The 72,089-nt window shown below is 40.1% G+C and overlaps 2 protein-coding genes and 1 pseudogene across 3 annotated transcripts; all 3 read left to right on the top strand.

The window, feature by feature from the left end:
- The first annotated feature begins 26,237 nt into the window (after positions 1 to 26,237).
- On the top strand, positions 26,238 to 50,435 carry APELA (apelin receptor early endogenous ligand). 2 transcript variants are annotated; one of them, XR_009403093.1, is made up of 4 exons: positions 26,238 to 26,494; positions 27,875 to 27,964; positions 34,444 to 34,519; positions 50,060 to 50,435. XR_009403093.1 is itself a non-coding variant. In XM_059393954.1 (3 exons), the coding sequence occupies exons 1-2, from the start codon at positions 26,419 to 26,421 to the stop codon at positions 27,961 to 27,963; spliced, it is 165 nt and encodes a 54-aa protein (XP_059249937.1). In that variant the 5' UTR covers positions 26,241 to 26,418; the 3' UTR covers position 27,964; positions 50,060 to 50,435. The 2 variants fall into 2 exon arrangements, 1 of the variants encoding a protein (XP_059249937.1); XM_059393954.1 differs by lacking the exon at positions 34,444 to 34,519 and having other exon boundaries at positions 26,241 to 26,494.
- Positions 50,436 to 55,890: 5,455 nt separating this feature from the next.
- On the top strand, positions 55,891 to 56,284 carry LOC132013731 (ubiquitin-like FUBI-ribosomal protein eS30 fusion protein; annotated as a pseudogene).
- A 10,493-nt stretch (positions 56,285 to 66,777) lies between these two features.
- On the top strand, positions 66,778 to 68,199 carry LOC132013726 (tripartite motif-containing protein 60-like). The gene has a single exon (XM_059393931.1). It carries the CDS (start codon positions 66,778 to 66,780, stop codon positions 68,197 to 68,199), a length of 1,422 nt encoding a protein of 473 aa, XP_059249914.1.
- The last annotated feature ends 3,890 nt before the right edge of the window (positions 68,200 to 72,089 follow it).

The raw sequence follows: 72,089 nt of genomic DNA, 5'->3' as shown, positions 1-72,089 counted from the left end.
AAATTGAAGAACAAATGGGACTGGAGGACATAAAGCCAGTAAGGGTTGACTCGGTCATTTCAGGAAGAAAAGGCAAAAGGTTTATTTAAGAAGACAACAAAATCCAGAGAAGTGTTTTGTTGTTTTCAAAGGGAGAAAGAGTCTTGAGCAAGTTCATACCCTGGCAAGGAAGCCAGTGGAGAAAAATGGAAGAGAGGCACAAAGAGCACATCGAGCAATCAGTGGGGGGCCCTGCTACAGCACAACTAGCTAGTGTGTGTCCGTTGGTATTCCTTCCTCAGCCAAGCAACGAATGGCTAACTGAAGGAAAAATGTGACATGAAGTAATCACTCATACCGCAATAAATAATAGTCTTTAGACTCCACACTCATAATTTTAGATACTTCCTTAAAAAAAAAAAAAAATTCATGGGGTGCCTGGGTGGCTCAGTGGGTTAAACCTCTGCCTTCGGCTCAGGTCATGATCTCAGGGTCCTGGGATCAAGCCCTGAATCAGGGCTCCATTTCAGGGTCCTGGTTCCCCCTCTCTCTGCCTGCCTCTCTGCCTACTTGTGATCTCTCTCTCTCTGCGTCAAATAAATAAATAAAATCTTAAAAAAAAAAAAAAAACTCATCACAAAGAGATATTTGCATTCCCATGTCCACTGCAGCCCTATTCATAATAGCTGAGATGTAGAAACAACCTGAATGTCCACTGATAGTTGAATGAATAAAGAAAATGTGGTACATACATACAATGAAATAGTTTGAGCCTTAAAAAACAAGGAAATTCTGCTTATGTGACAACATGGATGAACCTTGAAGACATCATGCTAAGTGAAATAAGTCAGTCACAGCAGGAGAAATATTACATGATTCCAATTATATGAGCTATCCAGAACAATCAGTCTGCTCACGGAAGAAAGAGAACTGTGGTTCCCAGAGGGGAAAATAGGTATAAAATTTCAGTCATGCAAGGTAAATAATTTGTAGAGATCCGCCACCCAGCAGTGTGCCTTAAAACAACAGTATCCTGTTGTACACTGAAAACTCTTAATGCTGCATTAAAATCATTTTTATTGCATAGCTAAGAATCCTTTTGTGGAGAAAATGTTAAATTACATATATAAACAAGGAAAATAGGGGCGCCTGGGTGGCTCAGTCAGGTAAGCATCCAAATCCTGGCTTTGGCTTAGGTCACCATCTTGGGGCTGTGAGATTGAGCACCCCCTGGGCTCCACCCTCTGCAGGAGGTCTGCTTGAGAGTCTTTCCCTCTGCCCCTCACCTTAAAATGCACACTGCTCTCTCTCACTCTCTCTCTCTCTCTCTCAATTAAGTTAAATAAACCTTTAAAAAAATAAAATGAAGATCAAAAGTTGTTAAAATTTGGGTACATATTTTTCTAAATATATACATATATATTCCTTGTATGTGCTGTTTTTCTTCAACAACTTGTGATTATACTCTACAGTATGTTTTGTAATATTGTGCCCATTTGCAATGTTTTATAAACATTTTTCTTTTAATAAATATAGACTTTTAAAAATATATAGACATGTTAATGGCTATCTAACATATTACCATATTGCTAAACCACACTTATTTAACCGGTCTTCTATTTATTGGGAATTTAGTTTTGATTTTTAAATATATAACCAGAGCTGGGTTAATACCTTCATATAAGCATCATTACATATTTGTCTTATTTCCTCAAAAAAAATCCCTCGAATTAGAATCACTGGGTCAAAGGCCATACACGTTTTTAAGGCATGTAATCACACACATTGCCAAATTGTCAGAAAGGTGTTTAAAGCAGCTTTTTTCAACACACCAGCTGTGAATGTCTCCCCTTAGTGAATGTCATACAGCACATTATGAAGAGTAAGTTCTAGAAAGGTAGGGTCTTAGTGTGAATCCTAATTCCAATACTTAATAATGTTTCCCTGCTATAATCTTAGGCAAGGAATTCAGCTCCTCTGGGTTCAGTTTCCACATCTATGAAATGAAAATAATGAGTTTCCAGGGATGCCTGCATGGCACAGCAGGTTAAATGTCTGCCTTCGGCTCAGGTCATGATCCCTAGGATCAAGTTCCACATTGGGCTCCTATTTCAGCAGGGAGCCTGCAGGCTCCCTCTACCTCTGTTGCAACCCCTCCCCCTCCACCGGCTTGTGCTCTCTCTCTCTGACAAATAAATAAATAAAATCTCAAAAACAACCAAAAAAGCTTCCCTATCGTGGAACCACTGCCAGAGTTTAAGTGAAAAGAGTGCCTGGCTGGCTCAGTCAGTAGAACATGAGACTGTTGATCTCATGGTCTTGAGTACAAGCTCCACATTGGGAGTAGAGTTTAAAAGAGGAAAAGAGGGAGGGAGGAAGGAAGGAAGGAAAAAGAGATATACTTGACTAGTGTCTGACTTAGCGTAAACTCTTCATAGTTATGGTAATTATTTTATCTGCTTTAAATTATAGTTTTATTGATAGTGAGATCAATATACCATTATATGAATATTCAGTTTTCTACTTTTTTATTGTCCATTTCTGTTTTTCCTTTTGTGACTTGACTGTTCATTTCCTTTGTCTATTTTTATTGGAGTGTTCACCTCTGTTCTCGATTCATAAATTATTTATATTTAAGGATAACAACTTACAGGACATATATTTAGCAAATAATTTTTAAATCTGTCAGTTGAATTTTAGCATTTTGTGATTATCATGTGGAAGCTTTTTCAACATTCTATTATGAAAATTTGCACCCGAAAAAGTTGGAAGAACAGTACATGAAACACATTTACCAAACAATTAAATTCAACAATACTTTATTTATTTATTTTTAAAGATTTTATTTATTTATTTGACAAGGAGATAGAGAGCACAAGTAGGCAGAGCAGCAGGCAGAGGGAGAGGGAGAAGCAGGCCTTCCACTGAGCAGGGAGGCTGGATGTGGGACTCAGTCCCAGGACCCTGAGATCATGACCTGAGCTGAAGGCAGCCGCTTAACCAACTGAGCCACCCAGGCACTCCAGATTCAACAATACTTTAATGAATGTCCTCTATCTATCTCTCTATATTTTGCTGAGACATTTCAAAATATTTTTGCAGACATCATACCACTCCCATCCGCATGATTTAGCATACCTCTCGTAAAAATTGAGACATTCTCATTTTTATCCACAAACGCCAATGCTTCAAATATCAGATACACCTAATTTAGAGAAGTTTTTAGTTGTCTCATTAAAATTCTAAAGATAAACAAGCCTATTAGTCTTCAAAATCAAACATCTTTCGGAGACTAAGCTCTCCATTCCTGTAAAACTTCTAGTAAGCCTGTAACATCTACGGAAAACACAAGTGAAAATCACCAGCTCTTTTTGCCCACAGCAACCTTCGCACCACAGCTGCTTCGAAGAACCTCAGAAGCCGAGAATTCTCCCGAAGCCATTCTCATCACCCTTCATCACCCCACTCCCTCTCTTTTCTAAATATTCCTCATAAAGTAATTTAAATGAGCTTAAGAGCTAAACAGAAGACACCTGGGAACAACTGCTTGAAAGGCAGTTGTGGAAGTTGTTAGCCTCATATAAACACGAGCAAACAGACCAAATAGCAGCTTGAAATATTTAGTTTAACCTTCCGTGCATCTACCGGACATGCAGCTCATTTGTCTGGTAATTACCTCCCATCTCCTAGGCATAAATTTATCTGCTTCAAACATTCCCCAGCAGAGCAGTTTTCCTCTATTCATCTTGGTGCAGAAAAAAAAGAAGGGGTGATATTCCCGGAATTCTTGTGCAACAACATATGCAACAGAGAGAGATTTCTGTTTTCTCCTAGTCATTTCTCTTTACTCAATATTCCACCAGAAGGGAATATTGTTATCGAAATCTAAACCAAATGATGCAAAATAGAGGTAGTGAAATATGTGTTCGTCTTAACTCTCCCAGTAATGTGACTATTGAAAGTTGGGAGGGATTCAAATATTTTACTTTTAAATATGACTTAGCAGAGGCTGGAAGTCATTAAAGACTGCACAGCTCAGCACCTGTTCAGTGACATTTAATGAAAAGCAGAAACATCTCCCTTTAGCCATGAATTCTAACAATTTTAAATTATTACCAGTAATGGGCCTGAAACCCATTATGAAAAGTGTGAGGTTTTTGTGCCCTGGAATTTATATCATCAGCAACTCCGTGGAAGGAGGAACTTGGGTTGCATCTGCGAGAGAGTGGGTAGAGTCCACAATACCTTGCAACCAACCAGGCATTCGTGAGAGCCCCTTCCAGCCCACCCAGCAAGCTAACTACAAAGGGTATTTCCTCCTCTGCTCAGCACCACTCCTTCCTTGCATTTAAGACTCAAATTCTATTCTCACACACAGTTGTTACTTCCACATTTTATCAATGCATTTTTAAAAAGGACACAATAATAAAAGTACTAGCTAATACCTATGATTATTTAAACTTTAGAGGTCCCTTTGTATAAATTGTCTTTTTTTTTTTTAAAGATTTTATTTATTTATTTGACAGAGAGAGAGATCACAAGTAGGCAGAGAGGCAGGCAGAGAGAGAGAGGAGGAAGCAGGCTCCCGGCTGAGCAGAGAGCCCGATATGGGACTCGATCCCAGGACCCTGAGATCATGACCCGAGCCGAAGGCAGCGGCCCAACCCACTGAGCCACCCAGGCACCCTGTATAAATTGTCTTAATACAGAACATGTAAGGGCTCCCAGGTGGCTCAGATACTCGAGTGTCCACCTGCAGCTAGAGTCATGATCCCAGAGCGCCGGGACAGAGCCCTTCAGACTCCTTCCTCAGTGGGGAGTCAGCTTCTCTCTCTGCCCCTCCCCCACTGCTCATGTGTGCTATGCATTCTCTCAAATAAACTTTTAAAATACATACATATGACATGTAATAGAGATGCAACCGAGTTCTGTTAAATGAATTTTCTCATTTTTCAATATTTCACAATGATCCTTCAAGAGAATGTGGATAAATAATATAACCATTCAACAGGTAATAAAAGTGGGGCTCAAAGAGATTTCATGACTTCCTCAAGTCATACAGGTAAATACTGGGTCTGCTTCAGGAGGTGAGTGACAGAAATTTTCTGACTGTCAAGCCAGTACTTGTGCCTCCATGACTCTATATGCAGTACTCAATTTCTTATGTACTCGATTCCTCTCCAAAGCGGCAAGGCTCTGGTTGTTTCTACCCTGGGCACCATTCACCACTAGGGAGAGCAATCTGGGAGGGGTTGCAGGAAATGTAAGCCCTGACGTGCTACTTGCTGTGGTCAGTCAAATCTCTGTGAAATGGAAAACACAGACATCAACATCCATCACTATGAGAAGGAGCAAAAGAACCTGGGTGTTTCACAGAGCAGGGGATTAAGCAAATGGAAACCACACTGCTGAGTTTCAAAGAGACATCACTAAGCTCCAATACAAAGTGCATTTCTGGTAAAGGATTAAAGCCAGAGCTCTGTAAAGATAATTATTAGACATTTGCAGTCAAAGAACCAAGATGGTTAAGGATCCCAGGAATCATGAAAAGCTTAATGTTATTCAACTCAGTATGTGATGCCATGTCTCCCTAGCTTCTGCCACTGGCTAAAAAAAGATTCTGTTCCTTCTTCTTATTGTCAAATCTTTGGGGTGCCTGGCCCGCTCAATCAGTAGAGCTTGTGACCCTTGATCTTAGGGTCATGAGTTCGAGCCCCAAGTTGGGTGTAGAGATTACGAAAAAATTAAAAGTTAGGGGCTCCTGGGTGGTTCAGTCGGTACTGTGTCTGCCTTCAGCTTAGGTCATGTTCTCAGTCAGTACTGGATCTACCTTCAATTTAGGATTAAGTCCCGAGTCGGGATCTCTTCTTGGCGGGGAGCCTGCTTCTCCTCTCCCTCAACCTACTACTCCCCCTGCTCATGCTATTTTGCTGTCAAATAAATAAATAAAATCTAAAAATAAAAAAATAAAGTTAAAAACAAAATCTTCTATTCCTCCTACCATGACAGGTGAATCAGGCAGCAGGACAAGGGATCAAGGGATCGTTATCAAGAATGGAAGAAGTGGACATTTGACAAGATTGTGCTCACACTGAATGTCATTTGCCAGCTGTTGTTGTCTCGACCTGAATGTAATTTAAAGGGTAGTAGAACTGCCATTAACAGTGAAAGTCAGGACTCCTGGCTGGTTTAGTAGATAAAGCACACAACTCTTGGCGTCATGAGTTCAAGCTCCCTGTTGGGTGTAGAAATTGCTTAAAAAGAAAAAAAAGAAATCACAAAAGCTGGCATTGTGTTTGCTAAGCCCTCTACTGAGTGCTTGACTGCATTCTCATTTATTCTTCACCCCCCCCCACCCTTTTAAAAGATTTTACTCACCCATTTGACAAAGAGAGAGAGAGAGAGAGACACAGTGAGAGAGGGAACACAAGCAGGGGGAGTGACAGAGGGAGAAGCAGGCTTCCCACTGAGCAGGAATCCTGATGCGGGGCTCAACCCAGGACTCTGGGACCATGACTTGAGCTGAAGGCAGACGCTTAAGGACTGAGCCACCCAGGTGCCCCCATCTGTTTCCTTCTAGACTTTGTCTCTATTACCAGAGAAGAAATCTTAAACACACAGTTAACATGAGCTAAAACTTGCACCCAGTTTTTCCGATGGAAGATTATGGGGCTCTTAACTATTATGTTATAATGTCTTACTCGAAATAAAATGGGATATCTAAAAATTAAAGTAAATGGGGGCTCCCGGGTGGCCCAGATTGTTGGGCATCTGCCTTTGGCTCAGGTCATGATCTTCAGGTCCTGGGATGGAGCCCCATGTTGGGCTCCTGGCTGGCTCAGTGGGGAGCCTCCTTCTGCCTCTCTGTTTCTCTCAAATGAATAAATAAAAACCTAAAAAATAAAAAAAAAATAAATGAAAAGAGAGGGATATAGGAAAATACATGAGATGTTACTCACATTCTTTTAAAAGGCACATTTCCTTTTCTTTCTTTTTTTAAAAACACTATTATTTATTTATTTGTCAGAGAGAGAGAGAACAACCCAAGGAGAGGTAGAGGGAGAAGCAGGCTCCCCGCTAAGCAAGGAGCCCAATGTAGGGCTTGATGCCAGGGCTCTGGGATCATAATTGGGCCAAAGGCAGGTGCTTAACCAACTGAGCCACCCAGGCGTCCCATCATTTTCATATGAAATATGAAGATGAGGGACGCCTGGGTGGCTCAGTTGGTTAAGCAGCTGCCTTCAGCTCAGGTCATGATCCCAGCGTCCTGGGATCGAGTCCCACATTGGGCTCCTTGCTCGGCAGGGAGCCTGCTTCTCCCTCTGCCTCTGCCTGCCACTCTGTCTGCCTGTGCTTGCTCCCCCCCCCCCCACTCTCTCTCTCTGATAAATAAAATCTTTAAAAAAAAAAAAAGAAATATGCAGATGATGTTTCTTATCACATCACAAAATGTCATCATAAATGACGTCAATAAAACATTTACTACAGCACATGCGTGCCTGGCCCAGCACTGGGGGACTGTGGTATCCATCTGGGACAGCTACTACAGAGGGTCTGGAAGACGTAAAGACTCTTTAGTGTCCTCTCCTGACTTGATTTCAAATGGAAAGCAAATATCTGCTTTCTCATTGCAAATAGCAAGTCTTAATGCTTCTTGACATAGTAACCAGAGTCAAAATATGTCACACAGAGAAAGAATAAAAGACCCACAGACATCAACTCTTGGCGGGGGGCAGAATCATAATATATATTACTCTCCATATTCCAAAGCTGAAAAGTACTGCTTTTTAAGGAATATTTATGGGGCATCAAAGTCTTCTTAACAAGGATAAGTTGATTTGATGGCAAAGATAGTGAGAAGATCTTCTCTGCAAAAGCGAAGGCGGTTTCATTTTAATTCTTTAGTTTGAGTAAGTAGGTACTTGTAGATTGATGGTTAAAGCTAATTGGATCAAATGAAAAAAATGAAAAAAAGTTTGGAAATAAAATCGCAGACAGCTAAATGTGTGGAAATTATTCTAAAACATGAACTGCTGACATCTTCAAGAATTGAGCTTCTTAAAAGAAAAAGGAAAGGGGGTGGGGAAGGTGAGCTTCCAGAAAGTACCTGAAGCCAAAATAGTACAGGTGATCTTAAAAAGCATTTCAGGTAGTTAGGAGAGATACAAAGCTATTTGCTGAGCTGTGTTTTGTTTGTTTGTTTGTTTGTAAGATTTTATTTATCCATTTGACAGAGAGAGAGAGAGATCACAAGCAGGCAGAGAGGCAGGCAGAGAGAGAGGAGAAAGCAGGCTCCCTGCTGAGCAGAGAGCCCGATGCGGGGCTCGATCCCAGGTCCCTGAGATCATGACCTGAGCGGAAGGCAGAGGCTTAACCCTCTGAGCCACCCAGGTGACCCTGTTGAGCTGTTTTTTTAAAGTTAATGTTTGTTGACAATTTTGTGACAATAGGCAAGTTTATTTAAAAAATGCTTTACTCTATTACACTTACTAGAAGAGCCTTTTAAATGAGAAAATATAGGGTGCCTGGGTGGTTCAGTGGGTTGGGCCGCTGCCTTCAGCTCGGGTCGTGATCTCAGCGTCCTTGGATGGAGTCCCACATCGGGCTCCCTGCTCGACCGGAAGCCTGCTTCCTTCTCTCTCTGCCTGCCTCTCTGCCTACTTGTGATCTCTCTCTGTCAAATAAATAAATAAATAAAATCTTTTTAAAAATAAATAAATAAATAAACGAGAAACTATAGACCTACATGTTTAAGTACAACCCACGAAAATACTGAAAAGATAATAAGGACATCAGTATAAACATTTTGGAAGCTACTTCCTTGCTTTACCTGTAACTATTACCGCCCCCTCCCCGCCCCGCCCCCGGGGAGGTGGAGCAATCTGGAAGATTAACAATAACAACAAAAAAAACCCTGCATAAAGGTTTTGAGACTACGTCCTCCCTGTCCCTTAAATAATGGAAGTAAGATCAACTCTTTTTTCTCTTGCATCTATACAAATCTTTATTAGTCCTAAAAATGATAAGCACCCTATCATTTTAAAATTCTCTAAGTTGGGGTGACTGGGTGGCTCAGTCATTGAAGTGTCTGCCTTGGGTGTGGCTTGTGATCTCAGGGATCTGGGATCGAGCCCCGAGAAAGGCTCTCCCTTCAGCAGTGCGTCTGCTTCTCCCTCTCCCTCAACCTCTGTGATCTCTCTCACTCTCTCAAATAAATAAATAAAATCTTTTTTTTTTTTTTTATTCTCTAGTTTTATAAGGTGGCTGGCTGGCTCAGTTGGTAGAGCTTGTGACTCTCTTGATCTTGAGTTCAAGTCCCACATTGGGTGTAGAGATACTTAAAAATAAAATCTTTAGGGGCACGTGGGTGATTTGGTCAGTTAAGCATCAAACTGTTGATTTTGGCTCAGGCATGATCCCAGGATCGTGAGATGGAGCCCTGCATTGGGCTCCGTGGGGCCCGCTTAGGATCTCTTTCTCCCTCTCTCTCTGCCCTCCCCCTTCCTTATTTCTCAATCCCTCTCTATAAAACTTAAAATAAAATATTTAAAAATATATATTTGCTTTGATTTTCTAAGTTTATATGAAAATTACTTTTCACATGTAAATTCCATAGAAAGAAATGGCTGGGAAAAGTAATGGTCAGGGAAGAAGACCAGCAATTCAGGTAAGTCTGAATTTGTCCCTCCCTTGTCTGCCCACCCCCCACCACCACACACACTAAGTACTCTTCTTGTGTCCATCTCAATATATAGTCAATATATTCTAATAAGATCTCTTTTAATGAGAATGAAACTAATATCAGCTACACAAAAATAACCGCATTTATCTTATCTTATCCTAGGACAAAGGAAAACAGAAACAGCTTTGCAACTGAGCAATGCTGTGGAGTTTAAATAAAGTCAGTCTAGGGGTGCCTGGGTGGCTCAGTGGGTTGAGCCACTGCCTTCACCTCGGGTCATGATCTCAGGGTCCTGGGATCGAGTCCCGCGTTGGGCTCTCTGCTCGGCGGGGAGCCTGCTTCCTCCTATCTCTCTCTCTCTGCCTGCCTCTATGCCTGCTTGTGATCTCTGTCAAATAAATAAATAAAATCTTTAAAATAAATAAATAAATAAAGTCAGTCTAGTAGGTTCTTGGTTCATGATTTAAGATTTAATTCAGAACTTCTTTTTTTTTTTTTTTTTAAGATTGTATTTATTTAAGTTGAATGCTGGTCTTCTAGGAGTCTGAACACCAATTTTAATTAACTGGAAACCATTAACAGTCCTCTCTTTATTCCTTTACTATATTTTCTTTTTTTTTTTTCAAGATTTCATTTATTTATTTGAAAGAGAGCACACGTGCACACAGGAGCAGGGGAAAGCATACTCCCCACCCAGCAGGGACCCTGAGATCATGACCTGAGCCAAAGGCAGAGGCTTCACTGACTGAGCCACCCAAGCACCCTTCTCTACTGTATTTTCTACTCAAAACCTGGTTTCTTTACAAAGGGAACTCCATTAACATCTAAAACCCAGGCATAAAATGCTATTCACTACAGGACAAAATTTAGCCAGAGAAGCACTCCCATGTATTACTCTAGAGTACAGAATGAGAACATCATCAAATGTGTAGAGTGACATTTTCATTAGAATACATTAGAATACAGAGGATTAGAAGAATAGGGGAAAAAAAAAAACTTTTTTAAAAAAAGGAAGGAATAAAAAAAAAAGGAATACTCCAAACTGCCGCTAAGTGGTAATACTATGAGTAATTTTTTTCTTGCTCCTCGCACTTTTTCTATGCTCTAAGCCTTATTAAATTTGACAAAGGTGCAGAAAGATCAATGACTCGAAATTGCAAAATCATAACAAAGGAGGTTTACATGTTATTGATCAGAAGTCACAGTTCCAAGCTAGTAAGTTCCTGTCATATGTCCTATATGCCGTCCTTCTGTCAGCCAGGCAGCTTCAATGGAGAATGAGAGCAGCAGTTTTGCCAACATGATAAAATAATAACGAAATTCAAATACTTCCTTGTATTTAAACCTTCAGATTCAGAGGAAATAAAAATAACCTTTCAGAGAAAAGGGCCTTTTCGATACCCCTTCTGTAGTTTATTATCAGAAAACCCAGACAAGGTTTTGAAACCAAAGTAACTGATTCCTTCAGACCTAAGTGTTTTAGTTTCTCAGGGTTTACAAAAGTCCCTGGAATGGGTATTATTGATCTAATTTGTAAAGTATAGAGATTGAAGCTTTATACATTCGCATAAATTAAATGTACCAGTCATTGATCCAGAGCTGACCTTTGTCACTTGGTGGTGGTTTTGTGATTCTCTGGACACAAAGGGAGTGGACAGTAAATTAGAATGACTCCCTTCGTCTGGCATTTAGTGATCCGCAGGACAGGTCTTCAGCAACAATGAGTCAGCCCTGGGCTGTGTTCTCTCTTCTGTGTGGACAGGGACAGAGTACTCTCGTGGGATTTAACCCCTACCTTAGTCTGGAGGCCGTGCAAATTAGATGCTTTCACAAAGTTAGAAAAATAACTTCCCAGCTACATTACGATACAAACATGTTCCCCTGAACGTAATGCAGTTGAGTCATAAAAATGGTCTGTAGCATGGGTGGTCAGAATACAAAAGCATATACAAAGAAGACGGAATCTATTCTGGAAAATATCATATTCCGATCTGGTAAAGACCTTCCAAAGTCAGCTACTTTTCGAAGAAATGTTAAATTACCTTCTGTTCGTTCTTTATCTTTCAACCCTTCTTTGCCTTACGATTACTAAAAATAAATCAGTTCCCTCGTATATGGTGCAGATGCAGTGCATAAATAAAGTGCATGCATCATTTTTTTACATTTTGCTACTTGGAGCTAGGTTTTGGGACTTACAAAGGTTAATATTTATGAACACAGGTGAAGGCATTATCATGCAGTATTAAAGCAAAAGTCCAGGGGTTTCCTGCGGTGACAACAAAGTCTTCAAATCCCTCTTCTCCACAACAAAAGTGCACTTTGGAGTTCCTGTGGTAAAAGCTTGGGTGTTCAAGTCTGACTGACAGGGTAAACACAGAACAGCAGATGGCAGGACTCCTGTAGAGAATGTCTTTGCATTCCTTAGCCATCAAGTACGGACTGAGCGCCTACTGTGTACCACACATTCCTCTAGGGTCTAGGATAGAATGAGATCCCTACTTTCAAAGAATTTATATTCATGGGGAGAGACCACTGAAAAAATAGATAAATAAATATGAGATTGCATTAAATGTGCCAGAGATAAGAAAACAGGACAATATGAGAGAATATAAGTAGAGTGGCAGAGAACATGAGAGAAAGCCATTCTACAGAAGGAAAAAGTTTTCCTTGATCCTCTTAGTGTCACTTCTGAACATTGAAGTGAACAGAGTAACTGGAGAAAAGCATATAAATTATTTTAAAAGATTTTATTTATTCATTTGAGAGAGAGAGAGAGTGAGCACACGTGTGAGCACCCAAGCAAGGGGAGGGGCAGAGCGGGAAGCAGGCTTCCCCACCAAGCAGAGAGCCAAGGACCCTGGGACCGTGACCAGATACTTAACTACTGAGCCACCCAGGCGCCCATATAAATTTATTTAATATAAATTTTACATGACATGGAAGCCTTTTGAAGAAAATGAGGAACCAAAGAAACAGGTATTTTTATGCTTTGTTTGATGAAGAGTGGACAATCAGATAGATACATGACAGGGTAGAGTATGAGCTAAGTTTAAACCGGGGTAAATTTTAGGAAGGCATATTTGTTCAGATTTTTCTTGGGGCCCCTTTGACTTAGGAGCTAAGGATGCGCCTTTCCTCTAGGTATAGGGAGGGCACCTCTCACATATGTTCTTTATTACCTGCTTTATGAGGTATGGGAAGATAGAACAGGAGAGTGTCATTCCTGCTTCTGCTATTTTCTCAAACTCCTTCAGCTTAAAATATTGGATATGCCAGGTGACATATTTTGGGGTGTCGTGTCCTAAACCCCATCATTATCTTTGTGAAGTTTTGAAGAAATTTCTGAGAAGGGAAGACAGTAGGTGTAAAGATCCTAATGGAGGAAAACGTGGTTTTATAAGCAATGAAACATACAAAGGGAAGGGTGGAGGTAGAGGCTAAAGATAGATGATAGGCTGTACTTCAAAGGACCCGGAAGGAACTGGCGCCGTATTTTATTTTTTTCTGTGTGGGAAATCTATCCAAAATGCCTCTCACCATTTATGACTTTGCTCAAGAAAAGCATTTTTTTTTTTTAAGATTTTATTTGTCTTTTAAGTAATCTCCATACCCAACATGGGGCTCAAACTCACAGTCCTGAGATGAAGAGTCGAACACTCTACTGACTGAGCCTGCCAGGCACCGCATGAGCATTTGTCTTTACATCCCTAATGTTTATCCTTTGTATGTGTCCAGCATAGCTGAGCTGTGTTGTGTTGAGAGTAATTTCCACAACAGTAAACCAGCTACTTTGTTGGAAACTGCAGGTTAAAACAGTGGTTACGAGTGTGGGCTCTGGGTTCTAAAGTCGACCCAACCTCTTAGTCCTCAGGAGATAGGCATGTTATTAGCCATTCTGTGGCTCACTTTCAGGGCTAGTAAAATGGAGAATGAGGAGCGCATGGCCAGCTCAGACTATAGAGATAGCACGTGACACTTGATCCAGGTCATGAGAGGGTTCAAGCCCTATGTTGCGGGTAGAGCTTACTTTAAAAAAAAAAAAAAAAAAAGGAGAGAGAGAGAAAAAGAATAGTTTCTTTCTTTCCCACTTTATTTTATTTATTTATTTACTGAAAGAATAGTTTCTGGGGGCACCTGGGTGGCTCAGTGGGTTAAAGCCTCTGCCTTTGGCTCAGGTCATGGTCCCAGGGTCCTGGGATCGAGCCCCACATCAGGCTCTCTGCTCAGCAGGGAGCCTGCTTCCTCTTCTCTCTGCCTGCCTAGCTCTCTGCCTACTTGTGATCTGTCATATAAATAAATAAAATCTTAAAAAAAAAAAAAAAGAATAGTTGCTGCTTCCTAGTGTTGTTATGGATAATGTAGAGAACAACATATGAACTCATGGTGCTTGTCACATACCATGAATTTTGTAAAGGGTTGTCATTTTTATTATTGAAGCATTTGTTACTAGTGAACTGAGCTTTTCTGCCAAATGATAAAATATCAAGGATGTTGACTTAACTTCCCCCAAAGCTGTACGTGGCGCCTATGATAAGTCACTGTCTTAAAACTATATAACTCAGAAAGCTTATTTGGGGGTGCCTGGCTGGCTCAGTTGGTAGAGCATGGAACTCTCTCTCTCTCTCTCTTTTTTTAAGATTTTACTTATTTGTCAGAGAGAGAGAGAAAGAACACAAGTAGGGGGAGAGGCAGGCAGAGGTAGAAGCAGAGGCAGGCTCCCTGCTGAGCAAGGAGCCTGGGATCATGACCTGAGCCAAAGGCAGATGCTTAACCCCCTGAGCCACTGAGGCATTCCAAAGCATGGAACTCTTGATTTTGGGGTTGTAAGTTTGAGCCTCACTTTGGGTGTAGAGATTACTTAAAAATAAAAATATTTAGGGGTGCCTGGGTGGCTCAGTGGGTTAAGCCACCGCCTTCAGCTCAGGTCATGATCCCAGGATCCTAGGATGTCCTGCATCGGGCTCTCTGCTTGGCAGGGAGCTGCTTCCTCCTCTCTCTCTTTCTCTCTGCCTACTTGTGATCTCTCTCTGTCAAATAAATAAATAAAATCTTTAAAAAAAATAAAATAAAACAAATAAAAATATTTAGAAAGCATATTTGCTATTAAGTCATTAGTTGAAGTTAGACCATGAAGTCATGTTAGCATTCTTATTTATGAATCAGTGTATCATATCTAATATGTACTTGAATAACACCATTTAGTAATGCCATTTATGTTGAACATATTAGGTCTCTATGCGTATTCAAAAGGGGCTGGCTAGAATCTGATCAACACTCACTCCCAGGTGGAAGAAGGAAAAACCACTGGTGTAGGAATAAAAAACGTATTACCTCTCACCAATCAACCATAGTGGGACTATAAGAGCAGGACGGATTTTGCCAACATAGATCTTCATGACAATTTGAGAGATAGTTTATGCAAACTACACCTAGCATTATCCATACTTCATTTTTAATCTGTGGGTAGCATTAAAGAATCATTAAAAGTAAATGGTCTCCAAAAAGATGAAAGAGAAAGCCAACTCTTCAGTAATTCCGACTTGAAATTTCCCCCCCTGCTCCATTTTGTTGATTGAAATGAAATGATTAAAAAAAAAGAGAGAGAGAGAGAGAGATTCAAAAGGTATCAGAGAGGGGAACCTGGGTGGTTAAGTCAGTTAAGTGGCTGCCTTTGGTTCAAGTCATGATCCCAGGGTGCTGGGATGGAGCCCCACATAGGGCTCCCTGCTTAGTGAGAGCCTGCTTCTCCTCCCGCGACCTGCCGCTCTGCCTACTTGTGCTCTCTATGCCTCTGTCAAATAAATAAATAAAATCTTTAAAAAAAAAAAAAAAGGGAATCAGGCATCAGAGCAGGTATTCAGTAAAAAAAACAAAGTGAAGAAGTTGATCACCTTTGTCAATTTCATTTTTAAAATGAGGTTTTAAAGAAAATAACACTCCATTGTCCTCTGCTACAATCCGGAGGAAACATCGATATGTTAACTCTCCTCTTGGCCTATCTTGCTGAGGCGTGATTAGATGACTAGCAAAGTATTTTCAAAACTTTTTCAAGTTGTTTCCATGATATTGTAATCCCAGCTCCACAACTTCCTCAGACTCATTTAACTTGCTATGGCTTTGTGTTACATTTTACTACGAGCAATCATGTTGGGGACGCCTGGGTGGCTCAGTGGGTTAAGCAGCTGCCTTCGGCTCGGGTCATGATCCCAGGGTCCTGGGATCGAGTCCCACATCGGGCTCCTTGCTCCGCAGGGAGCCTGCTTCTCCCTCCGCTTCGGTCTGACAGTGCTCACTCTCTCTCTCTCTCTGACATATAAATAAATAAAATCTTTAAAAAAAAAAAAAAAGAGCAATCATGTTGTATGGTAACTACATTTGCAAAACAGATTTTCCTCGAGCTAAACGATTATAGACTCCATCGAAATTCCTGCTCAGTCAAGCTCTTCCCTTAGCCTCCCCTTTGTCCTGTTGCCTCCACTCCTTTTCTCATCCCATCTTCCCATTCTTCCCTTTCACGTCACACTTTATTCCTTTTCAAATGACCAGATTGCCATAAACATTTTTCCTTCACACACACACACACTCACACACACACACACTCACACACACACACACACACACACACTCACACACACACTCACTCACACACACACACACACACACACACCATCTGCTGCTGATTGGCTTCTTCCAAAAAGGACAAAGGGTCAAGTTAGGGGAGTCGTTCCTCGGTTTGTTTCTAGAGATTTGGCAGACTGGCTGAGATCAGTAGAAGTGACTGTCATTACAACTCTGCAGACAATTAGGTAATTGGATCCGTATGTTGCTGGCTTACAAGATTTAAAAAAAGCAGTTAGCTACAGCGGAGTTCTGATCTCAGTAAAAAAGGAGGCAGAAGTAAAAGGACACACCTGTAATTCTTCTTCTAGCTTACCTCTTACCAAGGGAGTATACCAGTCTTTTATAGAGAATTTGTATTCATGCTATAACAGCTTGGTGCTTGAGTTATAGAGGAATGGGATGTTTTAAAGTATTCACGAGAAAGTGGAAACCTAACCTAAATAATTAAATTTATTTAAGTACATGCCTACATACCTATGTATGCTATAACTCTAACCATTGTATTTCTAAAAATAACATCTGATCAGGAGTTTAGCAGGGTCAGAAATCCAGTATGATTTGTTCACTGGAAGACAAGTGCAGTAATAAGACTTAAAATTCAAATAAGCTTTATTAAAAATACAAAATTATTTTCCACTGTAAATATTTAAGGAAACTTCGCCAATTTTAACATACGATAAGGATTGTTTTACTCCTGCATCTGTGGAGAGGTAGCTAGAACTCAGAAATCTCCTGTGGTCTCCCTGCCTGGATTCAAACACTAGGTCTGTTTGTAGCTTGTATTATGTAACTACATAACCTTAGAAAACCATTTCATTTCTCTATACCTACATTGCCCAATTTGTAAAACAAGCAGAAGGGGTTTGTTATGAAGATTAAATCAGTTAATTCAAGTAAAGTTCTTACAATGCTTGGCATATAGAAGGTGATAGAGAAAGGATCTTTCCCTTTAAAATTGCTTCTAAAAAGAACCATAACTGGGGCATGTTTGCTCTATCATTAACTTGCTTTTGGCTTTCAGCAAGCCATCGAATGCCAGTTTTCTCATTGAGAGAAAGAAAGCAGATTGGACTTTCTTTTCTTCTCTTTTCTTTCTTTTCTTTTCTTTCTTTTTTTGGACTGCATTTCTAACATTCCTCCTAGATGTATTTCTAGGACTTTTATCAGACTTCAAAACCCATAAACTAGTTTAAATATTGGTATGTGTGTGTAATATGGACTCAACAAATCTAAAACAGTCACAGTAATTGAGTAATTGATCACAAATATTTCCAGTTCAGGTGCCAAGTTTGGGGAATGCAGAAGTCACAACATAATAAACAATCAAATACCCATTCCAGCCAGGTCAAGAGGCATGACAGGGAACTGTGTCCAATATTCTTATCAAATAGCCCCTGTGGGCACTCCTTGTAGAAAGGGAGTTGGAAATTGTTCTGGACTAGTTATCGGGAAGACAGTCAGGAAAAGTGTGGCAGTGCTAGACAACTAGGCTGAGCATTGTGGGATAACATTAATTGGACTGGATTCTCTGAGAAAGAGAAATGATATTTTGCAGCATACTACTAGGGAGTGAAATAAGGGTCAGGGTTGAAAGGATAAAACACTTGGAAATTGATCAACAAAATTCTCTGTACTTTGTCAACCACACATCAGTTAGTATGATACGACCCTACTGTTCTATTTGAGATTGGATGCTCTATGCTTACACTTTTTCTTTCTCATAAACTGCAACAAAATCTCTGCATATATGAAGTGTTCATGTCATGCTTATTAAATAAATTAGTGTACCCCCTTAAATTTTCAGCCAAAGGAAATTAAAGTAGAGCCAAAGCTGGGGTTTCAGAGAACTTAAGAATCTGTAAATTTAAAGCCTAAATACCTCACCTTTTATTTTTTTTTATTTTTTATTTTTTAAAGATTTTATTTATTTATTTGACAGAGAGAAATCACAAGTAGATGGAGAGGCAGGCAAAGAGAGAGAAAGGGAAGCAGGCTCTCCGCTGAGCAGGGAGCCCGATGTGGGACTCGATCCCAGGACTCTGAGATCATGACCTGAGCCGAAGGCAGCGGCTCAACCCACTGAGCCACCCAGGCGCCCAATACCTCACCTTTTAAATGAAGGATCTGACAAAATAACTTGGCCCAAACCATATGACTTGGTGACAGGAACCAGGACTAAAACTTCAAGCTGCCTGACTCCCAAGGTCATGCTATTTCCATGACACCATACTACCTTCATTTTTGGTGATGAACAAAATTATCACAAGCCAAGTTTTAATCTGTTGGTTTAATGTTGCCCTCTAGACCACTCAACCTTTATGGTTCAAAGAACTTTCAAAATTCATAATCTCAAAGTCTTAAATACACCCTTAAAGAATTCTAACATAAGGTTTACTAGCAGTTTTATATCATACATAATAAAATATCATACATAAAAATATCATACACAATAAACAGTAATTATTGTTGAGGAGTTACTATGAAATTCCTGAGACATTTTTGATAAAAATAAGCATATAAGCAAGGTTAAAAGTCGGGGTAGAGAAGATAAACCCAAAATGTCTTACTTATTTTATTTTTTGTTTCCTTAATTCTTTTTTTAATATTGTATTTACTTATTAGAGAGGGGGAGAACAGGATCAGAGGGAGAGGGAGAAGCAGACTTCCCGCTGAACTGGATGTAGGGCTCAATCCCAGAACCCCAACGTCATGACCTGAGCCAAACTCTGATGCTTAACCTGACCCAGGCAGGTGCCTCTTCTTTTTCTTCTTTTTTTTTTTTTTTTTTTTTTTAGGAGAGAAATACTACTAAGTGGGATCTCTTCTATGTCAATCGAATAATTTTTACCTAATTTGGCTTTCGATAGAAAAATATAGAAATGGGGCGCCTGGGTGGCTCAGTGGGTTAAGCCGCTGCCTTCAGCTCAGGTCATGATCTCGGGGCCCTGGGATCGAGTCCCGCATCGGGCTCTCTGCTCAGCAGGGAGCCTGCTTCCTCATTCTCTCTGCCTGCCTCTCTGCCTACTTGTGATCTCTCTCTGTCAAATAAATAAATAAAATCTTAAAAAAAAAAAAAAAAAAAAAAAAAAAGATATAGAAAGATCACCAATAACCTTACATTGCTACCTCTATTACTTTTATACATGATACAATTGAAAGTCTTCTACATCCATCACCATATTAACTTTTTTCAGGCTTTCAAGCATATGAGGATTAGGAAGATATCTGTACTCTCAAAAGTGTGTGGTTTTTTGTTTCTGGTTTGTTTTGTTTTGTGTATGTGTGTGTGCGTGTGGTGGGGGGTTTTTGGGGTTTTTTTTTTTTTTTTGGACTTATGGTTTCTTGTGAAAATATATATTTTGGCTCAGATATTAGCTCAATGCAGCATTTATGATCAGTAATGTTTTTTCAGCCAGCACATATGCCCAAGGAGATCCTGGGAAAATGTTTGAATGGGCATTGTACTGAATACACGTTTTACCACACTCAATATTCTAATTTTATACATTTGATATGTTCAACATGTCTTATTCACCATTTCCCCTAAGTAGGGAGAATGCCAATTTTGGTCACACAAATTTTCAAAATGAAAAATACTTTTATTTACTATGATTTTGCTTTTCTATAATTTTGCTTGTTAACTCCTCTTCACTGTTAATTTGGGGCTCAAGAATGGCAGTAAACAATTAAGGGAGGCCCGGAAGAACAAATGTGGAAAATGAGAACAGAAAGGGTAGTGGGATTAATCTAGACCCAGAGGTGGTCAAAATGGAAACTAGGGTCAAAAGAAAAACGTATACCAAAACCAGATGTCAGTCAACGTATTGGTCCAAAATCCAGCAAGAATCAGAAAGCAGAGAAGTAGGAAAAAAGGAAAACCAGGATGAATTAAGGCTAAAGGCAGATAGCTGAAATCTAGACACGGTGTTAGGAAAAGCAGTCAATACCATCTGAGCAACCAGGAATTCAAGAGGAAATAATATTGGAAAGACCGACTCTCATTGAAGCCATAGTCTGTCTCTACCAGGATCTATTTCAGATGTTTCCATCTGTGGGTAGGAGCTAATTCCATCACAAAGAGAGGCAGGTGGTTAACCAAAAATCAAGAGCGGATCCTGATACATTAGGATCTGCTTTACTACACTAGCATACTTAGGAATTTTACTAATTCATTTATTTCACACTAAGTTATATGGGGCGCCTGGGTGGCTAAGTCCACAGAGCATGAAATGTTCCCCTGGTGGTGAGTTCGAGCCCCACCCAAGTTGGGTGTGGAGCCTACCTCAAAAAAAAAAAAAAAGAAAAAGAAAACCAACCCAATAAGTTATATAACGAAGACACAGAAATGAAGAAAACAGATAAAATTTCCTACCTTCATGGAGTGAACACTCTACAGGTTATAGAGCTATAATTACAGAGCACAGCTTTTCAGACTTAAAAGACACCTTGTTCTATCTTTACCTAGATCAATCTCCATAAACTACCATACTATATTGCTATAATTAATTCCTGAACTTGTTTCTTTTCTTTTTCCTTTTCACCTTTTCCAGGTGGATATTTTTCACATTTTCATTTTCTTTATTCTTTTTTTTCCATTTTCTTTATTCTTTATTCTCATCCCTTTATTATTATTTTTTTTAATAACTCATGACTTCTATACTTAATATTCCTAGGTTCTGGAGAAGACATCAAATGGTAAAAAACACGTCTCTCCACTCAAGGAGTTTTTATTTCTGCAGACATTCATATGTCTTCAAGAAACTGTCAGACCAGGATGAATGTAATATGGCCCACAAGGGAGGCATTAAGTGCTACGGTGGTGAAAAGGCTGTGATAACTAAAGGAAATTCTCCAGATCCCCAGAAGAGAATTGAAATCATTTTCAATTGGCAGGAATTAGAAAATGCTTATAGAGGAGACCTAATGAATTTGTTTTTAAAAGTTAAATGCAATTAGATAAAGTTTAATAAGCATTAAATTCAAGAGTGGGGTCTATGTCTGATTCTTCATTTTATCCCTAGTATCTAGAACTGGAGCCCAGAACATAGTCTTAATTACTCAACAAATATTTGTTTGGTCTGACCTTGAATAATTGAATCAAACGAGTAGGACCTCAGTTAAATACCTTGGGACAAACAGAGCAGGTCTTTCCAAAGAGAAGAAACCTATAGCATGAGCAAAATAAGAAAATGCTAGCACAGAGTAATTCATCCTAACTTGGATGGATGAAGGTTTTCCCAGAAAAGGCCCTATTTGAAAGTTTAATGATTTTTATGTAAGACACACAAGTTTCAGTCACATGGTGATGAAAATTGGAGTCCAGTATCAGGAAGATGTACCCTGAAAAGGTGGTGAGGGAGCAGAACAGTCAGAGCGCCATCTTTATTTCAGACTTCTGGCTGAATAGGGGCTGAATGAAATTGGGCAGAGAGAATTTTTAGGTTAGAGAGCGCACATTCATAGGGAGAGAGAGAGAAGCCAATAATAAGATGCAGATGGAAAAGAAGGCAAGACAGATGGGGCAGGACCTCTTAGGACACGTGAAGGCACGGGATCAAAACCAAAGGAGTAAGAGGTCTAGAACTATATAGACACAAGGCTCACCTTGGCTTTGCTATTAGCTATTTAATTTAATTTGGGGCAGATCAGTTAATTCTGAGTTTGTTTTCTCATCTATAAAATGGAGGCGAAAAGTAAATCATCAGAGGATGGTGTCTAAAAACAATAACTTCTGCTAAATACTTGGCAAAAATAGTATTCCACTATAAAAATAAGCATCTTGGGACGCCTGGTTGGCTCAGTGGGTTAAGCCACTGCCATCAGCTCTGGTCATGATTCTAGGGTCCTGGAATGGAGTCCCGCATGGGGCTCCTTGCTCAGCAGGAAACCTGCTTCTCTCTCTCCCTCTGCCTGTTGCCTGCTGCTCTGCCTGCTTGTGTTCTCCCGTTCTCCCTCTCTATCTCTGACAAACAAATAAATAAAATCTTTGAATTTTAATTAAAATCAAATTTAAATTTAATTCAAATTTAAATTCAAATTTAATTAAATTCAAATTCAAATTCAAATTTAATTCAATTAATTAAAATAAGTATCTTTTTGGTGGAATCATACAGACAATACACCTACTCATAGAATACTGAATATAGATAAGTGTATTAGCTTTCTAGGGCTTCTATAGTTCTTCTTCTTTTTATTTTTTTTTTTAAGGTTTATTTATTTATTTTAGAGGGACAGAGAGAAAGAAATAGAGGGCGAAGCCAGGGAAGGGACAGAGGGAGAGAGAGAAACTCAAGCAGTCTCCCCGCTGAGCACAGAGCCTGACGCCGGGTTCCATTTCAGGAGCCTGAGATCCTGACCTGAGCCGAAATCAGGAGTTGGCTTTTTAACCAACTCAGCCACCCAGGCACCCCAGTTCCCTAGGGCAACTCTAACAAAGTACCACAAACTGGGTGGCTCAAAACAACAGAAATCTATTATCTCACCATTCAGGAGGCCGGAAGTCCAAAACCAAAGTTCCAGCAGGTTTGGTTCTTTCTTGGTGGATCAGAGGGAGAGTATGTTCTATGCCTCTCTCCTAACTTTTGGCAGTTGCTGGCAATCCTTGGTGTTCCTAGGCCTGTAGCAGCATAAATCCAATCTCTGCCTCTGGGGCAACATGGCCTTCTCCCTGTGTGTCCCTGTGTGTTCTTCTGTCTCTCCTCCTTTCTCTTGTAAGGACTCCCACCAGTCATGTTGGATTTAGAGCCCCCCTACTCCACTACGATCTCAATCTTAATGACTTACGTGTGCAAAGACCCTCTTTCCAAACAAGGTCATGTTCTGACGCTCCAGGTTGACATGAATGTTGGGGGGACAATATTCAATCCGGTACAAGAAGTGTGTTCCTAACTTATCCGGACTTTTGTAATGTCTTCAAGAGGCCTTTATTGTAAGAACTAGGATTTGGGCCTAAGAGGGAAGAAAGCAAAATGGCTGGGAGCTCTGTTCATGAACTTTTAACTCCATGGATTCCTCTTCCCAATTGTATAGCGTTGGAGGCCACACCCTCTTCAGCTGATCATTTTCTCATCTAATAAACAGGGAGTAGTACTTCACAGTGTTTGGGGGAAGATTAAGTGGAGTAATACAAGCAACACATTTAGTCTGGTACCTGGCCTAGAAGGACAGGGCTTCGTTCACTCAAAGGAGCCTGACCAGTGCTGTAGGCGGGGTGAAGTGGGGTTTTATGTTCACATAAACAAAGATGATTCATCCTTTTCATCTAGCTCCAGGCTACAAGCACTGTTTGCAGAGCCATTTGCATTGTTTTCACTAATCATTTTGCTAGTGAGATTTCTCCATGTCTGGTTGTTCAATACTAACATGAATGATTTACCACCATTGGTAACCCGCATTCCTTAGAAATGCTGGATCATGTGTCTTTGTCCTTCAATGTCTAGCACTTCAGTTTGCCCGTCGACTCAGTTTGCCTGTCGACTTCATAACACTTTATTGCTGAATCCCTTCCCCAAAACAACTGCTTAAATTTGGCAAGAATACTATTTAAATATATAAATAAATAATGCCTTAAATTTTGTAAATGTAATACATTATCTTATAACTCTTACAGGTGGAAAACGTGGTATTTTATACCATTTTTTATAAGAAAATTGATGTTCAAAGTAGTTACATGACAGAGTTTTTGTTTTGTTTTGTTTTTGAAATAATCTCTACACCCAACCTGGACCTTGACCGTACAACCCTGAGATCAAGAGTCACATGCTCTACCGACTTGAGCCAGCCAGACAACCCAAAGTCTATATGACAAATGCAACACTTCATTGTATACTGATCAGTAGAGATGTTCTATATCTTCCACAGTGCTTGGCTTTTACTGTTCGTATTCTAGGTGTTCATTGTTTATCATCTGGTAATGAAAAATAAACAATCTTAATATAAGCAGTCTGTGGCCGTCACTATTTTATCCTAAAGAAAACTCAGTATTCTGTCCCTGAATATACTTAAAAGTTGGCCTGAAGTTATATTGTCAAAATCTGGTTAGCACTCAGTTTTGTTAGCTTGCTGTTTTCCAATATACTATAATGGGAAGTTTGAAGGGGAAGTGACAATTTGAACCAACCCTTTGTTACTCATGATGCACTTTTACTTTTTTTATTTTTTACTACTTTTTAAAAATATTTTATTTATTTATTTGACAGAGAGAGCGAGATCACAAGTAGGCAGAGAGGCAGGCAGAGAGAGAGAGAGTGAGGAGGGGAAGCAGGTTCCCCGCCGGGCAGAGAGACCAATGTGGGGCTTGATCCGAGGACCCTGGGATCATGACCTGAGCTGAAGGCAGAGGCTTAACCCACTGAGCTACCCAGGCACCCCTATTTTTTACTACTTTTTTAAAGTTTATTTATTTTCAAGTAATCTCCACACCCAGTATGGGGCTCGAACTCACAACCCAAAGATCAAGAGCCGCAGCTCATCTGACTGAGCCAGCCAGACTCCCCGATGCATTTTTTTTTAAAGATTTTATTTACTTGAGGGAGAGAGCACAAGCAGGGGGAGTAGCAGAGGGAGAGGGAGACGCAGGCTTCCTGCTGAGCAGGGAGCCCAAGGCAGGGCTGGATCCCAGGACCCTGGGATCATGACCTGAGCTGAACGCAGATGCTTAATGACTGAACCACCCTGGCGCCCCCTTCTGGTGCATTTTTATATCACGAGTCCAAATTCTTGTATTCCATTGATTTTGTGGAGCAATGTACTAATATAGCACAAGAATGTAGTACTCTTTGACATTATGTTTACAGTCATCAAATGGGCAAATAGTCATTGGATTTTAAGTGACTTGAAGAATTTCTGTATGCTATTGCCTGTTATAAAGTGCAGGCATAATTAGGCAAGCAGGGAATTTCACAGAGTGACTCATAACATTAGGACAAATTATGCGTTAATTTCAATTCTCTGGAAGCCCAAGGTTGTTCATCAACTCCCTGAACCTTGAGAAGATTTTATTTAAATCTTTTATTTATTTATTTTATTTAAAATGCCCTAGAATGGCCACTTGTAACAAGTGCTTTAGATTTGGTATTTAGGCTCTACCTGTATTCTAGAGTGTATCTATACCATCCTTTTGGTTCGCTTTATAGGTAAATACAGTGGTTTCTGTTTACAACAGCTACATATGACAAGGAAATGCTTCAGAAAAGATCCCAGCGCATGTGTGGGAGCGACAAAGCAGGCTGTTCCTGCGTCTTCTGAATTCAGTGGAAGATGAACTGAGAACTCGTTTGTCCACGTCTCATTTCTGTGCCTGTGATATGTTAAAATTTTTAACGGAACACAGATTTCATGAGTTTGTGGCTTTCCTGAACTTCCTTTTTAAAAAATCCTGGATGGTATTGCAGATGAAAGTGATCTCCATTACTTTTTAAACTGCACTTTGTGAAATAAAAATATAAACATTTCGGAAAATTTTACTTCAGAACATTCATTCTAAAACCTCAGGAATGTTGATACTGATAGAAAACCACAGAGATTAAGCAATTTAGAGATTTGGAGTAAAAAGGCACCACTTGGCCGTGGGTTTGGTAAAGAGAAAGTATTTCAGCACATGTTCTGCCACAAAGTATTTGGGAGTCTTAAGTCAGAGCGGCAGAATTCCTTCTGAAGAGGACAAAAGAGAGACTTCCTGTCATTTCTATTGGTTTCTGCATGTGGGACCAATATGGGCAATGCAAAGTTTAAACAGATGCAAATGATGAGGGGAGGGGGCAAAGCCCTGCCTCGTTTTACATATTTCTCCACCTCCAGATTGAGTTTAAGTCTCCCCTAGAAGCTTCCACAGCAGACTGCCACTAAGTTACAGCACGCTTGAATGGGTTACTTCACCAATATTTGCTTATGGAAATAAAGGGGAGTGTCGGGGGTGGGGGAGGGGGAGGAGGGGAGGAGGGGTTTGCGACAGAGGGAGGCTCGACCACAGCACCAGTAACCTTGTCTGATGTGATCATTAACCTTTCTGGAAAAAGCAGCTGGCCGTTGTCTGAGGCTCGTCAGTAGAATGTGAGGGGAGCCTCACAGATACCGCACAGACTATTCAAGACTGGTTTACGTTGGGAGCTGTTGCTCTACTTCAGGGGGGCAAGAAAATGAGTTTGCAACAATTCCTTTTTGCCTTTCTGCTTTTCGTGATGAGTCTTCTTCTTATCAACGGACAGAGACCAGGTAGGACTTTGATGTGTGTGGACCGAGTAACTTGTTTCTGCCTGTTTGGGCTCGTAGGTGGGAGGGAGCAGGATCATGTTCCTGATGAAAATCACTTAGTGGTGCTTGAGGTACGGGTAAATGTGTAAGATTTCAGGAGAATGTTACCTATCCTAGTAGGTCCAGTATTTGAATGCTTTTTTAAAAAGTAGGTGGATTTAAAAATGGTAAATATTTTGCCACTATTTTTTTTAAGTTCAAAGAAAATTTATTCCTTAGCTATTTTAGATATGTTGTCCTTATAAGTAAAAAAGAAAAAAAAGAAAAAAAAAAGAACTGTTTGGTCTATTCACGACAGAGGTCAACAAACTTGGACAGATTTTTAGGTGAAATACAAAATCCAAAGCAGGTGATTAGAAGAACATGTTGCTGGCTGGAGTGGGGGTAATGTTATTAATTTGAATTAACAACAAAAATCATGTACCAGGTTGCAGATGAAATCTTAAAATAGGTTATGATAGCTGTTATTTCTAATTATATAATTAGACGTCTCTCTTAAAAATGCAATTTTAGTAGTATTGTGCTAATGGAGCCAAAAATGTCAGAAATATTTATGGTCAAGATAGCCTTAATTGACGACACATTTTTCAAAGATGATGCATGCTGCGTCGTTCTTAACCAACAGGAATTAGTAAGCAGAGTTACTCTAATGCACTTTTACTTCAAAACCAAATATCCAAGATTTCAAAGCACTTTGGCAAGTAAAAAAAAAAAATCAGAAGGTTTTCTGACTCAGGAAAAATATTCAAATAGAGGGGCATCATATTTATTCCAAATACATTAGGTTATTCAGTTGGTAATATACTTCTCCATTTAGAGCAGAAAAGAGTACATAGCTGGTTAAAAATTCAGTCTCTCCTTTTTAGTTAATCAGAAGTCTGATTGCTGAGGTTATTGCAGATGACATCCCCTAGGTTGCCCTTGTACATAAATAAGAGAAAATGCGGGTCAGCAGTTCAGAAAGCAATTTACCCCTTCTTACAGTTTATAGCAATTGCTAATCAAACTTTTCTGAACTACGGAACATCTTGGACATGTTCGTGTAAAATTACATCTTCGATTGATTCATTTCAGAGGACGAAAGGTCCAAGAGCACTGAGGAAGAAGTCCTGTGGAAGGAGGAGGTTACTACAACTAGATCCTGCTATGAACATGAGCTGTTAGGAATATATTCCGTGTTTTTGATTCACAGTAATTTTCAGGTCACAGTCACATCTGAACAAGTAGCAAATAACCACAGTATAGCTTGGATCCAAAATATTCCTTTACATTCTCCAGATTAAACAATAATTCATTTTCTGAAAACTGCTCCTAATATTTCCCCTCTTTTTTTTTTCTCAGCTAATTTGGCTGTGAGAAGAAAATTGCACAGACACAACTGCCTTCAGAGGAGATGTGTGCCTCTCCATTCACGGGTGCCCTTCCCCTGAGGTATTTCTGACAGAAAATTATTTTACTACATTTAGGCAATGTTCCAGATGAGATATATCAAAGAAGGTCCATTTATATTTTGTAATATGCGATAATACCTTTAAGGTGATACCATTTCAAGGGACGCATACTGACAGACGAAACAGTGAATGACACGATATGTGAGAATTGTTTTAGTTGTTCAATGAGATAAAGTAAATGTGGGAAAATCTTGATAATTGTTGATTGTGAGTGATAGTATGGGGATTACTACTGTGGTTTTTGTTTAGCAATTTCATAATTGAAAAATCAGGTACCAAGAGAATGTAATTATGAGAGTATCTTTAAACATATGCTTTTTTTTTTTGATACTCAAATCACATTGTCCATAAACATTTATTTGAACATAGCCACATTCAATCATTTACAGACTATTGATGGCTATGCTGTCAATGGCAAGACTGAGCAGTTAAACATATGCTTTAAAAAACACTGAATAGCTCTGTATGCCATCCAGAACAGGCACATTTCTCCCTAAGACCATTGTGTCCTTGGAAAGCATTTGGAGATATTTGCCCAATGACACCATATAAACAATGTACCATCCTCGATATTTTAATGATTTATTAAACCAGTTTCTTTTTCTTGGCAATATTTCTTTTAATGTACAAAACCAATTTAATATTGATACCGACTCATAGAGTTGGTCTTGATGGTTGCTGCGTCTTTAAGGATAAATTCTGAATAGAATTTTGCTCCTCTCTCCACCCCCCCTTTTTTTCCTTACAGTCACTGAAAGGCCAATGATTTTATCCACCACCACTACCAGTAACATTGCTTGAATCAATTAACTTCAAACACTGCCCAAGTGTGTATTTCTTCATACTAAAAAATAAATGACTTGGCATTCCATTGTAATTATTTTAAGCTCTTTAATTCTCCTAAAATATATCATCCTTTAAAAAAATGCCATTGAAATAGCCCTCAGCTGGTTAGCATACAGAGGCAATTGCTAAATTAGCTATTCAGTTGGTCTGTAGACTGGTGTGTTTATGGCACTATTCATTCAAGGCACTGTTCATTCATGGTAGCGGTGCCTCTTGTTCAGTAATACACGCTTTCCAAACCTGCTGAAAGTCCCATAGTGGGACATTAAACGAAGGAGCAAATGAGTAATCATTTATCAAGAGGGCTAAGACAAAAAGCCAAGTTTTCTACACCTGTATCTGTAACAAATTACCCTTTGCAATCAAAATGAAAAACAGGTCTAGTGGAAAAATCCAGAAAGATACACTAAGAAATTCCTGAGAAGCCAATTAGTAGGGGCTAAAACATTTTCGATGCTAAAAAATCCTTTGGCATGTGTCGATAATGCATTTCAGTCCCACGTACAAATAGCGGTAAAATCTGTGCTTAGGAGGAGTGGAGAAGTTCAAGACTTTCCCAGCACTCCTCCACAAATAACAAAGGAGAGAGGAGGGGGTCCACAGTAGCAAGGGAATTCCTGCATATACTGAGGAAGATACCTTGCAGAACGCAAATAAAAGCCTTGCCGGCAGCCCCAGGTTGTATGAGCTTTTTGCACAAACCACCTGCCCTAAAAACAAGGGTCACAAGTAAACAAGATAGAGTGGTGAAATTTGAATTGTCAAAGTTAAGGAAAACTTTGTAAACCAAAGGGCAATCTAAAGAAAGGCCACATCAACCATTTAATAAGAGCAGTCCTTGACCAAATTTGGCTGATTTCTGTAAACAACCGCTCAGGTTACAGTATCGATTTTCTCATTTCTGTTTAGATTAGACCAGCCCTGCATTCCAATTAAAGTTCTTCGAAGAATATATAAAACTCCCATTTTGAAATCCAGTGATAGCGTAAGAGCCAACGTGGATTAAATATTAAGATACTTCTCCAGGATCTTGCTCAACAATGCTGTAGTAACAAGCACCACCTTCAGATGTGAAAGCGTAATCCTCATTTGTCCAAATACTTGAACACTTTTTTACATGTTCTGCAACACAACAACTTGACGGCTGGCTAAATCACTAGAGACCTAGGTAGTGGAACTCTAAAGGCAGAACCTCCCTTTCACTTATCCCCCCTCTGTTTTTTCCATGTTTTGTTTGTTTATTATTTTTTATGTAAGCTTTACACCCATCATGGGGCTTGAACTCATGACCCAGAGATCAAGAGTTTCTGTGCTCTGCTGGCTGAGCCAGCCAAGCACTCCTGTTTTCTGCATGTTTTAGATAAAAATCACACATGGTTACAGCTAGGGTCATGTAAACCTGGAAAAGGATAGGTAAGGTAAACAGTTGACTTGGAAGTTGTCCAGACTAACCTTTGAAGTAGCTTAGACTTTTAGCTCCCTCAATAAGAATGTCCTATTATCATTGCCATGTAAATTTTACCAGCTCCTTGAGTCCTTCTCCATGATCCTCAGAGACATTTTTCAAACTGTACAACTGAGTTAATTCAATAGAGAAATCTATGCTGTGTGAAGTTCATTCTTTGAAGATTTTATTTATTTGACACAGAGAGCACAAGTAGGCAGAGCGGCAGGCAGAGGGAGAGGGAGAAGCAGGCTCCCTGAGCCCGATGTGGGGCTCAATCCCAGGACCCTGGGATAATGACTCGTGCCGAAGGCAGACACTTAACTGAATGAGCTACCCAGACACCCCTAAAATTCGTTCTCTTGATAAACTTTTTTTCTTGCATAAGTTGGCATCAGGTTCACCCCTAAGTGAATTAGAATGGAGGAAAACAAGAGAAAGGGTGTCAGGAAATCCAAGTTTACAGGCTAATGAGAGAGTGTTAGAGTGGAAAATGAGGTAGGATCCTTCGATTCTAATGATTTTCCTCATTCACCCATAAAATCTCACTATTATCAATGCTTTTCTTTAAAAATACGTACTCTAGGGGGCGGCTGGGCAGCTCATTCAAACGTCTGCCTTTGGCTCAGGTCATGAGGGATGCAACCCCGAGTTGGGCTCCCTGTTCAGCAGGGAGTCTGCTTCTCCCTTTCCCTCTGCTCTTACCCCAGCTCGTGCTCTCTCTCTTTCTCTCTCTCTCAAATAAATAAATTTTTAAAAATAAATAGATACTCAGGGTGCCTGGGTGGCTCAGTGGGCTAAAGCTTCTGCCTTTGGCTCAGGTCATGATCCCAAGCCCTGCATCAGGTTCTCTGCTTAGCAGGGAGCCTGCTTCCTCCTCTCTCTCTCTTTCTCTCTGCCTGCCTCTCTGCCTACTTGTGATCTCTGTCTGTCAAATAAATAAATAAATAAATAAATAAATCTATCTTTAAAATAAATAGATACTCTAGATAACTACATAACCTATTCATACATACTCTATCAAACTTTTAAATATAATCTCTACATCCAACATGGTGCTTGGATTTACAACCCTGAGATTTAGAGTCATATGCTCCAATGATTGAGCCAGCCAGGCACCCAGGTCTGGCTTTTAAATAATTGTGACATATGTTCCTGTTGTAAAATCTTTTCCTAACAGTATGAAAGAATGTAAAGTCACAAATAAAAAGTCTCCTAGTCTAACCTTTGGCCCTTCATTTCCCAGAGGCAATGGCTATGAAAGGGTTTTTGGTAAAGTAGATTTAAATTTTTTTTTAATTTAAAAAAGATTTATTTATTTTAGAGAGAGAGCTCCTGAGCAGGGCTATGGGAGAGGTGGGGGTGCGGAGGAAAGAGAAGGAGAGGAAGAATTTCAAGCAGACTGGGGCTGAGCACCAAGGTGGAGGTGGGGGGGGGGGGGGGGGATCTCATACAGGGAATCCGGACCTGAGCTGAAACCAAGAGCTGGATGCTTAACTGACTGAGCCACCCAGGCACCCTGGTAAAGGTACATTTTAATACATTATTTTAAGTTGAGACCAGCTAATACTCTCTTGTCACTCAGTCTGATTACCATTCAAAATGGTAAGTACTTGTATATTCTCTATTTCCTGCCTTATTCTTACCCCCGCACAGTTACAGGCTTCCCACTCCTTTGACCAGTCCTCTAGCCCTGCCTACCAATTCTTCCTGCAATTGCACTATTTATTGTCTTGGCCCTTCTCATTGCGTGCTGCCTCTTTGACTGAACTGTGAAAGCCAACTCTCTAAAGCACGGAATCTCTACTTTTGTGAAGCATTTTATCTTCCACGTTAGCAGGGCTTTCTGAGAAAAGCTTTTTTTTTTTTTTTTTTTCGTAAACTCTACACTCAATGTAGGGCTTGAACTCAAAACCCCAAGATCAAGAGTGACATGTTCTTCTGAGTGTGCTGGCCAGGTGCCCCTGAGAAAAACTCCTACTTACTTTTAGGCACCTCTGATTCCCATTCGCCTACATTTAAACCTCCAATGACCTCTAGTTTCCTTAAACTTGTGAACCTTTTCCAATTCACAAGAGATAATTTCTATTACAGATAAAATGGAGATCATCGAGCTTTATAAAATTAGACTGCCCTCAGACTACATTTACATCTGCTACAACTTCTGTTTTCTTTTCCTCTTCCTGGGTATAGTTAATCTCTCTCTCTCTCTACATACACCTCAAGACCCTTGATCTAACAGTCACTCCCTTTCTTACTCAGATGGTTCAGTATGTCAAAACTTGTTTGTTTCCTCTTTTAAGAAGAGGAAAACACATGCACCACTGACCCCATGGCGCTCTCTAGTGACTAGCCCAGGTTCTTCTCTGCGTAGCCAACTTTCTTGAAAAGGTGGCAGTTTCCTTTCTTACCATCTGCTCCCTGCTGCATTCTAGGAAAGATAAACAGTGACTTCTCAATCCAGTGAACACATTTTGATTCTGGTCTCAGTTATCTTGCTATAGGTCAGATAAAGAATAGATTGTCCTTGGTTTTGATGATACCACGCTCCATTTTTATTGTCTTTAAAACAAATCACTATTCTTTTTAGTACCTGCACACGGTGTCCAACTGCCTACTTGAAATCACTTAGCTGTTCTCAGTCACTTCAAGTTCATGCCTACAGTGCATTTGCAAATCTCTGCCATGACCTCTGCATACCCATAGCTTATTCTTGTAACCCAGTTCTCTGTTCCAATATCGTAGATGTCATCAAGAAGGACTTCCCTGCATCTGTTCCCTGCAACACTGGGGCGCCTAGTTGGCACAGTCAAGCGTCTGACTCTTGATTTCTGCTCAGGTCATGATCTCAGGGTCCTGAGATTGAGCCCCACATTAGGCTCCGTGCTCTGTGTAAGTCTGCTTAAGTTTCTCTCTTCTCTGTCCCTTCACCCGGTGGCTTCTCTCTCTTTCTCTGTCTCTCAAATAAATAAATCTTTAAAATAAATACACAATGCAAAAATAAACTCATGTAAGAAAGCAGTACCTCAGGGGCGCCTGGGTGGCTCAGTGGGTGGCCTTTGCCTTCGGCTCTGGTCATGATCCCAGCATCCTAGGAGAGAGAGCCCACATCCCGCTCTCTGCTCAGCAGGGAGCCTGCTGCCCCTCACCTCTCTGCCCACCTCTCTGCCTACTTGTGATCTCTGTCTGACAAATAAATAAATATAATCTTTAAAAAAAAAAAAAAAAAGCAGTACATCATTCCACCCAAGGTAACTCTGTTTTCTTTTCCTTGTTCATGGTTTGTTTTTCTCCATGACACCTGCCATCTGACTTTGTTACTGTTTAGTATCTGCCGCTCTTCATTAGAATGTGAGTTCCATAAGAACAGAGACTTTGATGACAGCTATACACCCAGTGACTGCCGTAAGCTCCACAGAAATACCTGGTGAATGAATGAATGCACACTAAAGTCTTCAATTCCTTCCACTCAGATATGTCTCGGAATCTGGAGAATAATTGTAGAGCTATCATATATTAGATGTTTACTATGTTTCAAGCTCTGTGCTATGAAATATACATTTTACCTTGACAGTGTAAATCTTTAAAAAAAATTTTTAAAGGTTGTATTTATTTGTGGGAGAGAGAGAGAGAGAGAGCAAGAGAGAGCACAAGCAGGGGGAGAGGGAGAAGCAGGCTCTTTACCAGGCAGGGAGCCTGATATGGGTCCAATCCCAGGACCCAGGGATCATGACCTGAGCCAAAGGCAGAGACTAAACCTACTGAGCCACCCGGCATCCCTCAGTTTTACTTTTTGAGCTGCCCGTACTGTAGTAATCAGTTCTGGTTGGTCTCCCAGGCCTATCATTTCTACCTTGAAATATTTTTAAAAATCTGCTCCCCCTTCATCTCTGTTACCACTATTTTAGTATCTGTTAGAGCTCTCCGGCATGACTTCAACTCCTTAACTCATCACTCCAGCCTCCAGTTCTGGAAAATCCTTTTTTTTTTTTTTTTCTTTTATCAACTGATTCTTCCTAAGCTATAAATCCAGCCATGTCACATCTTAATGAAGTGATTGTCCCTGTAGCCTTCAGGACAGTGAGAACTTCCACAGTTTAAGAAGCGAGACCTTAGGAAATAACACCTCTCCAGCATCCTGTCACCTCTTCTCCACCTTCCCTCTCTAGAATGGATAAGAAAGAATTAACACCAGCCTCTGTGGATTCGAACTCTGACCACAAGCTGACTCACTGGTGGTCACTGGTAAGTCACTTTTCTGGCTTAAGATCCTCTTAGCTTCTAAACCTGTAAGTTGGAGCTAGTAATGGTGTTAACTTGGCCATACCCTACCTAGCACAGGGTAGCTGCTAAATTGGTAGGAGCCAGGGTTTATTATTAATATGACTTTCGAATTCGTGTTCTTCACCTTTGGCTGTTCCTCAAAGTATACTTCTGCCTGCGTTGTCCTTACTTGACGCTTTTCCTCGCTGTTCATTCATCCTTCAGGAAAGCTTCCCCCGAGGTTGATGTCCCTACGAATTTAGATGTCTACATTTTCCCTCACCCTATCTGCGTAATTCTGTCAAAGTACTTGGCCTCACTGCATTGTAACACCTTAATTGCCTGTACTCCTCCCTCTCTTCCTCCCTTAGGATGTAAATTCCCTGAAGGCAGAGGGTGGGTGTTCTGCTTTGTTACGTTAACATTTGTTAAGTGGAGCACCAGTACAGAACAATGAGCCTTAGTTCAAAAGCTGGCCCACAGGTGATTGGAAATAGGGAACTTCATGATTCATAGGTCCTGGAGAAAGTGCGCAACATGCCTGGAGGGGTCACCTGGGGGAGGTCAAGGGAGAACACTGACCTAAAGACCAGCCCCAGGGCACAGGCCAATATTCCAGACTGGGTGGAGTGCTTTGGGATTCCTGGGTTGGGGTCTTGATCGGGTCAATTCAGACCCAAGGTAGGGGGTTTACCCCCCCCAAGGGTTCATATCTAAGGGCTATTGAAAATACAGAGGCCCTGTGAGGCAAGGGAGATTTGATCACAAGGGCCTTTGGGGAAGTGGTACCTAAATTTCCATTTCTTTGCTACTTTGCTGGTGGTTCTGCAGCTGCGCTCCACAGGAGCTTGCCAGAGGGGCTGGTGTCAGCGCAGGACCCCTGCTGGCTGCTTGGTCACAAGGGAGCCTAACACACATTTTCAGCTTTATTTCCTAATACTAACTGACAAACTGAACTCTGAGTAGCGGTCGCTGGCATCTCATCAGGCCTTCCACCAGAGTACTGACCGTCCTTCTCCAGGCCCACTAGTCCTCCCGAGTCTTTCCATCCTCCAGCTAAGATTCTCTAATTCATTATTTCCATAATTGCTGCCAACATCCTAGGCCACCCTTTGTTGCTCTGTCTTCATCACACTGTTCTGGAAGAATGCTGACGTCTCCATCCAATCATGTTCCCGCTGCTGGAGGATACACAAGAAGCCAGACTGGAACCACTTTTATTTATTTTTTTTTTTTTTAAGATTTTTATTTAGGGGCACCTGGGTGGCTCCGTGGGTTTAGTCTCTACTTTCAGCTCAAGTCATGATCCCAGGGTCCTGAGATCAAGCCCTGCTTCAGGCTCTCTGCTCAGCAGGGAGCCTGCTTCCCTTCCTCTCTCTCTGTCTGCCCCTCCACCTACTTATGATCTCTCTCTGTCAATTAAATAAAATCTTAAAAAAGAGACACAAGATTTTTATTTATTTGACAGATCACAAGTAGGCAGAGGGGGATGGGGAAGCAGGCTCTCTGCTGAGCAGGGAGCCCAATGGAGGGCTTAATCCCAGGACCCTGAGATCATGACCTGATCATGGCTTAACCCACTGAGCCACCCAGGCGCCCCCTGGAACCACTTTTAAATTCATCCATCTCCCCCCTTATCCTCTGGCAAGCTCCTGCTGCATTTCTGTGCTCAGCTTGCTGCCTCATGCTCCACAATCACTGGTCCTTAATTTTTCTTAAAACCTCTGGTTTTAGGCTCTTCTTTGCATTTTTAGCAGCTGACCTTGCCTCTTCACATTGCAAAAAAAGTCTTCAGATGGTGTATCCCTCAATTTCCCTGCACCAAACTAGAATCCCATCTAATCCGATTTCCACCCTGCTCACCCCAATCCTCCTCTGCCCTCCCACCACCTGAGAAAGCAAGGCCATTCCTTCTCCGTTGTGGGTCCCCTCCCCATCCTTTCCCACTTTAGCAGGAATCTGAAACTGTCCTTCAAACGTTTTCTTCATTCTCCTCGATCTCTGGATTATGTAACAACATGGAGATTGAAACATGGTGAGAGGGCTATGTGGGTGGCTCCGTCCGCTAAGGGTCTACTCCGCCTGTGGACCAGGTCATGATCCTGAGGTCCTGGGATCAAGTCCCACATCGAACTGATCAGGGAGCCTGCTTCTCCCCTCTGCCTGCACCACCCCTCCCCCACCCGCTTGTGCACGCACTGTCTCGCAAATAAATGAAATCCGTGAAATTAAAAAAAAAAAGATGCTGATAAGACTACATACTAAAATAGACAACACACAGCCGGGCACTTCTCTGTGAATGCTCTCAAACCGGTCTTTTGTACCCCTCGTTTCTGATCCACTATTTTGTTTTCTTTTTCAATACTTGGTTATATTTAATTGTAAACCCTACACCTAACACGGTGTCCTAACTCAGTTTGTTACAGGATTTTCTTCCTCCATCAGTGCTCACAGTGCCCTGCTCTCGGTCATGCCACTTTGAAGAATGAAGAGTGGTGGGCAGCAAACCAAGGTTTATTGGGCGATAGCAAAGTCATAGTACTAAGCTCCCAAGAAGGGAGGGGACCCCAAAGGCTTGCCAGTGGCATTTCTAAGTCTTAGGGTTTAACCGGGCTCATGGGCGGGCTGTTTTAATCTGATTAACCCTCCCTGCCCCTGTCATCCAACCAGCTTTTTGCCACGTGGGAGAGGGTGGAGGGCTCCTTCCAGGTTGGTAGAAAATCCCTTTAAGGGTGGTTTCCTCTTGGGGAGGGATGTGGGGAAAGGGGAGCGTGGTTTCTGCCTGCCTTGTAGCTATCCCTCATCATGACCCTGGGATCGAGAGCTGCATCCCTTGTTGACTAACCCAGCCAGGCACCCTGTCTGATCCATTATTTTCCATTCACACCTCAAGCCACTCTAATCCTTTTACACCTTTTTTAATATAGCCATTGGGGCACCTGGGCAGCTCAGTTGGTGAAGTGGCTGACTCTTAATTTCTGTTTAGGTCATGATTTCGGGGTCCTGGGATTGAGCCCCACCCTCAGGCTCCGAGCTCAGCACAGTCTTGCTTGAGATTCGTGTTCTCTCTCTCTCTCTCTCTCTCTCTCTCTCAAATAAATAAATAAATAAATCTTTAAGCTAAAATAAGATAGCCTTCAGTCACCTTCAGCTTTCTAAATTAATGTTTTTTTATTCTTCCTTTATATTTTTCAGAATTTTAACAACTATGTCTGCAAAAATCCCTTACCTTAGATTTCTGACACTATACTGCTTTTCCATCAAGTTCTCAGCTAACCCTCTGTCTCCTAGGTAGGCTTAATCATACCTAAAAGGCTTGCAAGCTCTAGTTTTCCTCTACCCTCTTCTACTCCATTTCAGCCTTTCCTTCTTTCATTCACTCATTCATTCATTCATTTATTTAAAGTTTCAGTATTTTATTTATTCTACTTTTTTTTAAGATTTTCTTTATTCAATAAAACCAAGAAAAAATATTTACCAAAAAAAAATTATTTATTTATCTGAGAGAGAAAGCACAAGCAGGGGAAGCAGCAGACGGAAAGGGAGAAGCAGGCTCCCCACTGAGCAGAGAGTAAGACATGGGGCTCTATTCCAGGGGCTGGATCACTAGGATCATGACCTGAGCCAAAGGCAGACGCTTAACCAACTGAGCCATCCGGGCGCTCCATTTTGGTTTTTCATTTTAATTGAAGTGTACTTAAAACACAGTGTGTTTCAACCATTCCTTTGGCCTAAATCTCTTCTTTACACTGACTGATAATACAGGAGAGGGGAGAAGACCATCCAAATGAAAACCAGTAAAGCCTATTTATTCAGAGCTTGGCTTGAGTGAGGGATTCAGCCGCTCTCATTTGTTTTTGGCTGAGGACAAGAGATAAGCAGGGGAGTTGGAAAGTTTTATAGTGAAAAAAGAGAAGGCTTTGAGGTGTGATCTGATTGGAAGTTGTTGGTATGGGGAAGTTGGAGTCAGGCTATCTAGAAATGAGGCTTCCTATGGGGTTGGTTTGGGTTGCATATATGGCTTTCTCTCCTTAGTCCTGAATTGGCATCAGAGTAAAGGGCAAAATTAGGGAACCTGGTAGTTATTGAGAGACTATTGACTATTTGAGGCCAGTTGCTACACAGGTCATGGTTGGGCTTCCTCAACTGGTTGCTACAGCATTTGCAGGTCAGAGTTCTGTTTTATGGTCTTTATGTAGTCTGGCCATGGCCATTGTCCATTTATATGTTCAGTCTCTCTGTTCCAAACTTACTTCCTCTCTAGTTCACACGAGCCAAACCTCACTGTTGTCTGCCTTGTACCAGCTGCCTCATACCTACTTTTGCGTCTCTTACCCATTCTTCATATTCATAGCTTCATCCCGTTCAAGACCCTTTAGTGATTTCTCATTACTATTAAGATTAAAATCAAATTTTTTAAAGATTATATTTTTTAATCTCTGTGCTCAGTACGGGGCTTGAATTTACAACCCCAAGACCAAGAGTTGTATGCTCCACTGACTGAGCCTGGTACCCCAAAATAAACTTCTTTTTCTTCCCAAAATAAAATTTTTTTTTCTTAGATTTTTTTTTTTTTTAATTTGACAGAGTGAGAGAAGGAGAGATTGCACAAGCAGAGGGAGCAGCAGAGGGAGAAGGGGAAGCAGGCTCCCTGCTCAGCAGGGAGCCCGATGTGGGACTCCACCACAGGACTCCGAGATCATGACCTGAGCTAAAGGCAGAGGCTTAACCCACTGAACCACCCAGGTGCCCCCCCCCCAATAAAATTCTTAATGTAGCCCACAAAACCACATGATCAAGCACTGCTCTGTCTTCCACCCTATCTGACCTGACTCACTAACTGTATCTGTTCTTTTTTCACTTCAGAGCTTTCACACATTGTTTCTCTGGACCTAAGATTAGGATGTTCTAGCCCTTCCCTTCACCTAGTTTATTCCTACTCAGTCAAGAACTTTGATCAAATGTCACTTCACTTGTGTGTGTGTGTGTGTGTGTGTGTGCGCGCGCACGCGCGCGCTGCCTGGCTCAGTAAGTAGTGCATGTGACTGGATCTCGGGGTTGTGAGTTCAAGCCCCACATTGGGTGTGGAGATTACTTAAAAATAAAATCTAAAAAAAAAAAAATGGGTGCCTGGGTGGCTCAGTTGGTTAAGCATCTGTCTTAAGCTCAGGTCATAGTCCCAAGGGTCCTGTGATTGAGCCCTACATTGTGCTCCCTGCTCAACAGGGAGCCTACTTCTCCCTCTCCCCCACCCACCCCCACGGTCCCCTGCTCGTGCTCTCTCTCAGATAAATAAAATCATTAAAAAGAAGAAGAAAGAAATTGTGTTAGAGCTTTCAACTTTATGTGTACTCATTTTTTTCTCTACTAATATTTTTATACATACAAAAACTGTATATATACACACACATAATTTAAACACATGTGTAATGCATTTATTACCTTGCCTCTTTAGGTTGCTAAACTTAGTTGTATTTATTTGTAGATCTGGAGACAGTCTTTTTTTTTTTTTTTTTTTTTAAGATTCTATTTTTGTAAGTAAGCTCTACACCGAGCATGGGGCTCAGACTCATAACCCCAAGATGAAGAGTTGCAAGCTCTACCAGCTGAGCCAGCCAGGCACCCTGGGAAACAGTCCTCTTGAACCACTCTTCAGTTTCTTTGTATGGACAGCCTTAATTTATTTAACCTGGCTATTGATGGATATTAATGTATTTATGTTATTTTGAACAGCGCAGTGAACATGTATGCACTCATCTTAGAACACTTGTGCATTTACTTACAAAACATTTCTAAAAGCATCACTAGGACATGCATATTTTTTAATTTTTTGGAATATTTATATAGTGTATAATTTACCTATTTTAAGTTGTACTGTACGCTTGGGTGGCCCAGTTGGTTAAGCCGCTGCCTTCGGCTCAAGTCATGATCCCAGGGTCCGGGGATCGAGTCCCTCATCGGGCTCCTTGCTCAACAGGGTGACTGCTTCTCTTGCTGCCTCTGCCTGCCTCTCTGCCTGCTTGAGTGTTCTCTCTCAATCTCTCTCTCTCTCTCTCTCGCAAATAAATATAATCTTTAAAAAAAAAAAAAAGAAATTGATTAAGTTGTACTGTTTAATGGGTTTTACTATATTTAAGTAGTTATGTGACATCATGATAATTCATTTTAGAGCATTTTCATGCCACCCCATAATGAAGTATTCATACCCATTAGCAGGCACTTCCCATTTCTCCCCAGCTCTCTGATCCTAGACAACTACTAAACTATTTTCTCTCCCTATAGATTTGCTATTCTGGACATTTTATATAAATATTCTTAGGATTTTTTTCTTGTATGATCGGCTTATTTCACTTAGCTTAATGTTTTCAAGACCCATCCATATAGTAGCAGATATTAGTACTTCATTTGTTTTTAGAGATGAAATAAAATTGCATAGAAACATTTTGTTTATCCAGTCATTATTATTTTCACTATTTGGTTATTAGGGATAATTCTCCTCTGAACATTCATTTATAATTTTTTTAAGTTTATTTATAATCTCTACACCCAACATGGAGCTTGAACTCATGACCCTGACATGAAGACTTAAAATGCTCTAGTGACTGAGCCAGCCAGGCGCCCCTAGTTTATAAAATTTTTGTTTGAACAGATGTTTTCAATTCTCTTGGGTATACACCTAAGAGTGAAATTGCTGGTTATTCTCTATTTAACTTTCTGAGGAACTGCCAAGCTATTTTCCATAGTGGCTGTAGTATTTTACATTCCTACCAGCAGTATATATATTCTCCACATCCTCACCAACATTTTTTACTTTAACAATCCTGGGGGTTAGTACAGTAGTCCTCCCCAACCCTTATCCATGATTTTGTTGTCCATGGTTTCTGTTAACCTGCTGTGAACTGTGGTTCTGAAGCAGATGATCCTCCTGATCTGTCTTCAGAAGGTCAGTGGTTGCCCAACATTGTATGGCGGTGCCTCCCCTGCGTCATTCCCCTCACTTTATCTCATCATGTAGGCATTGTGTCATCTCATATTACCACAAGAAAGGGTGAGTATAGTAAGATAAGGTATTTTGAAAGAGAGAGATCATATTCACATAACTGTTAATTGGTTTATTGGTATAATTATTCTGTTTTAGTCGTCGTTATTGATCTCTTACTGTGCCTTATTTGCAAGTTAAATTTTATCATAGATGCGTAACAATAGGAAAAAACATAATCTGCATAGGGCTTGGCACTATCCATGGTTTCAGGTATTCACAAGGAGGCTTGGAATACATCCCTCAGGCTAAGAGGGGACTACTATAGCTCATTGTGATTTTGATTTGCATTTCCCTAATGACTAATGATGTTGAGCATCTTTTCATGTACTTCTGGCCATTTGTCTGTCTTTGGAGAAATGTCTTTTCAAAGTCTTTGCCCATTTTTCTATTGGCTTACTTATCTTTATTGTTGAGTTATAAGCATTCTTTATACTCGGAATACAAGTACTTCATTTGCAATTATTTTCTCCCATTCTGTGGGTTGTCTTTTAACTTTCTGAATGTTATTCTTGAACACAAAAATTGTTAGTTTTGTTAAAGTCTGATTTGCCTGTTTTTTCTTCGGTTGCTTGTGCTTTAGGCATCATGTTTTAAGACCACTGACAAGGAGCACCTGAGTGGCTTAGTTGGTTAAGCATCTGCCTTCAGCTGAGGTCATGATCCCAGGGTCCCGGAACTGAGTCCCACATTGGGTTCCTTGCTCAGCGAGGAGCCTGCTTCTCCCTCTTCCTCTGCCGTTCCCCCTGCTTATAGTCTTTCTTTCTATCTCTGACAAATAAAATTAATAAATAAAAATAAAAAATAAAACCACTGACTAATCCGAGGTTACAAATATAATTTACACCTATGTTTTCTTCTAAGAGAGTCTGTAGTTTTATCACTTACGTTTATGGCTGTGATCCTTTTTTTTTTTTTTTAAATTCTTTTTCTTTATTTTTTTAAATAAAGTCTGCCCGAACATGGGGCTCGAACTCACTACTTTAAGATTATGAGTCACATATTCTACTAACTGAGCCAGCCTAGAGCCCCTGATTAAGATCCATTTTGAGTTCAGTTTTATATGTGGTGTGTGTGTGAGGGTCCAACCTCCTATTTCTGTGGTCATCCAGTTCTAGCACCATTTGTTTGAAAACACTATTCTTTTTCCCCCATTTATTTATGCAGGCACTATTGTCGAAAATCAATTGACCATAAATGCAAGGTTTATTTCTGGGCTCTCAATTCTATTTCATTGATCTATATGTCATTCCTTGTGCTAATACTGTTCTTTCATGATTATTATAGTATTATAGCAAGTTTTGTTGTTGTTGTTTTTTAAGATTTTATCTATTTATTTGACAGAGAGCACGAGAGGGAGAACAAGCACAAGTGGGGGGCAGAGGGAGAGGGAGAAGCAAGCTGAGCAAGGAGTCTGCACGGTCCTGGATCCCAGGACTCTGGGATCACAGCCTGAGCTAAAGGCAAACACTTTAATTGATTAAGTTACCTAAGTGCCCTATAGCAAGCGTGTGTGTGTGTGTGTATACACATATATACTTTTTTTTTTTTTTTTTAATTCATTTGAGGGAAACAGAGAGCACTAGCAGAGGGAGAGGAGAAGCAGACTCTCCACTGAACTGGGAGCCTGCCGTGGGGCTCGATTCTAGTACCTGGAGGTCACAATCTGAGCCAAAGGCAGATGCCCAATCATCTGAGCCACTCAGGCACCCCCTATAGCAAGCTTTTAAATAAGGATGCGTGAATCCTCCAACTTTATAGTTATTCAGGGTTTTTTGTTTGTTTGGTAGGTTTTGTGGGTTTTGGGGGGGGGTTGGGGGGGGATTATTGTGGTTGTCTTGAATTTCTATATGAAGTTTAAGATCTGCTTATGGGTTTCTGCGAATAGCCAGTTGAGGTACGGAAAGGATTATTGAATCTATAGATCAATATGGGAAGTATTGCCATCTTGACAATTAAGTTTTCCAACTCAAGACCATGGAATGTATGTCCATCTAGTCAGATTTAATTTAATTTTTTTAAACAATGTTTTGTAGGTTTTAGAATATGAGTTTTACACTTACTTTGTTTCTTAAAGTTTATTTCTTTTCTTTGAGTAGTCTCCACAGTGTGGGGCTTCAACTCATAACCCCAAGATTAAGAGTCTCACACTCTACTGACTGAGCCAGACAGGCACCCCTTCACTTATTTTGTCTAATTTATTCTTAAGTATTTTATTCTTTTGCTGCCATTGTAAATGGAATCTTCTTAATTTCATTTTTGAATTATTCATTGCTAATATATAAAAATATAATTTGATTTTTGTTTATTGATCCTATATCTTGTAAACTTGGTGAAATTTTTTATTCATTCTCATAATTTTTAGTAGGTTCTTTAGGCTCTGTTATGTATAAACTCCTGTCATCAGCAAATAGATACTTACACTTCTTTCTTTTTTCTTTTTTCTTTTTTAGATTTCTTTTTGTTTTTTTAATGTTTTATTTTTTTATAAACATGTATTTTTATCCCCAGGGGTACAGGTCTGTGAATTGCCAGGTTTACACACTTCACAGCACTCACCAAAGCACATACCCTCCCCAATGTCCATAACCCCCCCCCTTCTCCCAACCCCCCTCCCCCCAGCAACCCTCAGTTTGTTTTGTAAGATTAAGAGTCACTTATGGTTTATCTCCCTCCCAATCCCATCTTGTTTCATTGATTCTTCTCCCACCCACTAGATTTCATTTTTAAATCATCTCTTTACCCAGCTTGGGGCTTGAACTCAAAACCCCAGGACCAAGAGGAACATGCTCTACTGACTGAGCCAGCCAGGCGCCCCTACTTCTTTCTTTCTAGTCTGGATGTCTTTTATCTTCTTTCCTTGCCTAATTGCCCTAATTAGAATCTCTAGTACAATGTTGTATAGAATTGGTGAAAACAGTCATCTTTGTTGTTACTTTAGATGGAAAGCATTCAGTCTCTCATCATTAAGTATGTTAACTGTGGGTCTTTGTATTTGTCCTTTATCAGTTTGAAGAAGTTCCCTTTAATTCTTCGTTTGTTGAAAATTTTTATCGTGAAAGAGGAGTGTTGAGTTTTAACTTTTTTTTTCCCTCTGTATCTGTTGAGAATATCATGCATTTTTTTGTTTTTTGTTCTATTGAAATTATGTGTGACATTGAAATATTAAGTGGTTGGAGAAAAAATTAAAAATTTGGTAAAATTCACCAGTGGAGCCATCTGGCCTAGGGCTTTTCTTTCTTTCTTTCTTAAGTTTTTTATTTAAGTTTAATTTAACATAACTATTATTAGTTTCAAGGTAGAGTTCAGTGATTCATCAGTTGCATATAACACCCAGTACTCATTATTTCAAGTGCCCTCCTTAGGTACTGCAAGTGCTTTTCCCATCACCCAATTGCGCCATTCCCCTACCAACCTCCCCTCCAGCAACCCTGTTTGTTTCCCATCGTTAAGAGTCTCTCTTACGTTTTTTTTTTCTTTCTGTTTTTGTCTTTTTTTTTTCTCCTTCCCTTCCCCTATATTCATCTATTTTGTTTCTTAAATTCCCATATATGAGTGAAATCATACGTAGGACTTTTCTTTGTGGAAAGTTTTTTAAATTGCTAATGCAGTCATTTTTATTTGTCATGGGGCCAGTTAGATTTTTTATTTCTGGGGCACCTGGCTGGTTCAGTCAGTAGAGCATGTAACTCTTGATCTTGGGGTCATGAATTCAAGCTCCATGTTGGGTGTAGAGCATACCTCAAAAAAAAAAAAAAAAAAAAGTTTAAATTCCTTCTTACGCAATTTTGGTAGCTTGTATCTTTTTTCTTTTTTTTTTAAGATTTTGTTTATTTAAAGAGAGAGAGATCACAAGTAGGCAGAGAGGCAGGCAGAGAGAGGAGGGAAGCAGGCTCCCTGCCGAGGAGAAAGCCCAATGAGGGGCTCGATCCCAGGACCCCAGGACCACGACCTGAGCCGAAGGCAGAGGCTTTAACCCACTGAGCCCCCCAGGTGTCCCAGTAGCTTGTATCTTTTTAGGAACTTGTTCTTTCATCTAAGTTATCCAATTTTTTTGTACATAGTTCTTCAGAATATTTCCTTATAATCTTATAAAAATGTTACTGTGAGGTCAGTAGTGATGTTTTTGCTTTCATTTCTGAGTTTAGTTATTTGAATTTTTCTTTATTCTTGGTCAGTCTATGTAAGGTTCATTAGTTTTATTGATCTCTTCAAGGACCAGCTTTTGGGTTTGTTCTTTTTCGTTAGTTTATTCATTTTCTATGTCATTTATTTTTATTTTAATCCTTACTTTTTTCTGCTTGCTTTAGGTTTCATTTATTCTTTTTTTAGTGTGTTAAGGTGAACTGTTACCTTGCTGATACAGATCGGTCTTCTTTTGATACAGATGTTTAGAGTTACAGATTTCCTTCTAAGCATTGTTAAGCTACATCCCATAAGTTTTCATATTCATCTCAAAGTATTTTCTTTTAAGATTGTATTTATTTATTTATTTGACAGAGAGAGAGAGAGGGAACACAAGCGGGGGTGGGGAGGGGTGTTCGAGGAGAGGAAGAGGGAGAAGCAGGCTTCCTGCCCAGCAGGGATCCCAGGACCCTGGGGTCATGACCTGAGCTGAAGGCAGACACCCAATGAATGACTGGGCCACCCAGGAGCCCCCAACTCAAAGTATTTGCTTACTTCCTTTATGATTTCTTCTTTGATCCATTGGTTGTTCAGCAGCGTGTTGTCTATTCCCACGTATTTGTGAATTTTTCAGATTTATTTCTTCCTGATTTCTAACTTCATCCTGTTGTTGAATCATCTATTTGTCCTTTTAATTTGGTCAGTTTTTGCTTCCATGTAGTTTGGGGGCTCTGTTGTTAGGTGCATGTATCTTCATAATTCCTGTATCTTCCTCAGTTGACTCCTTTTATCATTATAAAATGTCTTTGTCTCTAATAACTTTCGGTCTTAAGAGTTTATCTGACATTAGTATATCTGCTTCAACTGTCTTATGGTTGCAGTTTGCATATCTTTTTCTATCCTTTTAAGCGATTTGTGACCTTTGAATATATGTGTGTTTTTATACAGTTAGATTAAAAGTTTGTTTTGTTTCTCATTTTACCCAGTCTGACAAGATCAGCCTTTTGAATGGATTGTTCGTTGATTGCACCTTTTTTTTTTTTTTTTTTTTTAAGTAGGCTCCACACCCACCATGGGGCTTGAACTCATGGCCCTAAGATCAAAAAATCGCATACTCTCCTGACTGAGCCAGCCAAGCTACCCAAATTCACATTTAATGTTATTATTGATATAGTTGGATATACAGTTGACACTTGAACAACCTGGAATTTCATATTGTATCCTTACAGTAAAGTAAGCTAGATAAAAACAAATGTTATTAAGAAAATCATAAGGGGCACCTGAGTGGCTCAGGTTGTTGAGCATCTGGCTCTTCATGTTTGTTGGTTTAGGTGATGACCTCATGGATTATGAGATTGAGACCCACTTCTGGATCCACACTCAGCACAGAGTCTGCTTATCCCTCTGCCTCTGCTCTTCCCCACCACTCCCTGCTCTTGCTCTCAAAAAATAAATAAAAATCTTTTTAAAAAATCACAAGGAATAGAAAATAGATTTATAGAATCATATCAAAAAAGAATCCATGTATAAGTGGACCTGTGTAGTTCAAACTCATGTTGTTCAAGGATCAACTGTATATCTGATATTTTACTTTTTAGCAGTTGCCCTAGGACTTAAACAGTATACTCATTTATCAGCATCTTCCTCAGATTATGCTATTTTTTAAGTCCATGAGATACAGAAATACCTGTATAGCCATATTCTCCTTCTTTTTAATTTCAGTACAGTTATATACATCTATATATGTTACACATACAAATTTTTTAAAATCATTACTTTCTACAATTTTAGGTCCTTTAGGCTGAGAGAAGGAAGAAGAAATAAATGTTTATAATAGAGTTAATATATTAGCCTTCTTATTTACCATTTCCAGTTCTTGTCATTAGTGGATTTTTCTGATGTCTTAGTCTATTCAGGGTGCTATAGCAAAGTACCGTAGGCTAGATGGTATTTCTCCCAATTCTGGAGGCTGGTTCATAGATCTCATCTTCTCACATGGTGGAAGGCACTAAGGAGCTCTCTGGTTTCTACTTGGTAAGGGCACTAATCCCAGCCATGAAGGCTCTACCTCATAGTTTACTCACTTCCCAAAGGCCCTTCCTCCAAATACCATGACATTGCAAATTAGATTTAAATACCTGAATTTGAGGGGCACACAAATATTTAATTTATACCACTTGAATCAATGTTTCCATTTGCTCTATTCCCTCAATTTCCAGAGACTTCAAAGATCTCTTTTTTAAGCAGGCTCCATACTCAATGTGGAACCCAACATGGTGCTTGAACTCAAAACCCTAGATCAGGACCTGAGCTGTCAAGAGTCCAATGCTTAACCAACTGAGCCAACTAATTATTTAAAGGAGTGGCACTCCTTTAAATAATTTTTTTTTTAAAGAAAATGGCTCAATCAGAAGAGTAAATGACTCTTGATCTTGGGTTTGTGAGTTTGAGCCCTATATTGGGTGTAGAGATTATAAACAAACAAACCAACTTAGAAACATTTTTTTTTCACCAGCTAAGATTGTTTCATCAGGAGGAAGGGTCACAGAGCTCCTTGTACCCTCATTTAAGAACCCTGTAGGCTTTGCATTTTTTTTTTTTTTTTTTTTTGTCTTTTAAGTAAGCTCTACACCTACTGTGGGGTTTGAACTCATGATCCCCAAGAAATCAGGAGTTGTTCACTCTATCAACTAAGCCAGCCAGGTGCCTCTAGGCTGAGTGTGTTTTAAACATGGATACCTAGTAGTAAATTGCTCTGTAGAAAAGCTACGCCACCTTACATTTCCAATAGCAAGTTGTAAGAAGGCTTATTCTACACAGTTTTGCCAACACTGGGTGCTATCAATGTTTTTAATCTTTTCTAAGCTGATAAGCAAGAAACCCATCTCATTTTATGTTCCAAATTTAGGCAGTCTGAGGTGATTTCTAGAAGAGGCATACCTGCATTTTTTACTGCTATTCATTAAAGTTGACACCTCACCATGACTGTCAGGAAAGTGAAATGTTAAGGATGTGGAAGCTTCCAAAAATGAACCAAGAGAGTGCCTCATGTCTTCACAAGGGGGCCAAAACGAATTGCATAGGGAAACCTTGATACCAATGATTGTCTTCCTGTAAAAGATCCATTTTTCTTTTTTAAAAATTAGTTACATGTTGCCCTACCATATATTTAAAAGTATTAATTTAAGTAGTTTCATAACATTAAAAGATCTCTAGGGACCATTTTATCTATTAAAATACCCCAAATTGGGACGCCTGGGTGGCTCAGTTGTTTAAGCAGCTGCCTTCAGCTCAGGTCATGATCCCAGCGTCCTGGGATCGAGTCCCACATCAGGATCCTTGCTCCACAGGGAGCCTGCTTCTCCCTCTGACTCTGCCTTCCACTCTGTCTGCCTGAGCTCGCTCTCTCTCTGACAAATAAATAAATAAAATCTTAAAATAAATAAATAAATAAATAAAATACCCCAAATTAAGATACTGGTTCTGGAGGTGCCTAACAGATTCAGTCAGTAGAGCATTTGACTCTTTTTTTTTATTTGACAGTGAAAAAAAGAGATCAGGAGCAGAGGCAGTGGCAGGTGGAGGGAGAGGAAGCAGACTCCTCACTGAGAAAAAAGCTTGATCCTGGGCTCTATCTCAAAACCCTGTATTATGACATGAGCTGAAGGCAGACACTTAACTTGCTGAGCCATCCAGGCACGCCAGACGTGTGACTCTTGACTTACGGTTTGTGAGTTCAAGCTCCAGGTTGGGCATGGAGCCTACTTGAAAAAAGATACTGTTTCTGATACGTTTTTGTGGCCCTGCTCCACATAAATTGTCTTAGCTAGTATAAATACCAAGAATCAAAATCCAAAATACTAAGAAAAATAGCTGGGACCGCTCATGTGGGTCACTGAGCAAACAGAGATTAGGTGAAAAATAATTCAATGAAAAAATATCTTTAATAACATAAATCCAGGGGTGCCTGGGTGGCTCAGTGGGTTAAGCCGCTGCCTTCAGCTCAGGTCATCCTGGGATCGAGCCCCGCATTGGGCTCTCTGCTCAGCTGGGAGCCTGCTTCCTCCTCTCTATCTCTCTCTGCCTGCCTCTCTGCCTGCTTGTGATCTCTCTCTGTCAAATAAGTAAATAAAATCTTAAAAAAAAAAAATAACATAAATTCAGACTTGAAGAAATAAAGGTACTTTTTCTATATTAAAAGGTAAGAAAATACAAAGTATACTGAGAGTTAACGCTCAGTACTGAAAAACATTGGTAAATTTTCATAACTCATTATCTGTTTAAAAAAATTAAGCATGGGTAAATTGGTCTGCTGGATAGCATTTCTTACTGTGTTTCTTTCTCCTTTGCCTTCCCAGTGTGGACCTTCTCTAGATTATCGTACCTAGTCTACCAGAAGAGGAATGAAGGAAAGATACCCACCCACACCATAGTGTGATTGCTTAGAAGTTCCTCTACAAAAAGGAATCCTTTGAAAGCATCTGGGATGGTTTATTAATCTTACAGGATTCTCTTCCCGGTTTCTCTTTAGAGGGGAAAATAACAAATTCAAAAGCAATTCCAGTCTGAAGCACAATTATTTGCTTGTATATTAAAAATCTCTCTTTTTCTGCACATTACTATTCCTAGAGGAGTTAAAATAAAAACACTTTTTAATGTCTTAGTACAAGAATTAAAATTTTTCTTTCATAATTCTGTAATTCTCCACAAGTATTAAAATGTTTGTATACGTTTGTATATGTTTGAGTGATTTTTTTTCAAAAATGCTAAATCTCTAATCAAATGCTTTGACCGTTTGGCTTTACAGAATAAGGATACATTAATTGGTTCATTGATTATTTATATAGTGAAACTAAGAAAGAAGCTATTAATTGCTATCAATTTTATATTATAGGTTTTAATGTTTATGAAAGTATTTTTTTATTTTGAACAATACCCATAAAGTCATAAAAGAAAGTTTGAAATACTAAGATGTTAATTTCTGAATCTGTCTCTCATTATGTAATTACAAGAAGCCAGTGCTTTATTTCCTTCCCAGTGTGAGGTCTTCCCAAGTTGTTAAATACACTCTTAATTTGTATTTCTTAAAAGACTAAAGTTAGCTCAATGCCATAAAGTTTTTATTTTACTGTAAGTAAATTCCAGGTATGAAATTTATGAAATCTTGATTAGAAATTTTGCTTATAAACATTGTAGAGTGGAAGAAACAATAAACCATAAACCCTTATTTTGATAAAATGGAACCTTGGGGGCACCTGGGTGGCTCAGTCTGTTAAGCCTCTGCCTTTGGCTTAGGTCATGATCTCAGGGTCCTGGGATCGCGGTCCATCCCCATTGTGCACCCACCCCACCCCCCACCCCCAGGTGCTCCGCACAGCGGGAGCCTGCTTCCCTTCCTCTCTCTCTGCCTACTTGTGATCTCTGTCTGTCACGAATAAATAAATAAAAATCTTTAACAAAAAAAATAAAAGTTTGGGATTGGTATACTATAAAGAATTGGAGATAGAAATTCTGAAATCACAGTTTGTCTCCCTTTCATAGTTAATTAATGGTATCTTTTGGAATAGAAAAGTACTGTAAAACACTGTAATTAACTTGAAACACAAAAGATGTTTTATGAAATGTATTACCTCATTTAAAATTGGGTACTTTGGGGGAAATTCTAAATAATTTTCTGGATAAATTGTAATTCCTTTACACAAGTGCATTTCAGTAGAAACAGAAGCTGTTATCAGTTATATTTATGTTTAAAACATGTACTTGTTTTAAATAAATAAACAAATAAATAAAACATATACTTGTTTATATATTTTGTATCAACAAAAGAAAAACAATTCAGTTCAGGGGTGCCTGGGTGGCTCAGTGGGTTAAAGCCTCTGCCTTTGGCTCAGGTCCTGGTCCTGGGATTGAGCCCCGTATTAGGCTCTCTGCTCAGCAGGGAGCCTGCTTTCTCCTCTCTCTCTCTGCCTGCTTCTCTGCCTATTTGTGATCTCTGTCAAATAAATAAATAAAATCTTAATAAATAATAAAAAATAAATAAAAATAAATAAATAAATAAATACTACATGGGGCGCCTGGGTGGCCCAGTGGGTTAAGCCGCTGCTTTCGGCTCAGGTCATGATCTCGGGGTCATAGGATTGAGTCCTGCGTCGGGCTCTCTGCTCAGCGGCGAGCCTGCTTCCTCCTCTCTCTCTGCCTGCCTCTCTGCCTACTTGTGATCTCTCTCTGTCAAATAAATAAATAAAATCTTTAAAAAAAAAATACTACAGTTCAGATACTGTCTTATTGAATACAAGCCAACACTTTTTCAAGTACAGATTCAAATTCACAAAGCTAAAAACTAGCCATATCATTGTAATTAAATGGTTGCAGATTTCTGCCCAAACAACTGTAAGTTTTCAATAAACATTCAAGTGTCTAGTTGTCTTAATTTTGTATAAGAAATGTTCAGAGTGTTGAGCACAGCATGGCAGAAATGCTTCTGATATTTATCTTTATTTTCATTTTTTATTGCTTTCAGTTGTGGCATTTAAGGTTACACATCCTCGATACATACCCTGCCACTGCAAGCTTTTTAAATTACTTAATTCAGGATTACCAGGGTAAGGGCAAAGATTCTTTCAAAATCTATAAAAACTCAACAACCAGTCATATGTACGCTGGAAGTTGCATACCAGAACAAATCCATGATAATGGAGCCAAATTTAGTCACTGATGAGATGAAGGGGAAGACCAGAGGATGTCAAATATGTATACTTTAAACCTAACTTCCCCTATGATTTGATGTTTGTTTCATTATTTTTTATAAAAGTTCTTTGTAATTGCTAACATTTTCAGAACACAAAGGAAAATAGATTTTACATAGTTTAATCAAGATGCTTAAGGGGATCAGAAGTAATGGTGCCACCCCTATTTGAGGCCATGAGGTGAATCAGGGAAGTGGAGCAGATGGCAACGCGTGGACCAAATAAGAGTCGATCCTTCCCTCTTGGCTTAGTTCCTTCCAAACTGAAATCAGTGCGGTCTTTGGTTCTATTTTTGCACTATTTTTATTCCTTCCCAAAGCCAGGACTAGAATATGTGGACACAAAATTTAAGGGCGTGCTCAAAACCTCACTAAACAAGTAATGGTTTAACACCATTTTTAAGAAAAAAACACCAAAAGAAATGCCTGATGAACAAAATATCAATTTTTAAAATAAAGACAGGATCAACCAAGCCATGTTAAGAGCCTGAAGCAAAGGGAAAAAATGAGTAATTCTAATTCAGTAAGAAGAACCTTATTTTAGCATATTAAAGTTGCATTCCAGGCTTTGTTTTTTCTCTTTGTTCTCACTTCCCAAAATGACCTCACTCTGTAAACCCTAGGTCTGTATCCCATTTTCCATTCTTGGCTTCCACCCGGCCAGAATGTTCATGGAAAGAACATTGGATACTAGCTGTGGCATCTTTTTACATCTAAGCTCTCATCCTACTATAAAATCATAATTGGATTCCAAGGAGTCTCAGTAAGTGGTGGTGAGGTTGGCTTGTCCCTGTCAACTGCTCTGCAGAAGAGTCCTCAGCCTCATCTGGAAGTTTGTTATTTGATTGTACGCTGAGAATCCACAAGAACTACCTATGCCGCCATCTCACTACATACTTAGGAATATTACAAAACTCAGTTTTTACAAGTTCTCATAGTACCATATATCAACCGCTTTGTGTCACTTGCTATGTAGTAAGTGGCTATAGAATATTCTCAAAAGTTTTTACTTTGGTAATGGGTAAAAGTAAAGAATATTTTGGTATGTATCCATTTTTCTATTTTTAATGTAACATGTCCTGGGAGCATGTGTTACTGTATTAGTTTCCATACTATTTTTTCTTCCATTGAGGTGTTAATAAAATTTTTGTGTTTCATAACTCAAATAGTTATGCTTAACTAAGTACAACTTGTATAAACTGAGCCATAAGTATCATGGAAAGTTCAAATAAAAATACATCAAGTAAACCAAAACAAAAATATTTCTAATTCTTTAGTATTTGGTAAGATATTTTAATAATATTAGCTTTGAAAAATAAAAAACTTCCAAATTTGTAATGTGATAAAAAACAAAAACAACAGGGGTGCTGGGGTGGCTCAGTGGGTTAAAGCCTCTGTCCTCCGCTCAGGTCAGGATCTCAGGGTCTTGGAATAGAGACCCGCATCGGGCTCTCTGCTCAGCGGGGAACCTGCTTCCCCCCTCTCTCTGCCTGCCTCTCTGCCTACTTGTGATCTCTCTTTCTGTCAAATAAATAAATAAATAAAATATTTAGAAAAAAACAACACCAAACAGGGTGCCTTTTATTAAAATAGCCCTCCCTGTAATGAGATTGTAGATGATTGTTGTCCATGTTGTTTTCAGAGTGTCTGAGCCTCTTTTTAAAAAGTATTAATTTAGGAGGGGCACTAGGGTGGCTCAGACTTGATTTCAGCTCAGGTCATGATCTCAGGGTTGTGAGATCAAGCTCTGCACTGGGCCTGAAGCCTACTTAAGCCCTCTCTCCTAACTCCATAGTTGCCTTCCTACTCTCTAAAGAAAAAAAATATATACATATTACTTAGGTTTACCATTTAATTTTTAAAGTGCACTTTTAAACCTTAGTGGCTCAGTCAGTTAAGCATCCAACTCTTGATTTCAGCTCAGGTCATGATCTCAGGATTATGAATAGACCCTGCATCAGGCTCCCCTCTTGGTGGGTAATCTGCTTGAGATTCTTGAGATTCTCTCTCCTTACCTCTTCCTCTGCCCCATCCCTCTGATGCAGGCGCTTTCTCTCTCTCTCTCTAAAAATAAACACGTCTTTAAAAACTTAAAAAAGTGTGAGCCACAGGGAGGCTTAATCGGTTAAGCATTTGCTTTCAGCTTAGGTCATGATCACAGCATCCTAGGATCGAGTCCCACATTGGGCTGATTTATCAGCAGGGAGCCTGCTTCTCCCTCTGCCTCCTCTGGCTGCCATTCCTCCTGCCCTGCTTGTGCGCTTGCTCACTCTCTGACAAGCAAATAAGTAAATGAATTCTTTTAAGAATAAACAAATATGGGGCGCCTGGGTGTCTCAGTGGGTTAAGCCTCTGCCTTCAGCTCAGGTCGTGATCTCGGGGTCCTGGGATGGAGTTCCGAGTCGGACTCTCTGCTCAGCAAGGGGCCTGCTTCCTTCTCTCTCTCTCTCTTTGCCTGCCTCTCTGCCTGCTTATGATCTCTCTCTCTCTCTCTCTCTGTCAAATAAATAAATAAATAAATAATCTTAAAAAAAAAAAGTGCACTTGCTAAAAAGGGAAAGTGGTCTCCCTATAACTCTATTGGATTAAGCATTATTTTGCCATTATTTAAAAGATTTTATTTATTTGACAGAGAAGGAGCACCAGCAGGGGAAGACCTGAGCCAAAGACAGACACCTAATCAACTGAACCACCAAGGCACCCACCCATTTTTAGATGAAGAAACTGAAGCTTAAAAAATGGAAGTAAACTAAAATCACACAGCTAGCAAACTGATAACAGCTGGAATGCAAATCCAAGTGACTTCCAAAATGTGTTCTTAAGTATTAGGATATAAAAGGAGTTTTAAATTATCAAAGCCACATATTTTATAATAACATGGAATAAAAAGTAGTTTCCTGACCTGCCACTGAAAACTGGAGCAAATTTTCTAGTGTGTAGATTTTTGCCCCCTCTTGGAGACAGATCGCTGTGGTGGTCACTACTTCAGCTTACCTAGCCAGAGTCCTGTGTGTCCATCGATGTGATTCATACTTAATTCAACAAAGTTTGGATTAATTCCTTCTCAACTGTCCTTCTGCGCTTTCAAGGAAATTTGGAAATCATTCTGTTGGCTTTAACTATTTATTTTTTTATTAAAAGATTTTTTACTTATTTGACAGATGGAAATCACAAGTAGGCAGAGAGAGAGGGAAGGAGGCAGGCTCCCCGCTGAGCAGAGAGCCCGATTCGGGGCTCGATCCCAGGACCCTGGGATCATGACCTGAGCCAAAGACAGGGGCTTAACTCACTGAGCCACCCAGGCACCCCAGGCCCATATATTTTAGTTTAGTTTAGTTTTTTTGTTTGTTTCTGTTTTTGTTTTTTAACTTTACAAATGATACAGCTCTTTCTCAACTCCATCTTCAAGGTGGTGGCTGCAGTGGCTGTGGTTCAGTCATGAACATGCAACTCTCTGTCCGTGCCCAAAAGTGACACACCCTGGAGGTGACTGGACAAGAGATGGTCGCCCAGATTAAGGTTCATGTAGCCTTGCTGGAGGATATCACTGCAGAAGATCAGGTTGAGCTCCTGGCAGGCCTACCCCTAGAGGCTGAGGCTACCCTCCATCAGTGTGAAGTGGCGGCTCTGACCACCTGAAGAAGCCCACTGCATGCCTGGAGACAAAGTCCATGGTTCTCTGGCCTGCATTGGGAAAGGAAGAAGGAAGACTCCCAAGGTGACCAAGCAGGAGAGAAAGAAGACAGGCAGAGCTAAGCGGCAGATCCAGGACGACTGGCACTCTGTTAATGTTGTGCCCACCTTTGGCAAGACAAAAGGCCCCAATGCCAACTCTTAAATCCATTGTAATCCAGATTTTCCCCCCAATAAAGCCACTTAGTTCAGTCAAAGAAAGAAAAAAAAAAGAAGAAGAAGAAGAAGAGGAAAGAAAAAAGAAAGAGCTTTACAAATGAAAGAAAACAAAATGGACCACTTATATCTGCTGCTTCTAAATCTCATTTCTGCTCTCAGGGAAACCAAAATAGGCATTTTCAGATGAATTTATATAGTGTGTGCATGTATTTAAGATTTTATTCATTCATTTGAGAGCAAGAAGGAGAACAAGTGTAGGGGGCAGAGGGAGAAGCAGACTTCCTGCTGAACAGAAAGCCTAACATAGGACTCAATCCCCAGCCTGGAGATCATGATGAGAGTCGAAGGCAAATACTTACCCGACTGAACCACCCCAGATGCCGTGTGTGTGTGTGTGTTTTAACACTACATTTGCCATGTCAGATGTTAGTGCTTTAGCTCATAAAAATCTCACTTAGTCAGGGCACCTGGGTGGCTCAGTGGGTTAAGCTTCTGCCTTCAGCTCAGGTCATGATCTCAGGGCCCTGGGACTGAGCCCCACATCAGGCTTTCTGCGAGAGCCTGCTTCCCCCTCTCTCTCTGCCTGCCTCTCTGCCTAGTTGTGATCTCTATCTGTCAAATAAATAAATAAAATCTTTAAAAAAAAAAATCTTATTTAGTTTCCAAGAAGTCAAATTGTACTGTCATGAGTATGCTATAAAGACACAAACATTTGTGTCTTTCCACAATGTCAGCTTTATTCAGTCATAAAGCAAGGTTAACAAAATTGTAAAGCAGGTTGAGGATTCCAAACTCCATGACATTTCACCATGCACTAATTTGTCTACTAACACGGCATACAAAGCCCAACACAAGTCACACAACAAACAAGACAGAGGGTAGGAAGTTAACGAACCAAACGGGAAGTCAGTCTGTGGGTGTGCGGTTGAGGTAAGTCTTGGATCTGGTCCAGGTCAGCTTTTGGCACTTACTGCTTATTATGTTCAAGCAGTGAAGGATCTCGGTTCTGTTCAGAGATCAGTCAGGCAGAGCCTTTGGTGGCAGCTGCCTTTTTTTAAGTGGCCAGACATAGAGGGGTCAATGTCTGAAGAGTCTGACAGTTTGCTGCCAAAATATTCCCCTTTTAAAGGAATTTAATTAATCTTGGGCCCCTGCAAACCTCCTTTGCTTCTGCTTATCAGTTCTGGGGTGTCATCAACTGCTGCTGGTCTCAGTGCTATCTGGCAGCTACAACACCCCTGACTGTTTGTGTCATTGCTTGACATGAGTGAAACATCCTATTCTCTACATATTGTTACCGCCCGATTTTCTGTGTGCTAGATGAGAAACAGGTACAAAAAGATAAACTGCCAAAGGTTACACAAAGCAGTGCTTGGTTTTACATTCCTGCGAGCCTGGTTCCAAAGCCAAACCTTAACCATCACTTTTTCCTCTCTACATGCAGAAGCAAACAAATACACGTATGTGTACCCATACATATACACATACATATATATGTTTCATACTACATAGTAAAACTTTGTCACGGGCCCTTACAGGCCTTTACTTACACGCATGAGGGCAGGCAGAGGAAGAGCAAGTTGCTAAAACAAGATGGAGCAGCCAGAGACCAAGAATACAAAGCATCCAGAGAATAACAAGCATGAAAAATCATCTTTGGCTGAGAAACCAGATCACTGATCAACTAGGAAGAGTTTCAGTCCTTACACAGGAAGATTAAGGGTGAAGGCCAGATTGCTTCTGAACTAGTCTTGTGGGATGTTAAAGAATTATTTTTTAAAATTTATTTATTTTATTTGACAGAGAGAGAGAGAGTGCACAAACTGGGGGAGCAGCAGGCAGAGGGAGAAGCAAGCTCCCTGCTCAAAAGGGAGACCGATGCAGGGCTTGATATCTGGATTCTGGGATCATGACCTAAATGGAAAGCAGATGCTTAACCGACTGAGCCACCCAGCCACCCCTTAAATAATTCTTTTTTTTTTTTTTTAAAGATTTTATTTATTTATTTGACAGACAGAGATCACAAGTAGGCAGAGAGGCAGGCAGAGAGAGAGAGAGAGGAGGAAGCAGGCTCCCTGCTGAGCAGAGAGCCCGATGCGGGGCTCGATCCCAGGACCCTGGGATCATGACCTGAACCGAAGGCAGAGGCTTTAACCCACTGAGCCACCCAGGCACCCCCCCTTAAATAATTCGTAAAAGCAATGCGTTGAGAAGAATCCAATGCCTAACAATCAACTCCTTAATTAGCATATAGCAGGTAGGCTGGCCCTGTCTGGTTGGATTATGATGTACCCTACAAAGCATGGCCAGCCTTTTAGGATTCGGTGTCATACCAATATCATAAATAATTTTTTACATCATGAACTGGTGATAGGAAATAACTCAAATTTTCTATCTCGCTGTATTTAAATTAAAACCATGTGCTCATCCCACAATAAAAGAACAAAGGAAAAGAGGGTAAGCTCTCGCCACCAGCAATTCAAAAGGCTTAGGAAGCACCGCTAACAATATTTGGTGAGGAATCTCTAATTCACACCTGTATTTTTTTTTTTAAGATTTTATTTATTTGACGGAGCGAGAGAGAGACAGTGAGAGAGGGAACACAAGCAGTGGGAGTGGGAGAGGGAGAGGCTGGTTCCCCACTGAGCAGGGAGCCTGATGCCAGGCTCAATCCCAGGACCCTGGGATCATAACGTGAGCCAAAGGCAGACGTTTCATGACCGAGCCTTCACACCCGTATTTTACTTCCCACCACTCACCACTTCCCAAAATTCTTAAGTCACTGAATTGTAGCCAATTCTCCTTTCAAAATTCAAATTTTATTGTATCATGGTAAGGGTTTAAAATGCCTCACTGGAGAGGGCGCCTCGGTGGTTCCCTCAGTAAAGTGTAAAACTCCTAATTTCAGGTTTCATATTGTGTGTAGGGATTACTTTAAGAAAGAAAGAAAGAAAGAAAGAAAGGAAGGAAGGAAGGAAGGAAGGAAGGAAGGAAGGAAGGAAGAAAGAAAGAAAGAAAGAAAGAAAGAAAAAGAAAGAAAGAAAGAAAGAAAGAAAGAAAGAAAGAAAGAAAGAAAGAGAAAGAAAGAAAAAGCTTCACTGGCTTTTCTTTACACTATGAAACCGTCGTGACTTTATAAAGATGAAAATTCTCCATTTTGCCTGAAAAGTATTGCAGCAGCTATTGTGGCCTAGCTCTTCGGCTTCCCAAAAGCCATTTTCCATCTTTTCTACTTCATACCCCTCCCTACTTCCCCCCTGAGGTGCCAGCCAAGGGTACAGAATCTTTCATTCACCAAGTTCTTTACAGTTACCAGCCTCCTCACTGGCTCTTCCTTCAGCATTAAAGACTTAACAAGAAGTAACTCAAATCCACGCCTTGAATTTCACCTTAAATATCACTTCCTCAGAAGGGACTTTGGGAGAGTCAGAGTTGAGGTGGGGCATAGTTCTACAGGGTGGGACGGACCCACCCACTAACCCACAGAGATGCAAATTGATCCATTCAGGCGACTGCTTCTCTTTCACTTCAAAGCTTACTCTGTCCTCACCTGCCATCCCAAAGTGACCACCAAGTCTGCCTAGAACTCTGCCTTCCCTTCGTGTCTGAGACGAGGAAGGCGTTCTTTTAAAACCAACCTGAAATCTTACTGTGATCCTCAAATTGCTCACAGGAGTAAAAATTGTAAGACTATACAAAAGGTTGCCACTGGGAAAAATCAGTTGATGACAACAGCTGCTTGATGACTGAAGGAAACGCCCTCAGTAACGCTTGAAAGCTCTTCCCAGTCTCCTTGGCCACTCAGGGACAGTGAGCCTGAGCGGGCGATTCCCTACCCACTTCCGGAGGGATAGCCAATCGCCGCAACGGTCGCGGGTGCGCTTCTGGCGAGAACCCGCCCATTCACGCAGATGAGGGCTCTCTGTTGAAGGCTGAAGCGGGCTCTGGAGCGCAGCGTTTCTGGTCTGAGAGGTGCTGAGTGCGTCATCGGTTCCAGGTAAGCCGAGTGGGGTGTCGTGAGGTTCAGCTGAGCAAGGGCCTCCTCAGCATCTGCTGGGCGCTAGACCTCGGGGTCATAGCTTGTCTAAGACTGGGTCTCCTCAGTGTGGCGAGGGTCTTGTGAAAACGTCAGCTCCTGATTCTCAGACGTGTGGAATCAGGATGGGAGTGGTAGCCCTGTTTCAGTGAAATTTTCAAGATGATGTTGGTTGGGACGAGAATTGTGAAAACGCTGGATTATTGCCAAAGAATATCGTCTTTGGTGGAAGAGAGGAGGGAGGCGAGATGGGAAGTTAAGAGGATGGAGTGGGGGGCGCCTGGGTGGCTCAGTGGGTTAAGCCGCTGCCTTCGGCTCGGGTCATGATCTCAGGGTCCTGGGATCGAGTCCCGCATCGGTCTCTCTGCTCAGTAGGGAGCCTGCTTCCTCCTCTCTCTCTGCCTGCCTCTCTGCCTACTTGTGATCTCTCTCTGTCAAATAAATAAATAAAACCTTTAAAAAAAAAAAAAGAGGATGGAGTGGTAGCCACCGTTTAAAAACCCACTACTCCACAGTGCGTACACCTCCTGGCCAATTGAAATATCCTTTTACTCTCACAAAGATCTTACACAGAGATCTTACCATTGGGAATGAACCATTTCACTCTTGAGATGAGCTGGTTTAGGCTCAGGCATGTTAAGAGTCCTTCAAGGTGATGGTGGTTGAAACTGAGAGCTAGAAATCTACCACAGGTTCTCTTTATTTATTAAATACTTTTTGAGCACCCATTGTATTGCCCAAGAATAAAAATAAAGCTGGAGACACTTTCCCACCAAGAAGCGCACAGTCTGGCAGAAAGAGTTGGACATACCTGCTAAGGAATTTCAAAAATTATTGTAGAATCAAATCAGAATTACGATGTATGATTGGGTGGGGAGCTAAGCAAACAGGCTAGGACCAGATCTTGATGGGTCTTAAAGCTTTATTTTTCTTAAAGCAGCAGTTCACAAACTGTGGTCCCTTGAGCAGCAACATCATCTGGGAACTTAGAAAAATAAAACCCACCAACTGAATCAGAAACCAGGAATTTGGCCCAGTAGTCTTTTACAAAGGTGTTTGGGTAATCTTGATGCTATCTAAGCTTTGAGAGCTACTTTCTTAGAGTAATAAAGAACTAGTGGAATGTTTTAAGTGGAAGATAAAAGGATTATATTTATATTTGGAAAGATCAGTATAGTTACAGAGTTAGGGAATTGATTGGAAACACCATTCTGTTTTGGAGGAGAAAGGAGACTCATACTATAGGGGGAAGAGAGAAAAGGAGAGTTAACTGGGGTGGTAGCAGTCTGCTCCCACAAAGCTGGTTCTTTTGGCTTTCTAGTCTATTAATGGCTTTACTCTGGAAAGTAGGGAAAACTGACCAGTGTGTGCACTTGGAAAAAGTGGGGCACAGTGATTCCTGGAGTGAGTATCTATTTTATGTTCTTGAACCCTACTGAGTCCTCTTTTTTTGCACATACTTTTTTAAAAAGTTACATATTTTTTCTTGATTTTTATTTTCCCATTATCCTTTGCAATTCAGTATGCTGTTTATTGGGCAAGATTCTTAAAACTTCTTCAGCCCATTTTCTAATCTCTGACCATTCTATGCAGCCTCACCCTGAACCCAATGGATTCCACATCTTCGTTTACTCAGAAGTACCTGTTTTGGGGGCTCAGGAGCCTGCAGTTCTTCATCTCGGGGTTGTGAATTTGAGCCCCACGTGTGATGTAGAGATTACTTAAATAAAAAACTTTTTTTAAAAAAAGTACCTATTTTGAAAGTTTTTTTTTTTGTTTTTCAAGATTTTATTTATTTATTTATCAGAGAGCAAGAGAGAGTGCACACTCAGGGGGGAGAAGTAGGCTCCCTGCAGGGAGCCTGATGTGGGGCTCCATCCAAGGACCCTGGGATCATGACCTGAGCCAAAGGCAGATAGATGATTAACCAACTGAGCTGAGCCACTCAGGTGCCCTCCATTTTGAAAGTATTAGGCAAGAATGAGAAGTCACTGAAGCCTTAGTCATTAGGTATAACATAGTGTGGACAAGTAGGAAGAGTAGCTTGGAAGAGACTATGCTTTATTTATGTAGTTCTGTGTTATTGGAATTTATTACAAATTGAATGTATTTTAATATAGAATTAAAAGTTCATTTTAAAATTCTGAAGCTCCTCTCCTGTGCCTCCAAAATCAGTGCAAGAAAATTTCCTACATCACGTTATTATAGTGAACCTGGTAGAAGCTAATTCCTTTACCAGTCATGAAGGACTTAGAAGCTATATGAGACATAACAGCTTTTAGGTTTAATATCAGTACTTTTTATATTACGTGCCTACACTGGTGCACGCACACGACTCAGAGATGTACTGTGGGATCAGTTCAAGATCACTGTCAGAAAGCAAGTCAAACGAATTTTGTTTCTCATTGCATATAAAAGTTATGTTTGCCCTATACTTTAGTGTGCAATAACCTTCTGTCTAAAAATAACAGTGTACATACTTTAAATAATTTAATGATAAAAATGCTAACCATCATTTGAACTTCCAGTGCGTTATAATCTTTTTGCTGGTGGAGGATCTTCTGTTTGATGGCTGGTGACTGATCAGGGTGGTGGTTACTGAAGGTTGAGGTGGCTGTGGCAGTTTCTTAAAATGAGACAGTAGAAATTGCCACTTTGACTCTTCTTTCATGAATGATTTCTCTGTTGACATGTAATACTGTTTGATAGCATTGTAGTCACAGTAGAAATTATTCAAAAATTGGGAGTCTATCCTCAAACCTTGCTACTGCTTTGTCAACTGAGTTTATGGCATAGTCTAAATCCATTTCAACAGTCTTCATAGCACCTTTACCAGGAGGGGTTGCATCTCAAGAAACGACTTTTTTCTCCTTGTCCATAAGCAGCTACTAACTCTTTTTTATAAAGATCTATTTATTTATTTATTTGACAGACAGATTACAAGTAGGCAGAGAGGCTGACAGAGAGAGGAGGAAGCAGGCTCCCTGCTGAGCAGAGAGCCCGATTTGGGCTCCATCCCAGGACCAGAACCTGAGCTGAAGGCAGAGGCTCTAACCCACTGAGCCAACCAGGCACCCCAAGCAGCTACTAACTCTTAATCTGTTCAACCACAATTTGTTAAAACCAAAAAAGCCTCGGTATATGAAAAGTACAGTCCTGTAAAGCATGATAAAATAAGGTATGCCTGTATGTGTAGTAGAAATATGTGATTTGAGCAAGATTTCTGAGAGCTTTTGAGATTTTATGAGCTGTCTTATAATACTTTTTATTGCACCTTTGTTAAATGGCAGGCACTGTGACATGTGCGTTAATTTTATTTTCATGTTTAATAATTACAATTATAGATAATTATTATTTCTTTCTTTGTGAAAAGAAAACTGAAGTTCAGAGAAACTAATTTGGCCAAGGGCATACAGCTAGTTAAGTGGCAGAGTTAGATGAAGACCCAGTTCTATATGGTATTGCTGCTTCTTGATGTGTGTTATCTTTTTGCTGTGATAGTGTTAGAATCAGTAAAGCCCTGTCCTTCCTCCTAAGTGTTTGAATATGTTATCAAATGTGAAGAATTGTGACTATATCAAATATGAAAAATATAAGTTGCTTTGAAATAGATGTAGAGGGATGCATAGGATTCTGTGGGAGTGTGAAGGAGGGACAGTACAGCTTTGTGATTATCGTGCCAATTAATGCAATGTTGTATGAGTGTACTCAGATTATTGCAGACTCGTTTTTTACAACTCTAATTGAGGATAATAGTAGCTCCTAATTTATAGAGTTGTTCGGAGAGTTTAATTGAATCAGTGACTACATGAAAGATCCTAGCTTAGTGCCTAACACATACTAAACCGTCTTAGAGAAAATTTGTCTTGGAGTCTCCAAAAGGAGCAGAACTTAGTCCCAAGGAAAGAAGGGAGGAAAAGGTAATGTATAACCAGCTGAGTCATTTAAGTAGGAAGGAGAACATAACATCTCTGTTTTAAAGAAAAGAAAAGAAAAAAAAACTACTTTCAGGGACCATAGGCAGGTGAAGACGAAGATAATAAGGTATGAAGGGTGAAGGGCTCTGAATGGTAAGCCAAGGGGAGTGCTTTGTCTTGACTGTTGGTGAGTTATTGACAGGTTTAACTGAGAGGAAAGGTTTAATCGTTTAAACAGTGATGGTATGAGGGATAAGTTAAAATTATATAGCAAAAACCAGTAGGTAATGTGGAACTTGGGATAGTCCACCAGAACAAAGGTAGAGGCAGAAGACACTATTCTAGATTGAAAGTTACTTAAGGGTGCTAATAAGTAAATGTAACATGTCGGCCTTGTTTGGATCCAGGTTGAAAGAAATGTAAAATAGAAAGGTGGGGCACCTGGCGGATTTAGTAGGTGGAGCATGTGACTTTTAATCTCTCGAGGTTGTAGGTTCAAGCCCCACGTTGAATGTTGGGATAATGTGAAAAATAAAATCTTTAATAAATAGTTTATTGGCCAAGAATAGTAGACATGTTGGCTGCCATTTATGTGATCTTCTTATTTAAAAGGGGGTTATAGGGGAACCTGAGTTAAGCGTCTGGGTTTGGCATGGGTCATCATCTCAGGGTCCTTGGGATTGAGCCCTGCATCGGGCTCCCTGCACAGTGGAGAGCCTGCTTCTCCCTCTCTCTCTGCATGCCACTCCCCCTGCTTGTGCATGCTCTCTGTCAAATAAGGAAAACATAAATAAATAAGGAAGTAAATAAATGTTATAATCCCCATTTTTATAGATCAAAGAAATGGGATTTTAAAAAGTTACATGGGTTTTCCTGAAGTATACACTAAGTAGCTGAACCAGGATTCAAATGTAATAGACTTTTTTCTTTAAAGATTTTACTTACTGTGGGGGGAGAAGAAGGGAGGGAAAGAGGCAGGCAGAGGGAGATGAAGGGTTCCCGCTGAGCAGGGAGCCCAATGCAAGGCTCGATCCCATGACCCGAGCTGAAGGCAGATGCTTAACTGACTGAGTCACTCAGGCGCTCCAGGTGTGTTAGGTATCTTAAAAACAAGCCGGGAAATTTTCTCACTACCTTTTCTTCCTTCCTTCCATCCATCCATCCATCCATCCTTCCTTCCTTCCTTCCTTCCTTCCTTTCTTTCTTTCTTTCTTTCTTTTTTTTTTTTTTTTTTTTCAGATTTTGTTTATTTGAGAGAGAGCACAAGCAAGAGAGTGTACAAACTGGAGAGCAGCACAGGGAGAGGGAGAAATAGACTTCCCACTGAGCAGGAAGCCCAAAATGGAGCTCAATCTCAGGACCGTGAGATGAAAGGCTGTTACTTAACTGTCTGAGCCACGCAGGTGCCCCTCTCCCTAACTCTTTTATTTCGAACATTTAAAACCTTTAGATAAACCTTTTGCTTAGATGCACCAGTTTCTAACTTTTTGTTACACATCTTAAAATTACTGAGACTTCTGAAAGTAAGTTGCCACCATCAAGATGGTGTCCCTGCTTACCGAAGTATATATTGCCTAAGAACAAGGATGTTTTTACTTCTTATCTATGGTAAATTAATATGTTAACACGATTTAATACTGATAGAATATGAAATGTAGTTCATAACTAAAATTCTCCCATTTATCCCGGAAATATTCTTTTAGTTTATCTTTTAAGATCCCAGATTCAATCAGGTATTGTGTATTATATTTTTGTCTGTCATATTTCTGAAACTTTTTTGTTTTTCATGACATTTACATTTTGAAGAATACATACTGATTGTCTTGTAGAATGCCCCCCCTATTTAAGTTAGACTACTTGTTTTCTTATGACTGGATTGAGATGGAATTTTTTTTTTTTTTTTGAGATGGAATTTTTTTTTGGCAAGGCTATCTTACAGGTTTTGTTGCTGTTGTTGAAATATGTGAGATGAATGACTATAACTATGAATTCCTGTTTTGTTTTGTTTTTTCAATGATTTTAGCATTTACTGATGAGTCTTGTGTGACTGTTTTAATACATTGAAGATTGTGGTGTCATATTTTTAACTGAATGCCTTTCTCATCCATAGGAAAGATTCCTAGTCTTGGACCTACAGGTACATGCTTGCTTGCTTGCTTGCTTTTTTATTAACATATAATGTATTATCTGTTTCAGGGCTGCTACAGCTGCTTTCTTGAAAAGGAAAGTCATTAAGCCTGACTTTATAGCATTGAGTGGGAAGAACAGCAGCCCAGCTGATACGTTCTAGTATGCAATAGACTGCAGCCTGTGGAGTATTCTTGGCAAAAGACTCTAGAGCTAAGGGGCAGTGGGATAAACAGGTTTATATGGACTATCATTAACATGCCAATCCAGTGAAACTGGAAGCTGGTCAGTTTTCAAGGTCTGTGGGAGGATATCCTCCACTGTTCCTTAGCTGGATCTTGAGCGATAGAGAGCCAAGCTTTACTAAAGGACATACCTTTCACCTTTACTCACGGCTCAATGGAGTTTATGACGGCCCTGGCAGACCTCCAAACAGGGGCTAGCTGTCCCATCTGTCTAGACTACTTGAAAGAGCCAGTGACCATCAACTGTGGGCACAACTTCTGTCTCTCCTGCATCAGTATGTTCTGGAAGGATCTAAATGGTACTTTCCCCTGCCCCTTTTGCCGTCACTGCTCTCCAGAAAGGAAATTCACAAGCAATCCCCAATTGAGCAATTTGATTGAAATTGCTAAGCTACTTCGGGTAAGAAGAAGCAAGAGGAAGAGGAAGGAAGAGAAGCTTATATGTGAAAAACATAATCAGGTTTTGACATTTTTCTGTCAGAAGGACCTAGAAGTTTTATGTCCACAGTGTAGTTTCTCCACTGATCACCGGAGTCACTATATTTGGCCCATAGAGAAGGCTGCTCCTTATCATAGGAAAAGATTGCAGAATTGCATTCAACCATGGAAGGAGAGAGTAGAACAAGTAGAAAAGGTGATAACTATGCAAAGCAGAAAATCATTGGAACTGAAGAAGAAGGTACAGTGTAGGAGAGAAGAAATAAAGTCTGAATTTGAACAAATTTTGTTGTTTCTCAAAAATGAGCAAGAGATTGTTCTTCGGCAATTACAAGATGATGAAATGGATATTTTAACAAAACTAAATGAAAACCTAACAACATTTTCAAGTCATCTTTCCACATTAAAACATCTATCAAAGGAGATAGAGGGTAAATCTACTAAATCAGAGCTGGAATTACTGACAGATGTTAAAAGCATCTACCATAGGTATAAAACCTTAAAGGCCCCTGAGCCTTTTTCATTCCAGTTAAAGGAATATGGTTACCATCTTGCTCCACAATATTCTGGCCTAAATAAAATTATCAACAGATTTCAGGTGGATCTAATTCTCGATCCTGAAACAGCACATCGTAAGCTTATTGTCTCCGAAGATAGAAAAACTGTCCAGTATGGAAATAAAAGGCATAACTTACCTCATAACCCAAGGAGGTTCTATCTCTCTCCAGCTATTCTGGGTTCTAGGGGTTATAATTCTGGCAGGCAGTATTGGGAGGTGAAAGTGAAAGATAAGCCTGAATGGATCGTGGGTGTCTGTAAAGACTCTCTTCCCAGAAGGAGAAAGAATCAGAAGCAACCAATTTTAGCACAGGATGGATTATGGGGTGTTGGACGATGTAGTCAGAGTAATTATATTGCATTGGGTCCTAAAAAAATTAATCTTCTGCCAAAAGTAATACCTAGAAAAATTGGCGTTTTTTTAGACTGTGAATTGTGTGAGATTTCTTTTTATAATTTGAGTGATAGATCCCTTCTCTATATTTTTAACTATTATTTTACAGAAACACTTTGGCCTTATTTCTATACTGGAACTGACTCAAAACCTCTTAAAATCTGTACAGTGACAGATTCTGAATGATGAATTATTGTAAAACTCTTATTTTTGTTGTTTGTTTGTTTCAAGTGGTAGATAAAACTAAGCCAATGAATGTAGTCTCAACAGTTCTGTTGCGGTTTTTGTTGTTGACTTTTTGCTTTAGTTTTGTTTTACTTTTAGTTTTCCCTTTAAACAACCAGAATGATTTTATTTTCATTTCAGCCGCTTCTTAAAAAATCTGATTATAGGGTACTGGCTCAGCCAGTACTACTTGCAGTTCTTGATCTCAGGTTGTGAGTTTGAGCCCCATGTTGCGGGTAGAGTTTACTTTTTCTTTTAAATGTGGTTATAATGAGACAGAAGAAAGAAAAATTAAGGAGTTAATGGCCATTTGCAGTTGCACCGGAAGCCATAAGATTCTTAGGAATAGACCTAACCATAGAGATAAAGGATCTTTACTCAGAAAACTACGCAACACTCAAAAGAAATTGAAGAAGACACAAAGAAGTGGGAAAATGTTCCATGATAAGGGATTGGAAGAACAAATGTTGTTAAAATGTCTGTGCTACCTGGGGCAATCTATACATTCAGTGTAATTAAATCCCTGTCAGAATACCATCAACTCTTTTTTTTTTTTATACCATCAACTTTTATCACAGAGCTGGAACAAACAATCCTAAAATTTGTATGGAACCAGGAAAGACCCCAGATAGCCAAAGGAATGTTAAAAAAGAAAACCAAAATTGGTGGCATCACAATTCCAGACTTAAACTGTTACAAAGATGTAATCATCAAGGCAGTATGGTACTGGCACAGGAATAGACACATAGATCAGCGGAACAGAATAGAGAGCCCAGAAATGTAGCCTCAACTCTGTGGTCAGCTTATCTTCAACAAAGCAGGAAAGAACATCCAGTGGGAAAAACTCTTAAACAAATGGTGTTGGGAAAATTGGACGGTCACAGGCAGAAGAGTAAAACTGTACCATTTCCTTACACCATACATAAAAGTAGACTCAAAATGAAAGACCTCAGTGTGAGACAGGAACCCATCAAAATCCTAGAGGAGAACACAGGCAGTAACCTCTTCAACCTCAGCTGCAGCAACTTCTTGCTAGACACATCTCCAAAGGCAAGGGAAACAAAGGCAAAAATGAGCTATTCGGACTTCATGAAGATGAAAAGCTTTTCCACAGCAAAGGAAACAGCAAAACCGAAAGACACAGAATGGGAGAAAGTATTTGCAAATAACATGATCAGATAAAGGGCTGGTATACAAAATCTGTAAAGAACTTAACCAAACTCAACACTCAACAAATAGTCCGAACAAGAAATGGCAGAAGACATCCACGTGGCCAGCAGCAATTTCATGTGAAAATGGTCTCAACATCACTTAGCCATCAGTGAAATACAAAACAAAACTGCAATGAGATACTGCCTCACACCAGTCAGAATGGCTAAAATTAAGTCAGGAAATGACAGATGTTGGCAAGGATATAGCGAAAGGGGAACCCTCCTACATCGTTGGTGGGAATGCAAGTTGGTGCAGCCACTCTGGAATACAGTATAGAGGGTCCCCAAAAAGTTGAAAATAGAGCTACTCTGTGAGGCAACAATTGTACTACTGGGTATTTACCCCAAAGATACAGAAAGGGGACACCTGCACCCCAGTGTTCATAGCAGTGTCTGCAATAGCTGAACTATGGAAAGAGCCCAGATGTCCCATCAACAGATGAATGGATAAGTGTGTGTCTGTATGTGTGTGTGATGGACTATGAATCAGCCAGCAAAAAGAATGAGATTTTTTAAAAAAGAATGAAATCTTGCCATTTGGAACAAAGTGGATGGAACTAGAGGGTATTGTGGTAAGCGAAATAAGTCAATTAGAGAAAGATAGTAATCATACATCTCACTGAGGAGTGGAATTTGAGGAACAAGTCAGAGGATCATAGGGGAAGAGAGGAAAAACAAGATGAAACCAGAGAAGGAGACAAGTCATAGGAGTCTTAAAATCATAGGAACAAACGGTTGTGGGAGGGGAGTGGAGGGATGGGGTAACTGGGTGATTGATAATAAGGAGGGCACATGGTGTAGTGAGCACTGGGTATTATATAAGACAGATGAATCAGGTCTGTACCTCTGAAACCAGTAATACATTTGTTTAATTAAATTTAAATGAAAAAAATGTTTAAAAATGTGGTTATAGTACCTGTTCTATAGGAACATTACGGGATCAGTTGGAGAGTAATTGTCAATAAAAGTCCATATTTTTTTCTGTATTGCATACATATTTTGCGCATATATATATATATATATATATATATATACACACACACACAAATACACAGACACTTTATGAAAGTCAGACGTGACCATTCCAGGACTATGGGCTCTGTAAAGGCAGCCCCTTTGCACTTTATTCTGTTTACCTCAGTATTTTCTCTAACATGTTTTGTTCTTTTTATCTTGTGTGTTGACTTGGTATTACAGAAAATGAGGTAATACCCCCACCATATACATGCAGCATATACTTATTATTACATTAGGTAAACACAGTAAATCATCTTTCCTCTGATAATGCAGAATTTAAGAAACAAGGCAGAGGATCATAGGGGAACGGGAGAAAAGAAGAAACCAGAGAGAGAGACAAACCATAAGAGACTTTTTAAGATTTTATTTGACAGGTCATAAGTAAGCAGAGAGAGGGGAGAAGCAGGCTCCCCTCCGAGTAGAGAGCCCGATGCCGGACTCGATACCAGGACTCTGAGACCATGACCCGGAGCTGAAGACAGAGGCCCAACCGACTGAGCCATCCAAGCGCCCCCCATAAGAGACTCTTAATCTTAGGACACAGTGTTGCTGGGGTGGAGCACGGGTAGACATTGCGGAATGTGTCGTGAGCGCTGTGTGTTGTATAAGCCGGATGAATCACAGACCTGTACCCCTGAAACAATCTGTGTTAATAATAAAAAGAATGCGAAGGAACATAGGAGTAGAAAAGAAAAAAAAATCCTCTATTCCTGTTTGGACACTGGACCTGTAGCTATCTTAAGCTACCATCCTTCATTTCATTTTAGGGACTGCTTTCTCGGAATCCCTTTTGGTTAAATCTTCTAGGTTCGTTTTTTCATTCTTTTTCAGAGTTTGTTACTTGAGCATGAGCTGGGGGTGGGGGACAGGCAGAGGGTAAGGGACAGCACATTTCCTACTAGGTGCAGACCAAGGACTCAGGTCATGCTTGAGGCAAAGTCCGATGCTTAATTGCTTGAGCCCTGTAGGTTTTCTTTCTTAGGCGTTCTCTATTCTGAAAATTTAATTTCTCAGTAGATAACATAAAATATAGACCTGTATCAACAACAAAGAAACACTGTTGAGCCTTTGATTGAAGTTGTATTGAATCTAGATCAATTTGCATAAAATTCACATCGACAATGTTGAGGCTTCTAATCGATATACCCATTTATTTGACTATAACTTCTCTCTGCAATGTTTGTAGTTTTCAGTATACATGATACAACATCCTGTCAGATTTATGCCCAAGTACAGTCCACTGGGTTTTCTACAAAGATGATTTTGTTATCTTCAAATAGACATTTTAGTTGCTTGACAGTCTAAGTCCTTTTCCTTTTTTTATCTTTTTATCCACCCCCCCCCCCATTGCACAGACTAGGACCTCCAGCACAATGCTAATTCTTAGCATTTTATGATTGGTTTTACCCATCATTTTACTGCTCCTATTTCCTCAATGATTTTCATACCTTTTTCTGTTTTATTTAAATTCAGAGTATTGTTAGTTTCAGAGGTAGAGTTTAGTTGTTCATCAGTTGTTTATAACACCATTAGAGAGGACTCATTACATCATGTGTTCCTAATGCCCATCACCCTGTTACTCTGTACCCCCATGTTCCTCCCTCCCTTTTTTTATTACTTAGG

Source organism: Mustela nigripes, chromosome 1 (assembly GCF_022355385.1).
Source record: "Mustela nigripes isolate SB6536 chromosome 1, MUSNIG.SB6536, whole genome shotgun sequence".
Classification (NCBI taxonomy): domain Eukaryota; kingdom Metazoa; phylum Chordata; class Mammalia; order Carnivora; family Mustelidae; genus Mustela; species Mustela nigripes.
This window is presented reverse-complemented; position numbering and strand designations above follow the sequence as displayed.

Bases quoted from the DNA above. Each gene is read 5' to 3' on its own strand.
- LOC132013726 (XM_059393931.1), top strand. From the start codon at position 66,778: ATGGAGTTTATGACGGCCCTGGCAGACCTCCAAACAGGGGCTAGCTGT.
- APELA (XM_059393954.1), top strand. From the start codon at position 26,419: ATGAGTTTGCAACAATTCCTTTTTGCCTTTCTGCTTTTCGTGATGAGT. The intron at 26,495-27,874 runs GTAGGACTTTGA...TTTTTTTCTCAG, and splicing joins TATCAACGGACAGAGACCAG to CTAATTTGGCTGTGAGAAGA.